The sequence below is a fragment of the Musa acuminata genome, chromosome BXJ2-8 (assembly GCF_036884655.1).
Source record: "Musa acuminata AAA Group cultivar baxijiao chromosome BXJ2-8, Cavendish_Baxijiao_AAA, whole genome shotgun sequence".
Taxonomy (NCBI): Eukaryota; Viridiplantae; Streptophyta; class Magnoliopsida; order Zingiberales; family Musaceae; genus Musa; species Musa acuminata.
Window position 1 is genome coordinate 42,165,505 of NC_088345.1, and position 60,948 is coordinate 42,226,452.

Consider the following 60,948-nt stretch of genomic DNA (forward strand, 5'->3'; position numbering starts at 1 on the left):
TATCTCTGTAATAATTCACTCGACTCATCGACTACGGACGTACTAGGCCACTACGCCGTAGTCCCCAGACGATACAGGGGAATCCAATCCATTGGACCTATCTGTCCTCAGTTACCATGTACCTATAGTCCCTCATCCATCTAATATCCCAGAGACCGTATATCGAGCATGGTGTTGTCAGACCCATACGGTTTCTACTTGAGTCTCGCTCTAATCGGATTCTCCCGGAGAACTCTTTCTCTCTCAACCCGAATGACCCTGGCCAGGGATTTGTCTGAGCAAGAACACATGGGATATTCCTCTCATGACGCCGAGAGTGGATGATCCTCTGTCGACACTCAATAGCCCTCGTAAGGTCGACTACCACTCCCAATGACCAGCTGTACTAGATATGGGACAGCCAAACCTATAAATCTGGTATTAAAGAGTGGAGCACTCATACAGGACATCCTTGGTGTCTCAAGTCTAAGGACCAGATACACCACTAGGACTACGGAATCGTTGTCTGACAATAAGGCATCATCAACCATCCAGCATTCCGTAAGCGGATCAATTAGTGAACTCATTCTCCAATGAGCACCTGTACTGTATCCCTAGTGTCCCTACACGAGCAGTTATGAGACCAGCTGCATCCATCATATGGACGGGTATACAGCACACCAGTCTATCCGGTTATCACGATGTCCCTCTCAAGTAACCTATGACCGGGATTATTTAGGATATGTGTTTAAAGGTGAATCGATCTCATTATCGTGATCTCATCACGATCCGATTCCCATTGCACAAATCCAAGGACATCACAATATATATATGCATTTATGCAATAGTTATAAAGTGATATACGCCAAAATATAATAAGCAAAAAGATTCTGTATCAAGTCACACGTGTCATCACTCACGTGATTGGCTTGCTGGGCACCTATGACTAGCATTGCCTGCGGGAGCAGCGGCCACATGTGTCGCTGCCCTACGACGCATCACCCCATGGGAGTAGCGGTCGCAGGCGCCGTTGCCCTGCGGTGCCTCAGCCCGTGGGCGCCGCGACCATAGGCGTCGCCCTTGCGTGCCACCGTTGTAGGCGGCCTGCCTGCACGAAGATGGCAGCAAGCAGGCATCCATCTTCGAGCGCAGCAAGGGCAGCAACAGTTGCTACCCTTCCTCGTCTATTGCGTCAATAATTTAACGTCAAAATTCTTCTTAAACACAACACACGCAGTTCAAAACTAATCATTCGCATGAACAACCTGGCTCTGATACCACTATTGGAAAATCTTGGGGGGCGACATCACATGCGCAACGGAAGAACAAGAAGACAAAATCCTCAAATTTTCAAAAAGGTGTCCGTCGTTATACGAAGATTGGTGTGCAAAAATCCACGAAACAAACTGCATATAGAATAGATTGTGTTACCTAGGGAGATCGTATATCCCTGTTTCCTTGCAGATCTCTAGGAGAGGATGAAGGAGGTCAAGCCCCCTCCTCTCTAGCGGTGATCCACACGGCAGGGCTATGACGACGCTCCTCAAAACTCTAGGCCTGCTCTGAGGTGGAGAGGGAGAGGAGAATAGGAGAGGCAAGCAAATGCTCTAGCCTATGAACCATTGAATTCCTCCTATTTATAGAGGTCCCTTGTCAAACCCTAATGGATCCTCCCCTAGTTGGTATTGGATCTGTATCCAATTACCCAAGCTTTTTAGATTAGTGGATCTCTATCCAATAATCTCTCATGAGCTCTTATTGGATCTCGTCCATGGGATCCAATAATTCAGGGGCTTACTGGATATCCAATAAGATAGGGGCTCTGGCGGATATCTCATATCTAAACATCTACTCATCGCAATACCTACCATATGTGTGTGACCCTCTAGGCCCAATATCGAGCTGGCTGTGAGTTATACCTATCAGAACTCCTTCTAACTTAGTGAATTATTATCTCTATAATAATTCACTAGACTCATCGACTACGGACGTACTAGGCCACTACGTCGTAGTTCCCAAACAATACATGGGAATCTAATCCATTGGACCTGTATGTCCTTAGTTACCGTATACCTATAGTCCCTCATCTATCTAATATCTCAGAGACCGTATATTGAGCATGGTGCTGTCAGACCCATACGGTTTCTTCTCGAGTCTCGCTCTAATCGTATTCTCCCAGAGAACTCTTTCTCTCTCAATCCAAATGACCCTGGCTAGGGATTTGTCTGAATAAGAACACATGAGATATTCCTCTCATGATGCCGAGAATGGATGATCCACTATTGACACTCAATTATCCTCGTAAGGTCAACTGCCACTCCCAATGACCAGCTGTACTAGATCTGGGACATCCAAACCTATAAGTCTGGTATCAAAGAGTGGAGCACTCATACAGGACATCCTTGATGTCTCAAGTCTAAGGACCAGATACACCACTAGGACTACGGAATCATTGTTTGACAATAAGGCATCATCAACCATCCAGGATTTCATAAATAGATCAATCAGTGAACTTATTTTCCAATGAGCACCTATACTGTATCCCTAGTGTCCCTACAAGAGCAGCTATGGGACCAACTGCATCCATCATATGGACGGGTATACAGCACACCAGTATATCCGGTTATCACGATGTCCCTCTCGAGTAACCTATGACCGAGATTATTTAGGATCTATGTTTAAAGGTGAATCGATCTCATTATCGTGATCTCATCACGATCCGATTCCCATTGCACAAATCCAAGAACATCCCAATGTATATATGCATATATGCAATAGTTAATATAAAGTAATAAATGTCAAAATATAATAAGTAAAAAGATTCCGTGTCAAGTCACACGTGTCATCACTCACGTGATTGGCTCGTTGGGCACCTATGACTAGTAGAGTTAGAGTAAGTGAACTAAGCAATTAACTCAAAAGTAATAGCAACAAAGAGTATAACAAAAATGTAAACCGAGTTTGTAATAGTTCGGTTGTCGTGACCTACGTCTACTCCTGATTCCTCTTTTATCGAGGCCATCGACGTTGATTAATGATCTTCTTTCAATGGGTGAAAACTAACTATCCTCTTACAACTTTTTTCCTTTTGATATGCTCTTTACAACCCTCTTTGACAAGAAAATCCTCACAACCTCCCTTAGAATAACCTCTAAACTCAAGAAGAAATGACTCAATTTTCTAACAGAGTTTTCATGCTTAAAACATAAGTTTTTGTTCTCTTTTCTTGCTTTTCCCAAGCAAGAATTAGTGTGATATTTATAGACTCCAAATGGCTAATCCCTGAGTTTTCGGGGTACTAGCAGTACCACCGTCGAGTTTTTTGGAACCATACACTTCGTTAGTTCCAGCTCATAAGTAGTTCCACCACTTATTTTGGTGGTGCCACCACCTGACCCAACCTTTGGGTCACTTAATAAGCCCAAATTAGCCCCAACTTAGGCCCAATGGGCCCCTAATTTAGTTAGCATAGTTACACTCGAAACTAACTCAATTACACCTAGACTACTACGATCTAGACAAAATTGATTACAAACATAAATCCTATGTTATCTTGCATGTCATTAGTTCATCCGGTGCTTCGTCCGATCCTTCGGTGCATTTTCCTCTCCTTCAACGTATTACTCGATCTATCGGTATGTTGACCTCTCGCAATATCCGATCTTTTTAACATAATGTCCGATCCTTCTGGCCCGATGTCCAAACTCATGGCACAAAGTCCTTCCGACACGTCGACCAGTCCTCCGGACCGACGTCCAATCTTTTGACATGATGCTTTCCGGCCCAACATCTGATTCTTTTACTTCGATCGATTTGTCTTTTCATGATCGAAGTTAGTCCTATGTTATCAAGCGTTGATTAGATCATAACTTCATCAATTAATTTTATCATCAAAATCAGAGATTTAATAAAGATATTATTTAAAAAATAGAAAACTTAATTTTTTAAATAAAAGTTCATCATATATATATATATATATATATATATATATATATATATATATATATATATATATATATATATATATATATATATATATATATATATATATATATAATCTCTAATTTAACTTGCTTTATTTATTTAATTTTTATACTTTTTGTCAAAGGAATGAATCTATTCATTGTAAGATATGGTTTATCAAATATATTAGTCTAATGGATAAAAACTTTGATAGATCATCATAAAATCATAAATTTGTATCTTGCCTTCGTCACTTAAAAGGAAGATATGATACAGTCTAGTGTAGAGTATAAATATGTAGAACAAATGACAGTGTCTTAAAACCATTCTCAAGCTAACACTTGTAACAGTCTTTTTTTTCAAATTGGTGAAAGCACATATTCATGACTTTTTATCACCTAATGCAATGCATAAGTCTTTAACTTTACAAAATTGTCAATGCCTTATTGAACTGAGATTTTGGTAGCGGCATTGTATTCCCCATCACAGCACGAGTGAAATATACATCAGGAACTATATATTTTTATTTTATTTTATTTTTTTTTTATGTATAAGTGGTAAAAAAAAATATACAACAGCAACTGACACAAGAGAAGGATTTTATGAAGTAATATTGGTAGCTTATGTTGCCTTCAATGCGAAACTTAACAAAAGCAGCTTAATCATGCAGTTTTAGATGGTTAAAATGCATTACTAAATTGGGCATAAGAAGGATCATGTGGAGAACTCACTTGACCTCGATCTTTATATAGGTCAACATATGATTGAACATCTAAGATCTTTTGATCTAACTTGAAATTTTTTTGTGCATACCCGGTCCAATCAAGTCGAATCGATTCGAATATTACCGACATCTCTCGTATCACAATTGATAGGGTAATTATATCGAGATTTAACATGTGGAGGATGGCGTATTATAAAGCAACTGATTAAATTTGTCACGTGAGTATTAACTAAAATAATAAAAATAATTCATTCTAAGTAAACATTACACAATTTTAATTTTTGGCCCTTTATTAAGTCTTGACTCTCCAATCAACAATTAATGTAGAACTAAATATGGCCATATCAACAATAATCATATACTTCTTTGATCTGCAATGATATTGAGATCATGCTCATGAAGAAGTACATCAATCTTCATAGCGTTTACTATCCTGAGCTTTTATCATTTGGCAAGCCCATTAAAAAATGTGTTCAAGTTAAATACGGAGGGAGATTGAACTTAAAAGATACTATTTCTTTTTCTCAATCCACAATGGTCAGTAACTGTGGCATCTTTTTATGGATGGCTTCTGTCTTTGCTTCAATCATCAGTAATGAGAAATCTCTTCTCGTTTGCATCAATCTGTTTGAATCAACTCAGATTCTCTTTCCACATCAAATAATAATAAAAGAAACTATAAAAAAAATCAACATCAAATATTAATACAACATATTTTCTCACAAAAATACAAGTAAATATATAATATAGTCTTCATGCACTGCTGCAGCTGTATCTAATACCTACATCCTGCTGCTGCGGATTAAAGAAAAGAATCAACGGAAGAAGAGATGATTAAGATCAAATTCTAAGTAGGAATCATAAAGCATGAAGAAGCAATGATCAATGTTAATGGTATTGTATTCTCTTTCTACGTTAATCTTCTTAGTTCTTGAGCGTTTTTGTGAGCTTAATCTTCTCATCCTTTGTTTGCATGAACACACAAAATTCTCTGTTCTATATACCTTGATGTGTTCTTCCTTCTTCCCCGAATGACAGCGGCAGCAAGCGGCTGACGTGACGCACGACACAGTTTGATGCTCGTGGGCTGCCATGGCCGTGGAGGCGAAGATCCCAGCCCGTGTGCACGAAGACATGGCTGACGCAGTCGGTTCTGAGGGATGGTGGGACTGGTTTTGGAGGAGGAGGAGGAGGAAGGCTCGGATCTTGAGAGGGGAAGGCCGGTCTCGGCTCGCGACGTCGTACTCTTCGACGAGATCGGCTAGGTCGTCGTCGGAGGTGACAGAGACCAGGGTGTCGAGGTCCTCGGTCGGAAGCTGGCACCGGAGGCTCACCGTGCCGCCCCACCCGCACAGCTCCCTCAGCTTCACCTGCAGCTCTGTCGCACGCAAATATCACACGCTATGTCATCCTCCCAATCCATATCAACAGGTAGATTGGCTACCTGAGAAAGAGATGGATCTGCCGACGGCGACGACGCGGGTGTAGCCGCCTACGTACCGGAGCTTGCCGTCGGGGTAACGAGGGAGTATCTTGCCACCGTAGCTGCACAGGAACTTGATGCATGGCCCCGTTGACTTGACGGAGACGTCGCCAAAGGAGCTATATGAAGCAGAGGAGGAGGTCGCAGCCATGCCTGCCTCCCTCCCTCTTCCCTCTTATTCTTGGATAACTCTATCGTAATTCAAAACTTTTTCTTTCCAAAGAAGAAGAAGAGAGAGAGAGAGAGAGAGAGAGTGCAAGCTTGAGGTCTCATATTGGCACCGCTTCATTTATATAAGGGGGAAGGAGAAGATAGAATTGAGGAGGGAAGTTGAGTCCAAATGCCTTCCTTTATTAGTTAATTGTTTTCCTTAATGATAAAACTTTGTTTTTTTTTTTAGTTCAACTTCTTTGATTGTGTTATGTTAATTTTTCTAAACCATATTAGTTAAATCATAATTTAATTTTCAGAATAATAAAAATTATTTTGACTATGGAATAGGGTTTGACCAAATCAAATCGAATTTAGATGTCTTTTTAATAGTGTTTGGTAGGGTTTGGATTCGTTAAGTTTATCTGACTTGATTAAACCATGTTCTAATATTATTTTATAATTTTTTAATTGCAAGTATATATATATATATAATATCTCTAAATAGGATTATAATATTTTTTTAATTTTTATAAAAATATTACATATATATATATAATATTATAATCGAATCGATTCACCATTAAACCAATCTATTTTTATTCGGTTCACTAAACATTGTAGGGATTTCAAAGCGGACACTCAAAGAGAAAAAAACACAGAGGACGACACCAATCAGAGAAAAAACAAAAAATAAAGAACCTTTTAAGAATTCATATGTTTACATTCTTCATTCTATATATGTTAGTGTTCTCGTCTCTTATACAAACATACACTGGTGCTTACAAGGTGTATGATAGATTGACGTTACTACCACAAAGCACACCAACTCGCCACCGCTTCTCGTGCCAAGCAAACCACCACAGACAAATCCCCTAGTATGAACGGCGCTTTGGTGAGTCGATGTCTCCAAATCGTCTTCGTTAAGTTTCTTCTGCTGATTCCTTCTCTTCCGTGCTTCCTTCTTTCTTTTCTCCGATTTGTCTTTGTTGCTTGTTTTCTTATCCTCTGTGGTGACGATTACCAGTGACGGCTTTCATCATATCTTGTCACGTCGTTCCACGAGATTAAAGATGAAGATTTCATTGTTTGAACTGTGATTTGGAAACTATGAAAGATCTGTTTGCGGTAGCGCAGAATGGTCGGCAACATATGCTGTGATGTAAAGACCAAAACCAGGGGAATTGACGTCCCAAACTGTTTCTGTGCAATTGGTCTATGAATCCCACTTGAGAATTCCTTTTCCTTGGTCCTATTTTCCTCTCAAAAACTTGTGCTTTTGTTCCTCTTTTATCTTTCTCTGCTTTGGCATGGTGGATCGAGATGCCAACGTTTTGAGTTTGGGCATGTATCTCAAGGACGCATCCCAAGGTGATGGACGCATACCACGTGTTCGAATGAATGCGTTTTGTCTTTTTACCTTGTGAAGGAACCCCCGTGTCTTAAAATATAGAATTAGCGGCTGGCGCCGTGAAGTATCTGTATGTAGACTTAGGACATATGGGCACGAATAGCTTTAGACAAGGCAATAGGAAGGGCCCAATCTCATGTGCAAATCATATTAGGCTTGACATTGACACGAGGAGTTGAAATAGAGAGTGAGTGGTAAAAGGATTCAGATTTACGATATGCTCTGATGCTATAATGAATATTTTGATTAGATTGCCGACAATCTCAAAAGTTTAAACTGTTAGGAAAGGACCCAATGTAATATGGCTCGATACTGACACAATGAGTTGAAATAGATAGTGATTGGTGAGGGATTTAGACTCACAATATGCTTTGGTACCATAATAAATATTTTGATTAGATTACCAATAATCTCAAAAGTTTAAGTTGTCAGCTGTTAGGACCAATGTAATATGGCCCATGGGATCCCTTTGTCCAACCAACAGATAAGGATGTGGCGATCACCAGGATTAGGACTTTGGATCATGCATTGTGGTCATCTGTAAGTGGCATATATCATCTCTCTTTGTTTTAGTGTTTATACTGTAGTCTATCAAACTTTGTCATTGCTGTGACCATTAAAAAGGTAGCCATAGTGATAACCTAGTCTTTTGTCATGATAACCATAGGTGGAATGTGGCCCTAGCATGATTGACCTAGTGATGAAAGCAAAGAAAGGATCTGAATTCCTTAATATTTGCAATCAAGATGATGAATGCTTCATCATAGGTTAGTACAACTTCCATTGATTATACTAATGATGAAATGGTAGACATGTGCAAATATGAAACAAATTCTTTTACCTGATACAGATTGTGGTGGGCCGGCTTGATACAGATGTGGAAGATGAATATGAGGAATAATAAATGACATCTCTCTGCATGAATTACAGTTCTATATGCACACAAGGTATCAAAGTTTTTTTTTATAGTTATAAACGAATAATTTCTTTATAATAATTAGAAAATTGTCATCTGTATTTGAAACATCTCATTGTTCTGAATGGTTCCAGATATTGTGGAGTTGGTATATATTTAATCCTGATTTATTGAGATATATTTGGAGTAGCTTCAATCAAGGAATTTGATTCCTTTGATATTGTGTAATTTCATTTCTAATAGGAAATTCTTTACAACCTATAGGACAAAATTGTTGATAAATTTTGTTGAAAATGATACAGTCATAACAATGATAGTGATGTCAATGATGGTATTGAAGTATATGTCTTTGCAAAAAATAGGTATTGAAACAATATTTAAATAGATTGTCCTAATAAATTGTATAATTGTGGAGTTTTATTAACATATGGGCTTGGATGACAATTTCTGGTGGTTTGCTCTGAAATCAGAATCCCTTCTCTTTCCTAAGCAATGTTTTGATCAATATCAGTATTAGGCTGCTTTTACTATCTCCTGTAATCCACATTGAACATCTTGCCCAGATCAGTGGCTCAAAGTGGGATGATGGTGTATATATATTATTTATGAGGTTAGATTTGCTTCAGCTGGATGACCAGAACTGACTTGGTTTACCTTTTTTCTTGAAGAAAGCATATCACAGACTCTAATGATGAATATCAAGGCAGTGATCCTTAAGGGTGAGCAAACCCAGTTGGAATGCTCTACAAGAACGGGGACTCTGGGAATATTCCCGATGGAGTCTTCATCCAAAATTAAAGGAAATATTCTCTATTGATACCAAATTTCTTTATGGCGGTGATGTGGCAGATGAGATGATCGAGCTGGTATCTTTCATGATTTGGGAGTCTACACGTTAATTTATCATTTAAGGTCAGTTTATTTTCCCACATCTGTTATACGTTACTATGTGGTTCTGTTTATTTGCCTTTCTCATTTTCTTTTCCCTGTTTGTCTCTATCCAAATAGGTTGAGGATCAGAATCATGATCATAGAAACAAAAACTATCCCGACTCATGATTAAGATCTCTGCATTGGTATAGTCCATTTTAGATCCTTACAATGGTTTGGGTCTTTTCAAGCTTGGTAAAAGGACTTTAGTGCTCAAATTAATTCCCAACCTCAACTAGTTTAGTCTGTCTCAAGCTTAAGTGTGCTTGACTTCAGCCCAAAGATGAGGTACTTGTGAGTGGATTCATTCAGTTGCCAAGTATGATCGCATGGCTTCCACGAACACAGACCATGGGACCAGCTCAATGTCTGCTTAAGCCTGACGAGACCAGACCAGATTTCAAATGCGTCAGCTACATGTCCATGGAAAGCTCATCAGCACTGTCCAAAAAAGAAGAAGAAAAGAAGACAAAGTGTTTCTTTTCTTTTCCAAAAGGTAAGTGGATGGTTGACCAGGTAGTGAGATTCATCTGCATGCTTCCACAAGGATGTTTCTCCTTTTTTCTTCTTCTTTTTAATCTTTCCAGAATCTATGCTTATCAATCTTGATCTCTTGTTATGCTCAGACCATTTGTGGCCTCTAGACAGGGTTTCTTTAAGGAAGAAAGAGGCTTCTATAACAGCAGGTACAACCCTCTTCTGTCCTCAAAGAGAGGAGAAGGTGCATCGATGGGGTTGTGGGGTTTCACGCTTCAAGTTAGGCACGCGTGGGTTATTCTATTCTCTCTCACTTCTTATAGTCAAAGACTAACATGATGCCAGTGCGGCTTGCCCTTTTTTTCCCTTCTGCACTTGTGAGAAATCACCAAATGAGCAGGTCATTTACTAAGCAAGTATTTATGGTTTCAATCATGCATATCTTTGATTATGCCAATAATATGAACATTTCTTTACAATTGAAGTTGGAAGAAACAAAACTTCTAAAGAGCTTTTACCATGAAATTTTCTCTAATCGAGAGTAATATAATTGTCTACTTTATGTTTCTTATGAATGGCTGCACTCAATCAAACATGTAAGAGATGGTGATTTTCTCATCAAGAGCAAAGGATAGAGCTGTGATGACAGATTAGTCCTCCAAAACAGCACTCAGTGACTATTTCTTAGGTGGATATGGTTTCCATGAGTTCAGGGGAAGTCGTAGATTTTCTTAGCAAAATCATAATATATAACTGTTTGATTTCTCAGTAGGTAATGCATTCTTCTACAATTTTATAGTTCTCTTTTATCCATATATGTAGATTCATGCATTAATATTTCCCTTTAAACCATGCATCTCGGCCATTTGCATTAATTTTTCCTTCAATAAAATCCTGCACCCCAGCCACACCTCAGCATCCTGTTCTTTTATAGGCTCTTTGGATTCTTGTCCCCTGTCTGCTCTCCGCTCAACTACTTCTCTTACATGTCCATTAAAAGCTTAGTACTTGCCGATACACCTTATTCTGAAACCATGTTGTCTTCCATCTCTATGCAGGAAATATATAGGGATCTTTCTCTGGCGTTTTAGCTCAAGGAGGAAACTTTTGATCCATAGAGTCTGAGAAGGCAGTCGAAGATGAAGTTTATGAAGCTTGGAACCCGGCCAGATACCTTCTTCACCACAGAATCCATAAGGTAATGGTTCTGCCCATTTACCTCTTTCAGCACGCAGTGAAAGTTCAAGTAGTTCTTCAACACTCAGGTGATACATAGAAGCATCAGCTACCTCTGATACTTCTGTGACTCTTGATTCTTGATTCTTGCTGTTGCAGGTCTGTTTCATCAGAAGTCTCCACCGACCTCCAAATACAAGTGCAGAACAGCTTCTATCGGCTGCACAAGGTAAGCTTCTGCTCATGCTACAATCTAAGAGTTTGCTACAATCTGTCAGAATTCCTGATACTTGGTGATGATCAGTTTCTTTGTCTTCATTTAAGACTTGGTGAATTCTGGTGATGATGAATGTCTCAGTCATCTGGTTTGGTTGCTTGTGGATGCAGTTTCCTCTCCTGTCTAAATGCTTGCGCCTGCAAAGGCACTGCTCTGAGCTTAAAGATGCAGCCGAGCACGCGATCATCCAACTTCCGGACCTTCCCGGTGGCGCTGAGGCCTTCGAGACCTGCGCCAAGTTCTGCTACGGCATCACCATCACTCTCAGCGCCCTCAACATCGTGCCCGTTTGGTGCGCCGCCGAGTACCTTCAGATGAATGAGGACGCCGAGAGAGGCAACCTCGCCCGCAAGCTCGATAGCTTCTTCGAGTCCTGCATCCTCCGCCGGTGGAAGGACACGCTGGTAACGCTGCAAAGCACGAGAAAGTACCCTCCCTTGTGCGAAGAACTCGGAATTACCGCCCGCTGCGTCGACGCCGTTGCCACGGCCATCGTAGCCAATCATCCGAACTCGAAGGCAGCGCCAAGGAACTGGTGGGCTGAGAGCATCAGTGAACTGGGATCAGACCATTACTGGAGAATCATGGTGACCATCAAGTCCGCCGGCGTCGTCTCCGACGAGCTCATCGTGGACGCACTGCAGATCTACGCATGGAGGTGGCTGCCAGATACGTCGAGAGATGGCTACGAGAGTAACCTCGCGACCGAGGACTCTTCCTCGGAGTCTCGCGGACAGAGGCTGCTCATGGACAAGATAGTGAGCTTGCTGCCTACCGAGAAGGGCTCTGCTTCCTGCAGCTTCCTCCTCAAGCTTCTCAAGGTTGCCAACATACTAAACGCTTCGTCGTCGTTGAGGATGGAATTGCGCAGGCGAATCGGAAGGCAGTTGGAGGAAGCATCCGTCGACGATCTCCTGATTCCACCTGCGTCAACTTCGAACGACGCATTGTACGATGTCGACACAGTGATGGCCGTACTGGAGGAGTTCCTGCTTCAGGGACACAGCCCACCAACCAGTCCGCCCCGAGAAAGGCTTCGTTGTTGCTCCAAGTCGAGGGTGGCTAAGCTAATCGACGGCTATCTCCAAAAGATTACCGAAGACAAGAATCTACCGATGGAAAAGTTGATTGCCATTGCTGAAGCTGTTCCAGATTCCGCCAGGCCCGACCATGATGATCTCTACAGAGCTGTCGACATCTACCTCAGGGTAATAACTACCAAGTCTTTCGTTGATTCCATGGCTTGTTCTCATGCTGTTTGCCTTGCATCAATAGGCACACCCAGAGCTCGACAAGAATGCAAGGAAGCAGCTGTGTCGGATCTTGGACTGCAAGAAGCTCTCCATGGAAGCCTGTGCGCACGCGGCGCGGAACGACGTGCTGCCTCTGAGGGTGGTCGTACAGGTGCTGTTCTTCGAGCAGGCACGCGCCGCCTTGGCCGGTGGCCGGGTGATTGAGCTGCCCGGCAACGTCAAGGCGTTGCTGTCTACAAGCCCTGCCGCTCCTCCGGAAGATGGTTGGAGCATCTCGAGATTGAAATGCCCATCGACGAAGCTTGTGACACTTAAGATGAGGCTCGAAGAGGAGGACGAGGACGATGACATGGACGATGATTTGGTTCCGCGTGATGCTCTCATGAGGAGCGCTTCTTCGAGGTTGAGAGCTCTGTGCTCTCTTCCGAGGACTCCAAAGAGGATCATCGGCAAACTGCTGGCCGTGAACAGAAGTGTGAGCTACAGGCATTAATCCAAACTTCTTGCCTTCATCAATTCCATGCAGCTTCTTCACATATCTGTGAGTTTTCTTGCTTAGGCTTTCCTCGTGGAATAGTTAAATAGTCATTCCATGCAACTTCTTTACATGATTGCTTCTTCTCTGCACTTCTGGCTTTTTGTGTGCGGTTTCTTCTTGAGGTTTTGCATTTGGTTCTGAAATAGTGTAGATGAACTTGTTGCCTTCTTTTCCTCTTATGGGTATCATTCATCTAAGATGCATAAAAGCAGAAATGTACTCATCCTTTTGTATCAAATTCCCTTCTAAAAACTAAGTTAAATTGGATATACTTTGTTATCTCCCTGTCATGCTCCATTTCCTGTAGGAAAATTAATTGTCTTATCTTTGATCTCACACGGAATGTAAAAGAAAATTTGAATTGATTTATAAGACATAGTAAAGGGTTCAAATAGAAAAAACACACTATGAAGAAACATATCAAAGTAGAAGTTGCATTAGACTTCACTTGTCTTTGTTAAGATTATCCTAGTGTCTTAGTGATGATAAGTATGTCCATCCTTAAGTGAGATAAATTGTAACATTGGAGGCAAGAAAAATTAAATTGATTTGTAAATTTAACTAATCTATCATGGATTTAAATATTTTGAATTAATAATATTTTAAATTAATAATTATTCCATCAGATTATATCATGTAAAATGTTCCGAGCATTATTTGTTAAAGTTTCATGGGCAACCGAGAGGAGAACATGCAGAGTTGTTCATGATGAGTTGGGACAACTCAACCTCTCTAAGCAAGAGCAAAAATCAAAGTTGCAATCATGAGTTTGTGGTGGAATACCATGTGTTCCTCTTATGTCATGCTGATTTCTGATATGAATTCAAACAATAAATTTAGTAGAGTTTGTGGGCTTTATATTTGATGAGCTACTGGGGGTTGCTTTCAGTGCTAGCCACCCAAGGGGACAGCTATGCATTGTGTTTCCACATCTCTCCCAAAAGCCATCCTCTTTCTTCTGCCTCTTCCTCCTGCACTGACCACCTCAAGCATCACCACTCTTTGGTGGTCTCCCCAACTCTTCCACCTTCAACAAAGTAAACATCAAAGGCACTAGACACTGACCAAAAACAAGACTTCTTCCTCACATCTTTCCCTACCTAACCTAAAAGATGGAACTAGACACCTTGAATGCTAGTCTAAGTTATATTGATTTGAAAGAACTTAAAAAGAGTCACTCTCCTATTCATGCACCTTTATTAGCCTTTATCAATTTGTCATTTGATATGATATTATTATTAATTTAGGCTTAAACATTTTACATCATCTACTTCTAGACTTAATGCGATAATTATCTTATCAGGTTAAAGGTTAGAGGTGTACCTTACATGCATCATAATAGAGTGATAAGGATGAGTTGGTAGGATTCAGAGTCTGAAATAAGCTGAACTACATGCTTTTTGATAGTCCACTAAAAAGCAGACTTTGTTGCTTCCGGCCAGAGGAGAGTGTCAAATGTGCATTCAAGTCATGTTGTGTTGGCTACTAACCAGTCACCATGGTTAGTCCCATTGTTGACCACAAACACATGCATAAACTTCTGAATCTGAGTGAGAAAAAGTACATGCAAGAGGGCAGAACTTTCCTGTTTCTGGATCCAATGAAATCAATAAAAATTTTACTGTTATGATGTACTTCAGAAGACAGAAATAAGCCACCAGGTGAAGTCAATAGACTAGGAGCAAATAGAATCCTCCTCTTCAACAATTAACATTTGCTAGAACATCTAAAACAGGTATGTATCAGAACCCAAACTGTGCATGGCTTGTATAGATACACTACAAGACTAGGGACAACAGACATCTCCAACATCTTAATCTATGATTTGATGTGGAATGGCCCCATTGTACCACCTAGTGTTCTTTGTGACACATCCACTTCATACCTCTCATCCGTCATCTTCTCTGGATTCATAACCAGATCTGGTCTTGGTTTTCAATGCTCTATTCCAGAGCCAACAGTTGCTTGTGGTTTGCATACTACTCTTCCTCTCATCCACTGCATGCAGCACATAAATTTGGGAGGGGGAGAAAAGGGGAGTCGTTGCATTGTCAGCAGACAGCCATGAGACATAAGACAAACCACACTCCTTGACAGACTCTGAGACAAAACACAGCATGAATCATGAGATATAGCACAAGAAAGGCAGAAACCTGAGATCCATCCACATGAGGATTGCTTTAGGTGTTGGGTGCTATGTTTTCTATGACTTTGATCACTAGGTGAGAAGAGCTTTTACACCCATCTTGCTAGTTCATCAAACTCCCTTTTCTTTTTTCTAGTGCTGTAAAATCTTCTTACCCATTTCTTTTTCTTCAAGCCAAGAATTTGAAGCTTGAATCTATCTGTGCCCAAAAGTTATTCGATTTGCCTTCAATATATAATAGAATATAATGTGCTACATTGGAGTTAGACACTTCCTTTCAGGTTGCAGTCTATAATTGTGTTGTCCTCAACTGCAGCAAACAGCTATTGACAGCTAATCTTCAATCTTTTACAGGGCCCAATAATGACAGGATTTATATCAAGGCAATCTGTCCTTTGCTTCCATGCCGAGTCATTCTCATTGTCAATCCCATTGTTCCTCAGGGGATGAGTCATTGGTGCCTCTCTCTCTCTCTCTCTCTCTCTCTCTTGGCTGTAGGACAAAAGGACATGCAATTTGTGTACTGGAGCATTGTAAGTGGTTTGAATACCCTCAACATCTCCTTGATCTCGATGGTTTATCTACATAGACACACTGCCCAAAAAACAAAAAAGAAACTATGATGTTAATGGCAAGTAATGCTTTAAAATGGCAGGTTGATGGCCATTTGTATGTATGTTTGTTTACCATATATTTCTTTTGTTAAAATATTTTATTTTATTTTTTTCACTATCCTTCCATATAAAAGCTTAAGTCAATGTTTAAAACAATAGATAAGACATGATCTGTATTTATATTTTTTACTATTTTCCCATATTGTTGGGATAGATATCTAAACCCAACACATGACATATGAATCATTATAACTAAAAGTTTAAATCAGCATATTAGACAAGATCTATTGATTTATAACTAATATACTTTTCTCAAGTATGAGATAGATGTCTTGAACCAGTTTACTCCGGGAACTTATATGTTATTGTAACTGAAGTGTTTTAGGCAAACAAAACATGTAACATGGATAATAACTTAGATTAATTTATAAGAATCTATGTACTATTTTTTAATTTATATTTAAGTATTTTTTATCAATGGTGCATATTCAATAAATATTATATTATTCAATAAATATTTTACAAATGATTGAGATTCAATAAAAGGATTATTCTGCCAGATGGAAAAGAGACATCATTTGTTGATTTATATGCTTGTAAACATAATGCTTAGTGTTGCCAACACATCACTACAAGATACACTTGCAGGCCTTGGGCTTGTTAGTCCCTCTAAAGATCCATTTAATTAGCCCAAAGCCACAGCCTTGTGTTTTATCTCTGTGAGTCCTACTTAAGACAATGCATCCTTAAGCAACCAACAAGATAAAGCATTAGATTTGCTATCCAAGTTCTTGTAAATGTTTTCTTTATGAGGACATCTATTCCATGAATGTCCAAAGCAAAGGGAGGTGCATAGAATTCATGTTGAATCAGATATAAAGTTCTCAATATTTTGAGGATAATATAATTTTCATATATACATAGTGGAAGTAAATAAGTTGACTAACTGATTAGCAAATCATATTAGAACACAGATTAGCAAATCATAAAATTTCCCTTTGTAATTACCTGATTAAGCAATATATTTTGTTATTTTTAAAAAAATATAATATACTATAAATTGATGTGGATTTTCTCTGCATGGATATTATTGGATATATGGTGGAAATATGACTGCATCAATTCTTTTTCTTTTGAGATGCAATGATCACATAATGTAGAAATATAAAACTTTAGCATTTATTTAATGGTGCTTTGAATATTGAATGATGATAAATATGTTATTTGATTTAGAATTTTTTTTTTTTCTAATAATGTAAATATGGTTGCACTTCATTTTGTTCCCCTATATAGTGTAATATCGGAACGTTATAATCAATATAACGGATCCGGATTATAACGGAATAATTAAAAGTCTCGAATTGATTACCTTCCAAAACCGCCACCAACATGTAACTTATCGACTGGTATGGTACACTGTAACCGCGCGTAACGTTTCGGGGGTGGCGGAAGCCATGTCCGACATCGACGATGAGGAATCCACCCTCGAACTGAGCATCCTTCTCCCCTCCGCCGACGGCTTCCGCCGAAGGAAGCCCGCCTTCTTCCTCCCTTCAAAGCCCAAACACTTCGCCGTGGCCTGGATCGACCCCGACGCCAAGCGATCCACCAAGGCCTTCTCCCCCGGTGACCCCAGCCCCAAGCTCCACATCCCCCTCTCCTCCCGCGCCCTCTGCGACCCTGCATGCACCCTCACTGTCCAGATCCTCTCCTCCCGCTTCCCCTTCCGCCACGCCGCTGCCCCCAGGGTGGAGGGCTCCGCCTCCGTCCCCCTCTCCTCGCTCCCCGCTGGCGCTGGTGACACCCTTACTCTGCTGCTCAATCGCCCTTCCGGCCGCCCTGCCGGCTTCGTTCGCCTTTCCGTCCGCATACTCTGGTGTCTGGGGGCGGCGCCGCCGCCGCCGCCGCTGCCGCTGCCAGAGGCTCCTCCAATAGTGGAGTGCTCTGATTGGGCACCAATGGTGGCTACTGGGTTTCCGGTGGAGAGCGGGCAAATGGAATTTCCCATGGCGGAGCCAAATGCGCCGCCGGTACCAGGTGAGAACGCCGGAGCATGGAGGAGTTTTTGGGTTGGATTGGCTTGTGGAACTCTTGCAATGGTGCTGGTGGGAGCTGCTGGATTGTCCGAAGGCTAAAGGAGTGATCTTGCTGCAATGTGGGTGAGTGGTGTTTGATGAAATGCTCTTGACATGTCCATCTTTTTGGCTTCTCCTTCGAAATTGCTGATTTTTTAATATTTGATCGAGAGTTGGAAATATTCTCTTTTAGGGTTTGTACTGAAGATTTTACTAAAAGGAAATCAAAATGGTGATAGTAACTATATCTGTTCTTGTTCACAATCTAAGATTTTGTGGTATTCACTCCAGTAAGGTTTTCTACATTTTTCAGAGATTCTTCAATGATCAAACGTTAGAACATCTTTCAGGGTTCAACCATAGTAATTGTAGTATTAATTAAGTGTTAATGGTGATGGTAACTATATCTGTTCTAGTTCACAATCTAAGATTTTATGGTACTAACTCCAGTAAGGTTTTTCTGCATTTTTAAGAGATATTATATTTCAAGGATCAAACTTTAGAACATGTGAGTGGTGTTTGATGAAATGCTCTTGACATGTCCATCTTTTTGGCTTCTCCTTCGAAATTGTTGATTTTTTAATATTTGATCGAGAGTTGGAAATATTCTCTTTTAGGGTTTGTACTGAAGATTTTACCAAAAGGAAATCAAAATGGTGATAGTAACTATATCTGTTCTTGTTCACAATCTAAGATTTTGTGGTATTCACTCCAGTAAGGTTTTCTACATTTTTCAGAGAAATTATACTTCAAGGATCAAACGTTAGAACATCTTTCAGGGTTCAACCATAGTAATTGTAGTATTAATTAAGTGTTAATGGTGATGGTAACTATATCTGTTCTAGTTCACAATCTAAGATTTTATGGTACTAACTCCAGTAAGGTTTTTCTGCATTTTTAAGAGATATTATATTTCAAGGATCAAACTTTAGAACATGCGAGTGGTGTTTGATGAAATGCTCTTGACATGTCCATCTTTTTTGCTTCTCCTTCGAAATTGTTGATTTTTTAATATTTGATCGAGAGTTGGAAATATTCTCTTTTAGGGTTTGTACTGAAGATTTTACCAAAAGGAAATCAAAATGGTGATAGTAACTATATCTGTTCTTGTTCACAATCTAAGATTTTGTGGTATTCACTCCAGTAAGGTTTTCTACATTTTTCAGAGAAATTATACTTCAAGGATCAAACGTTAGAACATCTTTCAGGGTTCAACCATAGTAATTGTAGTATTAATTAAGTGTTAATGGTGATGGTAACTATATCTATTCTAGTTCACAATCTAAGATTTTATGGTATTAACTCCAATAAGGTTTTTCTGCATTTTTAAGAGATATTATATTTCAAGGATCAAACTTTAGAACATGTGAGTGGTGTTTGATGAAATGCTCTTGACATGTCCATCTTTTTGGCTTCTCCTTCGAAATTGTTGATTTTTTAATATTTGATCGAGAGTTGGAAATATTCTCTTTTAGGGTTTGTACTGAAGATTTTACCAAAAGGAAATCAAAATGGTGATAGTAACTATATCTGTTCTTGTTCACAATCTAAGATTTTGTGGTATTCACTCCAGTAAGATTTTCTACATTTTTCAGAGAAATTATACTTAGAGGATCAAACGTTAGAACATCTTTCAGGGTTCAACCATAGTAATTGTAGTGTTAATTAAGTGTTAATGGTGATGGTAACTATATATGTTCTAGTTCACAATCTAAGATTTTATGGTACTAACTCCAGTAAGGTTTTTCTGCATTTTTAAGAGATATTATATTTCAAGGATCAAACTTTAGAACATGTGAGTGGTGTTTGATGAAATGCTCTTGACATGTCCATCTTTTTGGCTTCCCCTTCGAAATTGTTGATTTTTTAATATTTGATCGAGAGTTGGAAATATTCTCTTTTAGGGTTTGTACTGAAGATTTTACCAAAAGGAAATCAAAATGGTGATAGTAACTATATCTGTTCTTGTTCACAATCTAAGATTTTGTGGTATTCACTCCAGTAAAGTTTTCTACATTTTTCAGAGAAATTATACTTCAAGGATCAAACGTTAGAACATCTTTCAAGGTTCAAACATAGTAATCGTAGTATTAATTAAGTATAAATGGTGATGGTAATTCTAGTTCACAATCTAAGATTTTATGGTACTAACACCAGTAAGATTTTTCTGCATTTTTCAAAGATATTATATTTCAAGGATCAAACTTTAGAACATGTTTTAGGGTTCAACCACAGTAATTGTAGTGTTAATTAAATGATCGGCAAATTATTACCACATCATAAGTTGTTTTGAGAAGTAAAGAATATTTATTGATCCATGATAGGTCGGAAATAGCTACATGGCACTTCTCGGTCTTCTTCGTCGTGTTTGCCTTTTGTTTTTTTCATGGCAGAGCAGAGAAAAGCCACTTTGCACCATTCATCTCAACAAATCTCCAGACTCTCGTTTGTTGAGTTCTAAAGTTTCTTTGAAATGCAAGGTTCTCAGCGTAAATTTACATATGTAGAATTATAAGTTGTTGTGTTTCACACAAGTTTGTCGCTCTCAGTGAGATAATAAGCTGAGTTGAAGTCCAAACATGATCAAACAATTTTCTAGACTCCCCAAAACATGGTAGAGGCAAAAATATTCAGATACAAAGTGTCTCAGAGATGTTATTGTAGATCTCTGGCCTATGGTATAAATAAGGTTCATCACATAAGATGTTTGCAGTTGATACAAGTAGTATGCAGCAACACTATTATACTCATGGCCTTTTTTCTTTTCTTTTCTCATATTTATATATATATATATATATATATATGTCAATTAGAATCTACATGCATACACCCCATCAATTAGCCTCATGATATGTCTGTCGAGATACCAAGCTCAAGTCCATTTGCCTCATGATGTGTATCAGGATTGCATTCTCATAGAAAGATGGTTCGAACCTTCATCCTCAGTGTCGAGATGCTTTCAGCCGATGGGATCCACAGAGAGAGAGAGAGAGAGAGAGATGCATTATGTTGTGGTCTACTTGGTGTTGCAGAGCAACAATTATAGGATGATCCAAGGAGGAAGTTTGTGGCAACTTTAGCATTATAGTAGAGAAGGCACAACTAGTAATAGAGAGGTGCTACTAATTTTACTTTCTATATCAACATAATTCCTAATTTTAACCTCTACAATCCCTTTTTTTTCTTCTTTATTTCTTTAAATAACGATCAATGGTATCGCATTTCTAGTTTCTCCTACCTTATCATGCATACCGTGAGAGTTTATATATATATATATATATATATATATATATATATATAATAAATGCATTCCAAACCAAAAAGACAACCACACACAGCAAATAGTCTATAGCATACATCAACTCAGCGAAAAGTACTATCATGTTGGGAAGAAAACATCAGAGAAACACATTGAGGATTTAGAAGGCTAAAGAAATGCATATATCCCTTCTTTAAAGTCTCCTCTTTTCTTGCTTAAAAACCTACATCAAAGTTTTCCTAACAAAGATGGCTCCGTACATTTCGAACATTAAAAGTCCATAAAACGTTCAGTATTTATATAATATTTTCAAATATTTGTATATCAAGTTAGCACACATTTGTTCGTTCTGCACACTGAAAACTTACTCCTCTTACATACTTTGCTAATGTGACATGTCCAGATATTAATTAAATTGCACTCTCGATTGACAAAAATGGTGATATTTTGAGATAATGCATTCATGAAAATACACTTTCAACCAAGAGCACACAAGGACATCACTACCAGTTTAAGTGGCTCCCTCAGAGGCCTAAAATTTCAAGAGACATGTATACATATTTGCCAACACAATGAATTGAGATCCTAGGAAGCTTCAGGTACATACCCATGGCAACCAAAGTAGCTCTCTACCCTACCGATATCAATGTTATTTGGTACATTTCACAACAAAAATCAAGTCAGTAATTAAGGAGACAACAGATAAAGTTCCTACAAAATTCATCAACAGGGCTTGAAACCGTCATTAAAAGGCACCGCATTCAGCGGTTCATCTGCACAGATCTAGTTCAACTGGTTGTAGCAGATGTTTTGCTCTTCTTTCTAGCTTTTGACTTGACAGCATCTTTCAAACTCTTTGCAACATCAGTTTGCTGCCTCGGCCCTGAAACTCCAAGTGTCTCAGAATTAGAAGATATTGTTGCATGCTCAGGACTGTTCTCGACTGCCATTTTGTTGCTTTTTGATTCTTGTTGTTCCTTACTAATCGTTAAAGGACCTGCATGTTCGAAAAGTGATTTGTTGCAAACTACAGCAAAAACTTTCACAACTTGCCAAAACACAAGAAAATTATCCACAATTTTGGAAACAATTAAGCAGAAACATAAAACCAAGCAAGACAGGCCATACTGCCTTAATTATCAGGCCATACTTGGAGTTAAATCCTAGGGAGAGACAACTTAAAGATAGACAATTGTGCCGTAAAAGCAGATAGGCGAAGGGCTTTTTTTAAAAAGAACTTAATTGCTTATCGGCATTTATGTTGATATTAACTCTCATCCAAATGGTTGCAAAACAGAAGTCCTGGATATCAATACCCAGTAGGACAAGTAGCCATAGTTGCCAACTGTTTGAAGTCAGATGCATATATATGCTTTCTCACCAGTGAGCTCTGCTAAGAGTAATTTCACTAGTTAACACCGAAAACACCAACTTTTCCTGTGTGGCCATATTGCTGTATTCATTCAACAGCTAATCCAGTGCCAGGAGAAAGACGAGCTGAGTTTGATAGCCAAAAAGAATAAGACTTTTGTCTATATTCTACTTATATAAAGCATTGTATTGTGACAAAAAAATCAAAACCAATTTTGTTCCATTATCATAAGTTCCTGCTATCTTCTCTATATCCTTAATCTGTTGACTGCTATCCTATCATCTGGACAGAAAATAAAAATCAATCTTATTCCATTTATCGTAAGTTCCTGCTGTCTTCTCTATATCCATAATCTGTTGTGTACTGGTATTCACTCATCAATCAGTACAATACTTCTATGCCTACCACCTGTCATTATTAGTTGCTCAAAACTATCATTGCTACCACCTGTACTCTCTGCCAGAAATCGAGTTCTATGAATGAAACATGAAAAATAATGCAATGTTCATCCACTTGTAGCACACAAATTAAATCTCAAATATAAGACAACAACAAATTCCAGAAACATCCTAACTAAGCTAGTTTGCATGCAGAACTAGGAGATAAAATTACCAAATAAATTAATCCAAAGTTTTTCAGACTATGAATCTTGAAAGATAAAAAGATTATATAAGCTAACATTTACAACTTACAAAGATGCACAAAAGGTTAAAACAAAGCAACAAAAAGATGTAGAGGAGCATGTTTATACATATGAAACCATACCAAGTAAATCTTGAGATTTTCCAACTAAATTTGAAGAAAGTTTATTCAGATATGGGTCCCTGCAAACAGAATAGAGCATTTATTCATGTTCTTGTTCAATTACAAAACTTAATTGTTTCATATAACAAACAAAGTGCAACTACAGCACAATATTACCAATTTGAAAGGCCACCAACAAATGGATCAGTGCATCTGTCTCTGCGGTTGCCCTCTGTCTTTATACATGTCCTAGTATTAACTGTCATTTCATCATCACAATTGGAGCTTCTGTCTGGTTCATGTTGTATCATTTCTTCTTGATGACTTATTATATTCTCAGCTTGCTTGTCCTTCATGATAACATCTGGAACACTAACTTGTTGTGTCACTGTCGATGAATGACGCTTAACCTTCCGTAACGTTCTCTCAGTATTGTATGTCTCTACCTGGAAAATTCTTTAGTAAATTTTCTTACCAATGAACGAGAGTGTACCAACCATATTAAGCAGATGACTTTGTTCACATGAAGGTAAATAAGTTCAATGTTCTGGTAAAGATGGGTGTTTTGCTTCATCTGAAGCATTCTTGATCATTGAGAAATTATTATCAGAAACAACAATGTCTAATAACAAAATCAAGCCTTTAATCACTTGGGTTCAGCTACATATTTGGGACTAGGACTAGGCCTGGTTGTCATCACTGTTCTCTTGGATTGCACTTGCTGGTCAACAAGTACAGTTGAACTATAAGTCAGAAAACAAGATAATTGGCAAACAAAATCCTTAAAAAAAAGGTTCTGTTATCTGTCAATCTTCAAAGATCTTTGATCTAATTTGTATTCATAAGCATGCTGAGCAGAAAAGGCATATCTAGTTAAGACTGTACATACAACTGTAACATCTAATATGATGGAGACTAAAATCATTTAAATTCCAAACAAAAAAACTGACAGTCAACACTTAATGTACCGCATCCATGCATTTTAATTTTTATGTGATTTTCCTAAAAATAAAATTTGTAAGGACCCTTTCATAATTTGATTTAGCTAGAGATTAAAATGCAAATCCATAAAGAAGGATAAGCTAATAGACAAATTAGTCCTTGAATTTTGTTTCTACCTTCCTATGACTTTCGTCGGTTTGTCACACACTGCTACACAGGATACCATCATCTTGGATTCTAGTGAATGACACTCTAAAAAACTGTACATTAGTGTTTCCAGAATTTGGCAATTTCAAGTTGTAGTTGTATGGCTTCAATAAATATTATCTACAAACAGAAAGGTTTCATGTTCATGTTTTAAAGAAGAAACATCCAAACAAAGCTGATTATTTTGACAATCCACAAGAACAAAGCACTGTATTAAATATCTCATGATTCTCATCTATAAAAACTATTCATAAGTGACTCAAATAACAATCTTTTCCAGGTTCTTCAATGCCCAGAATGCTTATCATAAGAAAAACAAGAGACAAAAAGGTTAGAACAAAGCTACATATGTATATCATAGCCAGAACAGAAAAAGAAACCCATAAGGAGCAACATTATAAACCATACAACCATAAAAGTCGAAAGCAACCTAAATTTTCATGCAACTCACTGCATTCTTTATTTTACTTGTGATATCAGCAGCTTTCACAGAAGCAATTCGTAAGCACTGCATAATCATGTTTGGTGTCACACCCTCTCCTCCAGCTTTTTGAACCGCACAAACATCACCATTTGAGTTCACTGTAGCAGTCATTCTTCCTCCCATAACAACCTCTTCTTTATGTGTTGGATCAATCACCTGGAAAAGATAAAATTCTAGGTCAAACTCGAAGCCAGAACATGATTGAACAACTCACTGAACAAAATTTTATAACAAAAATTGCAAGTTCTTTATGAAGTTACTTTCACAATACCATGATGTTACCCTCACTAAAAAAAGCAAAGGTCACTGCTATAGGAAGATGATGAATTATCAATGTGAGTGGCTCCATAACCTGTAGAGATATGAGAAGAAAATAGATTTAAGTCTTACTTCTTCCTAACATAAGCGGTCATTTTCAAAGTAAACTATTAAAAAAGCATGAATATACATAAGCTATGCAGACTGTGTATGTGTGTATGTATACACTGCTTTCAGGAAACAGAAAGAAAAGGCCAACTGACAACACCAAATTATGGTCAGATTCTGCATTTATTTTAAGCCAACAGGTGGTGATCCAAGTTAGAGCAAACAACGTAGCCAAGGAAAAATGTCATATGACTTGACCTCGGGGTCATGAACAATAATGTCCTGACCATTTTCTCCTCCTGATGTACATTCAGGTCTGCGAAATGTCGATAGAGCAGCCAAAGCAGCAATATTGGCTGCATCGATGAGATTCCTAAATTATCAGAAAGAGAAGATTCAGATTATCAACAACAAACAGATGTTAAAAAGGATGTTCAAACAAGAACATTTATTACCCTCCATTATCAAGAATATGGAGATCCACACGAATGGACCACACTGATTTCCCTGCAACAACACATAATGACTCCATATCCACAGCCCTACTTTCCCTGCGATAATTTTACAGGTCATCAGAAAATGCTAGATAAGTTGAATGATGCATGACCGAAGGATCAATAATTTCTCTGCCTCAGTAACAAGCATATAAGTTCATAAAATATATGAAGGTAAGATCTTGACTATGTGTTGGCACGTGAAACATGGAACAACTATATTATAAAAAGAACTAACCGAAGACCACGATCCACAACGCGACCAAGTTCAATAGCAGATTCACCAGGGCGCCCTGCCTCAAAAGAAGGATCAGCCATGGGTGAAAATTCAGTAAATATAGAAAGAGTCCCTTCGTTTGGTCTATCTCGATAAGGTTGCACCAGCTGAGAAGTCACAAAGCCTATAACAAGAGTCTGACCCAGTTGCACCTCTGAAGAACCATCTTCTCTGTTGATGAAAAAAAAACACACTTAATAATACAATTATCCGAAGTCAATATTTTTTAGTGTTGCTAAATGCATATTGGAACATGAGCTTTCATCTTGCAAATGAAACAACAATCAAACAATTACTTAAAACTTACATTAGGGAGTGATGCGATATACTGCAACACAATATCTATTAAGCACAATATAGACAAATAATCTGGATACGAGGTTGTTCTCTACGCATTGGTATATGTATGTTGATCAATACAAGCAAAGTCAATGCTGAAAGCAGCAATATCCTTAAATTTAGAATAGCTTGGAACATGAGCTTTCATCTTGCTGTTGTTTAAACATACCATGGTTTGCTGTTTGATTCAGGGATGTCGAAAGCATAACACACTTGGTTTACCAATATACCAATATCCCACTCATAAAGATGACGCACATTAGAACATGAGCTTTAATCTTGCTTTTGTTTGATTCTATGCGTCTGCTGTCTTACATTCGCTATGATACTTATGTCGAGGCTACATATAATACCAAATATCGAACCTTAAAACATCATTAATAGAACAAAATCATCAGGCACAGACTGATCAATTAACATCCAAAATCCAACATTTCTCAAAATTCGTGGAGCCAACTCCTTGATAACACGTCGGCTGCAACTCAAGGTCCATTCTTTGCATTGCCAAGAGTAAGATACAGCATCATGTATCATGACAACGCAATATAATAAACTAAAGTAATCCACAATCAAAGAACATCGTAACAAGCGACAGTGCAGCTAGTCCAAAGACGTAACGGAAGCAGTGAAGACGTAGACGGGAACGGACCTGCCGAACTTAATGGTCAAGCGGCGGTAGTCGAACGGGCGGCGGCCGTCGACACGGAGGTCGGAAGCGAGCGCGGTCTCCACAAACTTCCTCTCGTTGACTGTCATCCGCCAGGTGCTCGCCAATCTCTGCTCCATTTGCTCTCTCCTCACCCTCGAATCTGTGACGACAGCGGCGCAACAAGAAGGATAGCGATTGAGATCAATCAAGAATCTGTGGAGCGCGGTGGGATTTCGAAGGAGAAAAGGAGGGATTTGGGAACGCAAGAAGGAAGCATGCCGTGTCTGCAGCTAGGGTTTTGAGAGGGTATTTTAGTAGTTTAGCACAGATCATGATTGGTTCATATATATATGGATGGCCGAACCCGAACCCGAACCCGACCCAAACCACATGTGGGAACAATATCTCAATTCGGATCCGACCCGTTTATTAACTAACGGGTTTACGTTCGGCGGGTTACAAGTCAGGTTGAGATTCTTTGACATATATACCCCTAATGAGTTCGAAAATAGCTTTTCTATCCTTATAAAACTATATATACATACATATGCATATATCATAATATCCGAATATTAAACATTAATTTGAATTAAAAAATGTAATTATATAAAATAACTAAAATACTTCTAATATTTTTAGCGTGATGAGTTTGCAAAGGAAATTAATGTCAATTTGAGAGAGCAATCACAGTATATTTACATGCAAAGCAAGCAGTGTCACTTGCATCAATCCTCTTTTTCATTTATTTTTAGATAATTTTGACATACAAACTAAAAGAAATTGTAATTATACACTGATGGCATAAGAAATTGCTTTCACAAAATATAATAAATTATATATATATATATATATATATATATGTGTGTGTGTGTGTCGGATGAGTTTGATATGCTATCATCATATCAATATTTTAGATGTAAAAATATATTAATGAGATTTTAAACAGATGTGTCACATTTAGATAAATGTTATAGGTGTTAAAAAATTATAATTTTATTTTAGAGTTTTCTATGTGAAAAATTTCCAATATATTATTATAATATTAATATTTAAGGTATATGCGCGTGGGTGTATCTTTTTATTTGGGCCTACATATTATATTATTGAGCTGGTCTGACCACGAATCTTAAAGCATGTAACTGTGACATGGATGTGCCCAATCTAAGGCCCGAATCTTAAAGCCCAAATTCTAGACGGCCAAGGGAACAAAGGCTGCAGCTGGAGAGGGTAAGAACACGCTTGGGCAGCAAGAAAGCAGAGAGGAAGAGGAAGGAAGGGGGGAGATGGAAGTGCAAGAAGGCGCTCAGCAACCGCACCTCGTCCTCGCCCACAAGCTTTTCCTTCTCTCGCACCCCGACGTCGACGACATCGAGAAGGTCCGCCTCCGCGATGAGGTCGTCGATGCCGTCAAGATCCACGGTAATGACCACCACAACCACCACCACTGGATCGAGGGTGACGATCTTGTTGTAACCATATCATTTCTCCTTGTGTTGACGGCTGTGGAATCTGAACAGACATGGCCTCGCTTTTCGAGTCGCTCTCTTCTTCGTCGGTGCTCGGGATCGACGCCGCCGTTCTTGATTCCATGCGGACGAGGATCGAGGACGAGATCAAGAAGCTCGATGACAAGTGAGATCTCTTCTTCTGCTTACCTGTTAATGCGATTTCTCCCCTTATTGTGCTTGATCCTTGACATATATAAGTGGACGAAGCTAATCCCTAATTTCGTTGTTGTTCGTCGACTTCACATATGACAAGTAGTCCGTGGATTACTCTTCGGATCTGCACCATGGATCATGAAATTGTTGGTATCTAAACCATGTCAAAAAAGGCAAATATTAACCAAGCCCAACAACCTAACAACATATTCGTGTAAAAGCAATAAATGTTTTAGAGTTCACTCACTTAAGACGACAACTTGCATGTTCAAGGGGGAAGATATAATATGTGGTTTTTTGGATCATTTAAACACTTTCTATCATCACTAGCTCTTATTTATGATACTCCAATTCTAATAATTCATTACGGGATGCACATAGCTGGTTTTCAACTATAGTACAGCCTATGTCTGATGCTGTAATACGGCTGAAACAAATTTATGCAAAAAAAGTGTGTGCCCAGATTTCTTTTTTGTTTTCCTTCTTCAGAAAGCAACATTGTTCCTTCATCTGCTGTGCATGTACTGTTGGCCATAGAAATGGTGATTTCTTATTTGGTTAAAGAAAGCCATGACTGGAAATCTGCTGAAAAGAGCATAAGTAAGAAATGATTGTGTAAGATTGTCTGGTGATTCAGTAGCGTTTACACCTCAGCTGATGCTGGTGATAGATTGTAACGTTGAATTGAACAACTTCTTGCTGGTGTTTGTTTCTTTGGTTATCAAGGAGTGATAATGGTGGAGTTTGGGAAGTTAGACAATGTACATGAGAAGATGAAAAGGAAAGAAGATTTTGACTTAGGGCTTAATTTTAGAAATGTCAAAGCAAATTATGTAGTGATTGCCATTTCCACATTTGTTGATGCCTATGTGATAGATTATCGTTGGTAGAAGTGCACTAGGCAGGGCCTATCTTGAGCCTCATATCTGCTGAAGTCGAGTGGCTACAACATGACATGGACCACATAAGAAAAGTAAGGTTTATAAAGGGTTGGATTTTAAAACTAAAATGTACGGATCTAATATTTTAAACCCTTATTGTAAACATATATAGGGTTAGAATTTTAAATTCTACTTATATTTATGGATTTGTGTTCAGTTTTTCATTCAGTTTCAAAGAAGGAACAATACTTGGATACCTGGGGTAGTGTATTTTCCTCCATGATGAACGTGTGAACATCAAGTTGTTTGATTTATAAGTAAACTATATCCAATTGAGCCCTCAAGTAAAACAGAAACTTAATTTGTTTGGCTCAAGATTTTAGTTAGGACACTGTTCGAGACTGGAAGAGACATCTAATAGGAGGCGAGATCATCACCATGGCACCCTTGAACTATTAATGCATCAAAAAATGGCTGCCAAAGTGGAGGAAAGAAACATCAGATCGGCTGCGAGTGGTATTATACTGTATCTTGAGTGCTAGGAATTGTTTAGTATCATCAATTCCCCATTTGTTGGCCAGTAATTGAGGTGATAGTTGTTCCATTTATCAGTTGGTTGGGAGTGTGGTCTGAATTGAAACCTGTCTCTAAGAAGGGTAACTATGTCATTCTCTTTTTTCCTTTACCTTTACAGTACTAGGTTGAGTTCCTAATCGCCACTTTAATCCTTGGTCACAAATTTAGCATACCCTAACTTTTAGAAGTACATTTAGAATTTATTGAATGCTAAGAAAAATTACAATAATAACTTAATCGGATCTTAGCCTAATGGTTGGTTCTCCTCTTCATCTTGGACAGGTTTTCGGTTTAGATTGTCATGGTGTTAGTTCTAATATTTTTATAGTTTGTACAAATATTTAAATATCTTCGAAGATAGGTGCATTGTTTTGATGGTTCTAAGATAGTTTGGGACCACCTGAAATACAATGGAAAATTCTATATCAAATAGTTCAAGACCGCGTGAGATACAGCGAAAAGTATTATGTCATCACTATCTGAAGGACTTTTTGAACCAATCTTGATAGGCCAAGACTTATAGTATGAAACAAGTTAATACCAAATAGGAACATGTTTGGCTGGGTTAATTCTTTCCTTGGGCTGAACAATTTATCTTTTGTTGTTCTAATGATTAGCAAATTGACCTCCAATCCGGTTTGCTTCTTTCATCTCTCCCTCTCTCTCTCTTCTCTTCCCTGAAAAATTGTTTTGAAAAATACAATCTGAATCTGCAAGCACTGGATATGGATGCATTGAAAAACCCATATCCTTTCTCCTTTTCTTCATTAAAAAAATTTCTTTCATGAGTGAACTAAATTAGCTGTTGGATTTATTCATACGAAGAAGACAGATCCAAAATGTTTCTTTATTGTGCCTCTGGAGTCTGTACGGAAAAGTTCATCTGAAGAGAGACTGCTGCATAGCTAAGGTTACATCTAAACTTAATGTTTCCACCCACATGTTGGCCAGGTGAAACAGGTTGATAACTTCACGCGATGGTTTCTGCTATTTACATGCAACATCGTTGTTTTTGTCAGTATCATTGCAATCAAACTGTGTTTGGCATATGTATGTGAGAAATTATTGATGTCTCTGGACTAACAACTCAGCACAATCAAAATTATGACCAGCTGATGTTCATTGCTAAGACATGCATTTTTTGCTGGGTTCCTGGCACATTTGTACACTAGAATGTCAAATATATGTTGTTTGAAAAAAGAAAAGAATGAATAGGAGAGCAAATTAGCAAATATATGATTCACCATGAGTGTCAAACACCAGATGCATGTTTAATGCATCTCTGGTTTTTTGTGTGCATACTGTAATGGCATGATCTGTTGTAGTCTTGTGTATCATAGCTAGTATTTTAGTTGGAATGCATGTATAGTTCTGTTAGATAGAATATGTAACAACTATATTTATATTTCAATAACTTCTTTCTAGAGAGCTGTTTTTTGGTTTTTCAATGAACTTCACCATGTGCTGGGCAGAATCTTGGGTACTTGCACTTGTCGCCTTGTTCCATGATTATGTAGTATTTTAAAGTATAATTCGGTACTTGCAATTCCATTGGTCATGAAACTACATGAAAAATAACGGATTGCTTCTAATATGAAAAAGGATTGCTGATGCTGAAGAAAACCTAGGAGAAAGTGAAGTACGTGAAGCTCATTTGGCCAAGTCTTTGTTCTTCATTCGGATTGGTGACAAGGTACTTATAGTTATAGCTTCACCTCAGCTTCACTGCAGTATTGAATGTTACATTTATATTAATAATACTCTGTTCAATGTTTTTAATACAGGAAAAAGCATTGGAGCAACTCAACATAACCGAAGGGAAAACTGTTGCTGTTGGTCAAAAGATGGACCTTGTTTTCCATACACTACAACTTGGTTTCTTCTACATGGACTTTAATCTCATTTCCAAGTCCATTGACAAGGCTAAGAAGTAAGTTCCTGAACTTCTAGTGCTAGAGCAAATCTGAAGAGGCTTATGCTGATCCTATTTCATTCTTATGTAACTTTGACAGATTATTCGAGGAAGGTGGTGATTGGGAGAGAAAGAACCGGTTAAAAGTATATGAAGGTTTATATTGCATGTCCACCAGGAACTTTAAGAAAGCGGCTAATCTATTTTTGGACTCAATATCAACCTTCACTACTTACGAGCTATTCTCTTATGATACCTTCGTTTTCTACACTGTTCTCACAAGCATTATATCGTTGGACAGAGTTTCACTTAAACAAAAGGTGTGATATGGTGCCAGTTGTTTATTTGTTTCTTGTCATTGGCTTGAATTTTTATGAATAATATGACAGGTCGTGGATGCACCCGAAATCCTTACAGTGATTGGGAAGATACCACATCTATCTGAATTTCTGAACTCTCTCTATGACTGCCAGTACAAGTCATTTTTTTCTGCATTCTGTAAGTGGACAAAATTGTGAAATTATGGTATTTGTAAGTTACATTATCATCCACATTTCTGTCAATATTGCTTCAGTTTCTTCCTAGAATTTCACCACCATTTTTTTTAATCTTACGGTAGTGTTATCAACAAAATAATTCACAAAGCTTTTCATGAAAATGACCTATTGGGAAAATGTATGGGATCTTCTAACAGGTGGATTCCATCAGCCACCTTATATTTCCAAGGATTCTATATGATCTTTTTAACAAATATCTAAGCGAGTCATCTTTTTCTTGAAGCCTTACTTGTTTGATTGTGGTCTTTGCTGGATTGTGCTTCTCAGCTGGAATAACGGAGCAGATTAAACTTGATCGATATCTACAGCCTCATTTCCGGTATTACATGAGGGAAGTTCGCACAGTAGTTTATTCTCAGTTCCTTGAATCCTACAAGAGTGTGACCATGGAAGCAATGGCTACAGCTTTTGGAGTATCTGTTGATTTCATCGATCTGTGAGTACTTAAATCTTTCATCATCAAAGAATTTTGAAGTTCCAAAATTTTACATCTTACAGCTAGAAAAAACCTATTTACCTTATTGATTTTGCAAGTGAAGGAATTGGCCATGCACATTTATGAAGATATTTATGATGCTTTCTTTTGGTTCTTTACACAGTCACTTTCAAGTTTGGCTTAGACATGAATGTCATGTTTGTTTACATGTCTGTAGGGAATTATCTCGCTTCATAGCAGCTGGGAAGCTTCATTGCAAGATCGACAAGGTTGCTGGTGTCTTGGAGACCAACCGACCTGATGCGAAAAATGCACTTTACCAGGCAACTATCAAGCAAGGGGACTTCCTATTGAACCGAATCCAGAAGCTTTCTCGTGTGATAGACTTGTAACCAATAACCCTTGTTCTGTCTACCAACTTGAAACTTCACAACTCTATTCATTTCATTAGCAGCTTTCTGTGGCTGCAGCACTTTAATTTCTCAGGTTGTAACTCCCTATGAACCTGTTCTCGAAGAATCATTGTTTTCAGTTGCTAGAAACTGTATTAACTAGTGTCATTGAACTTTGTTTCGAAAAGATGATTTTCTTTTCCCCTTTTTTGTCTCCCTATGTTGGAAAATGTTCAAGAAGGAAACTTCTTGGTAGCAAGTAATTATAGTATTATGATACGTAGCAAGCAAGAGTGTTGAAGAGTAGAATTAAGTAAACTGCATGTACATGAACCTGCAACAAGTTTCTGGGGAAGAGCTTTTCTTGTTGCATTTGAGCATGTCAGCCAGGGTTGATTTGTTTCAAGGTTTAAATACAGTAACGCAGGGATTTTAAATTTCATGCAATATTTTTAATTTAGTTTGGTTGTCTCATTTAGATAAATTGAATGCAAGCTTGAGCTAAGTTTGATGTTTTTAGATGCATATGTAATGATTTCAATGTGTTAGTTTTTGTAACATTTTTGGTCTCAGTTGAGACGTTCCAATTGATTGGTGCATTGTTAATAGATTTCAAGTTTGGATCCATTTATGAGTTTTATGATGTGATGAAATTTTTTTTTTATTTTTTAAAATACATTATGACATTTTCTGATGAGAAATCTTTTCCTTATTTTTAAACATGCGCAGTAGGTAAAAGGTTAGGCGCATCCCACATCGGCCCCACTTCTTCTTCCAAGCATAACTTAGGTAGATGAACGGGTAGAGCGTTAACGGCAAGAAAACTAGTGCTTTTACTTGGGAGTCTTAAATCTAGTCACCGCATTTAACGATTCGACGCCCGAGGCCGAACCATTATCCCGGGATTGAATTGTTTTCGGAGCTCTTTAGCCACCACTCGCCATGGGGTAATCTCACCGGAACGCATACTCAGCTTTCTTTTCTGTTTAGGATCCGGTCAGTGCCGATCAGAGCAACCGACCTGAGGCTGGACGAATTTTCCCGGATATGATTATTTTCGAAGCCCCTTCCTTTAACGTCGGAGTTGCGGGCGGTAAGCTTTGTTCGTGTGATGATGCATGCTTAGATCCAATCCTTTGTTGGGCTTATCACTCCGGGTTCACCCAGATCAAACAAACAAAGTCGACGTGAGCGGGTCGGTCCATCATCGAGCTACGGTCTACAGCGGCCCACCACAAGCCACGGCGGCGGCGGAGTATCTGCGAGACGACCACGCCGCCGCCCCCTCCACCGCGACCCGCGGAAGCAGCAGGACGGGGGAAGGCGGAGCCGGAAGGGAGCAGGCGTCGATCGACGGCGGCCGCGACAGCCCTCGATCCGCTTTCTTTAGTCTTTACACCTCTAGGATGCATCAATTAAGCATCTGCTTCCCCCGCCGATGGAGGCCGGTGGGGTGGCGGTGCGTCCTAAACCGATCGTGAAGGGGAGTCCGGAGAGTGGTGGCGACGGCGGAGTTCCGCCAAGGGCCCGGCCACTATAAGGGGCTGACACGGTAAATACGTTTTAGGCTCACCGACTTTGGGCGAAGCTAGACGCCTAGAGTAGCCCAGCATTAAATTGGGGTCCAATAATCTTATGGTGTGCTTACCTCCCACAACATGAGTGAATTCGTCTAAACTCGGTTTGGCTATTCGGAGCTACGGTGATCCCGTAAGCGTACCTCCGCCGGGCACTCACCGTTTAAAAGCAACTGCGGCGAGTAGATATAAGACTCCGTGGTTGTTGCGTTTACCGTTTATGCGTACCCATCTGATCGAACCCACGTCCAACCCGGCCCAGTTGGTGCCTCTCTTGCCCCTCCTAAAATTTAGTTGGGCGTGGGATCATGCGTTTGGTGATCGATTCTTTACCCTCGTTATCACGCACCTAAACAAAGTATGTATGGTAGTGGTGCAGCATGCAACTTCTCCTTACCCTATAGTGTGTATTATTATGTTATTCATCTTCATCGATTTGTGGAGGAGATGACCGGGAAAAGAAGGGATAACGAAACATATAATTTTATAATAAAGCTCACAATTTTGTATACTCATATTTTATTGATCAGGACAATGCTCAGATTGGTACCACAATAAAATACATTTGATTAGAAATTTATTTTATAAATTTTAATATATATATATATATATATATATATATATAAAACTTTCACTTAGTGATATAATTTGTAATCTCTATGCTTCATAAATATGATACATGATATACTTATGTTTTTAACTTTTAAAGTTAAATTACATGCTTTCTGAAAATACTTTTAATTTTTTAAGTTAAAGTACATATTTAAATATCAATACTACTTTAAACATATTTTATAATAAAAAAATTATGATCTTTGGATGCAATAAGTTTAAGTGTGTTGTTGGATTTGAGTATAACATTAAGTATTGATAATAAACATGATATAGTGACTAAAAGTCACAATTGAAATGTAATAAACCCAAGGTGAACCTTAAGGTTTAAGTGAGTTTAATCATAATTAAGGTAAGGAAGTTTGAATTTTAAACATCATGTATATTAAGGATAATAAGTTCAAATTGGATTATTATAACACTAGAATTATGTTAAGAAAAAAGAAAAGAAGCTTTGAGATAAGGTTTAATTAGATTGAACACACAACTTATTGGCTACCTTTTAAGCAGCTGACCAAAGCCAACTCCTATTTATTTCAACCTTATCTTCCTCACAAAATTCTTAAAGTTTTTACCTCTTTTCTCTCATATTTCAACTATTTGTTTTAATTGAAGCAAAGGCTCTTAGTTCTAAGGAAGATTGAGGCAAGAAAAACTCAATTCTTCCCTTATTATATATAGGATTTCAATTTTACAGATTATGTACTGATATTTTAAACTACTTTTAAGTAATCTAAGCTTCAAATTAATATTTAATTTTTAGATATATTTTGTATGAATCTCTTACCGTTCTACCTCTAATATGACTTTAATCTAATATTGATAAATAGAGTAATAAATGTTTCGATATGAGATACTTTATTTAAGATAAATTTTCAAGTTGAATATAATCTATTTAAGAAGGGATCTTATCAAAAAAAATTTATGAATTATTATAAATTAGGAATTCAAGAGATATGACTCTTAAGTAATATATCTAATGACCCTATGCTGTTAATTTGATATGTTTACTCTCTAATATATTCGATCATTAAGAAATATGATTTTTCACTAACATTTTTATCTTTGAGTTAAATCAGATTTGTATAAGTGTAATTCACTATAAAATAGTGATAATATAAATTATTATATTCATAATGTATTTCAGAAAGTATGTTTCAAATAATATGACAACCATAATCTAGGCATAAGCTCAATGTTAATATACATATTACATAAGCATAGTATATATGCATAAGCTCAATTGTATAAAAATATTGTATGCATATTGTATATATAAATGCATGTGTGTGTGCTCTTTATTGTTGTAGGATTATGCTTGCTAAATAAGTCATATGATGAAATGTTCACCGATAAATGTCTTATGTCTATGATTTTAAAATATTATATATATTAAATGATACACGCTCACCTAAATAAAGTTATAAAGGTTTGAGTAATTTCAATGTAAGGTTATACTTACTAAATAAGTCGTAGGATGAGGTATTTACCACTAAATATCTTATGTCTATGATTTTAAAATATTATATATATGACATGATATATGCTTACCTAAATAAAGTTATAAAGGCTTATACTTACTAACTGATTATTCACTATTGACTATATTTTGTAAGATAAAATACTAGTACTCTACTTAAGTAATTCGATAGAGATGATTCGATAAAGAAGTGACCACGTGTGAGATTATGCGCTAATGCAGATAAAGACGATGATGACTTATGGACATTATATATATATGTATATATATATACATGTACATGTATATATATACATGTATATATACATGTATATACATATACATGTATATATACATATACATATATATATACATATACATATACATATACATATACATATATGCATACATACATACATATATATATACATACATACATACATATATATATATACATACATACATACATATATATATATACATACATACATACATATATATATATATATATATTGAACATGTTATATGTGTATATTTTTCTTTTAATTAGAGATTATAATTATGTTCATATGTCAAAATCAATATATATAGAAGAAACCTTATTATTTTATTTAATAAATTAACATGTTTTACTTTTAAAATTATCTACTTTTGTACTACACCCCTATTAATAACAATAAAAGAACTAAAAAATAAAATTTTATTTTAGTCATGCGTATCTCTTATCGGTGGGCTTAGGAGTAGGATGATATTAGAGCCTAGGTCATGACTCTCGTAGACTATTTGTATTTACAAAAGTGTAAGACACACTACTCAACTATCCTGTAAATTTTAATAATTAAGTTATATTAATTTTCTTATTATTATATAATATCCTTATATTTGACAACTAGGTTGTGAACATCTTCTGATTAATCAAGAAAATAACATGAGAACAAAAGAAAAAGTTAATTGTTCTAGTAATGTCAGAAAGAGACTTGTGATGGAAGAGAGACATCCATGTAAGAAGATCAAAGAGACGCGATAATTAATAAACTAACAGAATTGGTAAAGAGACAATCTCGATAATTTAAGCAATTATTGGCCCAAGAACAAGAGGTGGTGCCGACTCAAGCACATGATATTTTAGAATAAGCAAGTGAGAGGTTTAGAAAGATTGGTCAATAGTCTTTGAATGTGATATAGATCTATTAATGACCAAAGAGTGAATAAAAAATATTAAAAGAATCTTTAGGTACGTAAGGATTTTAGATGAAAATAAAGTTATTTGTACAATATTTATGCTATAGAAAATACTCATCTAATGAGATGCAAGAACAAAAATTATAGATGCTCAATAAATGATCTAGAAAAAAATAAATAAGAACTTTAAAAAATATATTTCAATGCAGCCCACTAATCAAACCAAGATGACAAAATTTGTTTACCTCAAATAAGAAGGCTTAGATTACATTAAAAAGTTCAAGAAGTTTTCCTAATTTGCACTCACATGGCTAACACTACTAATACCTTGAGGATGAATCAATTTCTATAAGGACTTAGAGTAGAAATTTATTAGAATGTGAAGATGATAATAAATACCTCAAATATTCCATATTCCATAGTAATAAAAAAAGCCTCGGAGGTAAAGGACGTCCAGTAAAAGATTTTTCAAACCTAATAGATATGTCACAATTATGATATACTAAAAAATTATATTATTTTTTACAACAAGCCCTCATAATAAATTCTAGATAACAAAGGAAAATGATACCAATAAAGACAACTCAAATGTCCTAAAAAAAAAAAGACATCTTAGTTTTCTCAATCATCTTAAATGCAAAGACCAATTTACATTGAATATGGAAAGTATCATGGGGAATGTCTTCAAAGAAAAAAATATTTAGTAACAAATCACACAATAATCTAATTAAAATGGAAAAGAATATCATTAACCAATAAAGTATTGCTATCTCGAGTCTAAGGACCAGACGTATAATTGGAACTACGGAATTGCTATTTGATGATAATGTATCATTAACCAATAAACATTCCATAAGTGGATCATTTAGTGAAGTCATTCTCCAATGAAAATCTGCACTATATCCCTAATGTCATCACACAAGTAGTTATGAGACTAGTTGCCTCCATCATATGGACGAGTGTATAGCACACTGGTCTATCCATTTATTCCGATGTCCCTCTCGAGTAACCTATGATCGAAAATATTTAGGGTCTGCGTTTATAGGCGAATTGATCTTATTATCATGATCCAATTCCTACTACGTAGATTCAGAGACGTCACAATATATATCATTAATATAAAGTGATAAAAATATTATTATTATAATAGCCAAAAATATTATGTAGTGTCATACGTATCATCACTCACATGATTGGCTCGTAGAGCAATTGAACTAGTATTTAGAAGGCAAACGAATAGTCACAAGTCCACAAACAACTACTTATCGAGTGTTGGGTGTGTTGGCAAGTTCCCGTAGGCTTAACGTACGAACTTATGAATCCAATCAACGTCCAACACTACCCCAAACTCCCATCCCCCGATGCCACCCTCAAGGTTCCAAGGTGTTGAGATGGTTAACATTTTTTTCACACTGCAATCTACAGAAAATAAACCATTATATACAAAAAAAAACTAGGTCATTTTGGGAAAATTTTACTTATTCTAGTGAGTGATCACTCTACTCTACGACCTTGCAACTATTCGAGGCAAAACACATTATCCAAACATATGTATAAACAAACAAAAGTAATGAATGACCCAAAATTATTGTAGGTGTGTAACAATCGTTCGTGACAGTACAATGTAGGAGCGTATGTAGATATTACAATGACGTACAATGTGAGAATGCACATATAGGTTATAATAAGAGATAAAAATCTGTGATATGAATCCTAAATGTGCATATAAATATTATGAGATGTTTACTGTTAAATGTCTTATACTTATAATTTTAAAATATTATATACATAACACGACATATGCTCACCTAAATAGAATTATAAAGACTTATACTTACTAAATGATTACTCATTATATATCACATTTTGTATATAAGAATACTAGTATCCCACCCAATGATTCGATAAAAGAGCCAAAATCTAGACAAATATAAACAATGACTTATAGTATTTTTTATGTGCATAAATTTTGGATATATTGTTACTTATGTGTTTTTCTTTTGATTAGATATTATAATTATATGTGTGTATTTTTTTTGTTAAATATTATAATTATATACATATGTTAAAATCATTATGTGTAGAGGAAACCCTATCATTTTATTTAGTAAATTAATATGTTATACTCTTAAGATTATCTACTTTTTCACTAAACAATTATTGATAGTAGTAAAAAATGATATCCTACTTTTAATCATAAATTTCATATCGAATATGAATGAAATTAAAAATAGGATGTTACACTAATGCGAGGTTATTCCTTTCTTACATCGGGTAACACAAGCATTGAGTCAACATACTAAAATGATACAAACCCTGTATCAAAGAATATAATCTTGAATGGTCCATGTACTAATATATCGTCAAACCAATAAATACCACATGTATAATGTTATACCAAATTATATTGAATAATATTGTAAACCTTGTGATAAATGTAAGAGACAAAATGTCACAATGTCATACCGAATACAAAGGAGACAAAATGTAAGAGGAGGAACCCAAGAAAGAAACGGATGAAACAAAACGGTAGATCGATGCAGAAGGCCAATGGTTGACTAATCCTAAATGGGAGATCTTATCTTAGCTTTCCCATTCAGGATTTTTGGAGTACAAGAATAGAACAAAATTAACTTTAAGTACAAAAATAGAACAAAATTAATATACTTGGAAATTTTCAAGTAACCTATCTGATAAAGACCTTTACCATTGACATGATCCTGTTCTATTGCTAAAACATTTTGTTGCATAATCTTCTTTTTATCCAAAAAAAATATGGTAAGAATCAAAATAATAAAGGTCTTCTACACCTTTGGTAAAGATTCAAGTCTTATGGATGCAATTTATTTCCATCTATTTTTAGAATGACTATGCTAAGAAATCCTTTTTGAATCATTGGAATCAGAGCTCTTATCCTATCTTGCAACTATAAATTTACCCTCACACCATAAATTCACTCAATTCATGAAATATCTTTGGTACACTTCAACCAATATAAACCCAGCGGAGAACTATACAACTTTTAAGTTGAACAAAACAGATCCTACCTATTAAGACAAGACTCCTTATAGTGTAACAGAATTTATAGAACTCAGATTAAGAAACCATTTCTGTACACCCTGCACTCATCATTGTCATTGCAAATCTAAAGACAACAAATAATGTTCGCAACTCCAAAATGGAGAGTATAGATGACTCCAGCGTGCAGCTAAGATGAAATCAAATTCACAGTCCATCACTAGAGAAGCATTCTTGGAGTCACAAAGACATTTTTTTAGTGCAGCATTGCAGAAAACCATTATCAACATGAAATTGCATAGAACAACTACCACACTACTTACCAAATGGATCAGCAATCCTTGAGATATCACTCCTAGCAATCTACTGAATTGGGAGGATGAACTCTCGGCTCTCCATGGCTAGGGCAGAGAGCACGAACCGATGTGCTGACGAAAGAGTGTCCTCTGACAGCCACCTGAGATGATCTTCTAATTTTCAGCATGGACACAGTTCACTGGCGTATTAGCACACATATTTTGACACACAGGTAATATTGATGTTGAGCTGCAATTGATTCACTGCAAAAGAGGCAATAGAAGAGAAGTCTGTAGTTAGTCTCGTATCCAATTCAACCTGGAAAGAATAAAATAGACAAGCAAGTTAAAAATACCTGGCAATCAGCTTCCACATCTTATCTTCATGGTTGTATTGTTTTTTGGCTGATTGTACTAAAGAAACACTGTATAATGTCAACAACTTCCTTTTCCTTTTTTCAAGTTCATCTCTTTATTAATGGTTCATTTTTTCTTCCATATATTGCTCCAATTCCAGACTGACTAAGATCAAATACTGATCCACCAAAAGGTATAAACGTACAAAGCCTCCAAACCCAATACAGATAAAGAATAAAATCACACCTGGTTTTGAAATTCTTATTAAGGAACAAATTGAATGAACAACTAACACTATATTAAAGCAAATTCACTTCTCTTCATTGCTTCTATGTTCTGCGAGTGCTTCCTTCCAACAACCTGAACATAGATATTCGAGACAAAATGTCTCAACATACATGCAATCCTTGATGCATTTCCCACACTGGATACACCTGGCAATGCAAAAGTCACAAGCCCTGCAGTGCTTAGGACCCTTTTCTTGACAACCCTCTGAAGGACAGTCATAAACGAGTTTGTATTTCTGGCACACTGGGCACATTTCAACATCAATGACACAGTCGTCATCGCAAACAAGAGATGAGTCACTTGTGTGGTAGAACCTTGGCTTCTGAGCTTGGGCCTGTTGATGTTGGTCTATGCCTAGCAACAACTTCAACGCTCCAAATTGTTCTCCTGATATGCTGAAAAGCCTCCCAAGCTTGAGGTGCTCTATTCCTGGTGTACCTTGTGATCGGAAAGCCTTTAGGTTATTTATGATCCCATCAAGACTTAGTCTCACACATCCAGCAACACTTAGCTGCATAACCAAAAAAATAATCATTAATATAAACATGTCACAATTAAATAAACTATGCATGGTCAGAAAAAAGTTGGCATGGTGAAAAAGCTCCTGTTAATATGGAGTCTAAGAAGGATCAACATATGCAGCCTTAATCCTTGCAAGCAAGAAGATATTTACACAACTTGAACAGTTGTCACTATCATGTCACCAAAGCTCGTGCTCTCATGTAAGGTCATACATTATACCAAATTAGCATACATACATAAATGGAATATGATAAATATAACCAGAACATGCAGTAGATAGATGGGGGCAAAAAACTTCTTTTTCCTTTTCATTAGATTATAACATGCAGATTGCAATCCTTAATTAACTTTAGAAAATCAAAATCAAGTATTTGCAGAGGGGGAATATAACCACCAACAAAAACATCCCTGGCCTTAACATACTGAAGTACAAAAAACTCAGACATGACAGACCATAGAAATATACAGGTTTAACCATAAGATAGTTGCTAAAGGGGAATAAGTTGTATATGTACAAGTTATGGTTCTATGGGTTCTTGAATAGCTTTAATCCAAAGCCTGTGCATAAAAATATATTAACAGTGAGTACTCGGAGGATTCCATTCTAGCCAGTTCGAAACCCTCATTAATACATTGGCTTATGTACTTCTATATATGTGTTAGAAGCATGCCTTAGGATTTCATAGGCTTTAGAATTAAGTGAATAATATTTCTATACACCAAGATATGAGCCTTAAAAGTTCAGACATCATTAATCTAGTTCCAACAGAACGAGATGATGATAGTCGAACTAAGAGGATAGTTGGACCTTTAAATAGTTATATTTTGAGCTGAAATTTTGTATATATTTACTTTTATATATCTTATGGGTTTTTAGAAAATTTTATGATGATATAAGATAGTTTGGAGATGAACTGGAATAAGATTACTTCATACAGATGCAGAACTGTATAGTTGTATGGTTGATAACAACTATGTCGATTGATTATATATTAAGTTGTTAACCAATTTCTGTTAGAATTTAAATGAATTTGCAAGTCGGGTATACTCTATTTTGGGGAGATTTTGCCAAAAAATTTCAACAAATTGCAGTTTATATTTAGAGCTAAGCTTCTTCATTCAGGCATCATATGCATAGCATGACCACATGTTCCAAATTTAACGTGTACTCGCTGATCTTTTTCTCTCACTTCACTTTTGAATCAAATCAAGTAAAATAAGCTTAATTTACTGCAATACAATGCTATTGCAATGCTGTACTTTTATAACATATTTTCAAAAGTTTGTTTTGATAGATATAATTGCCATGATTTAGGTATAACGATAGCATTAACATACACATTACATAAGCATAGAAATTTGACGTACTGTCATGAACGATCATCGTGCACCCACAACAACTTCGTTTAACGAACCGTTCGTTGCTTTTGCATCTATGTACAAATGCTTGGCAGCATGTTTTGCCTTGGTTTGATGTGTTTTTACTTGTAAGAATGCATGTTCGAACGAATTGCAGCGCTACAGTGCGACCGCTCACCACGCCGAGCAAAACTGTCCCAAAATGGCTCCGTTTTCGCGTGCCACGACCTGTTTTATGCAGACCGCAGCTGCACGCAAAATGTCAACCATCTCAACACCCTAGAACCCCTCGGGTGGCACGGGGCTGGATGGGGCTTCGGTAAAGTGTCGGGCGTTGAACAATCTTCACAAGTTCGCACGTTAACTTAACGGGAACTTGCCTTCGCGCTCGGCACCCGGTGAGCAATTGTTTGTGGACTTGCACCTATTCGTTATACCTTCTAAAATTCTTGTTTTCTCCTTCCTCTCTTTTCTCTCTTGCACTCAAGGTGCTCGCTGAATTGCTTGTAAAGCTTTCCTCTTCGCGGGACGTCGGGACTTGTCTGTCGCTCATTTTCAATCTAATCAACTTTCTGTTTTACAGATCCTTCGGGACATGTACGAGGTTGCAACTAGGCTGACCCTTTGCGGACGCATATATCGCAAGGACGCCTCATGACTTTAACTTCAAATAACCTATATCATAAGTATATTATGTAATATATTTATGAAACATAAATATTATTTAGCTAGTACTACGACCCAACTTGAAGAGATGATTGATCAATACTTACAAAGCCTAAATCAATGCTTGCCATATTATTAAATATACTATACTCATCTAAATTCAGGTTTTCACCTACTTATATTGGAGTAAACTTCAAGTATTATAATCTCCCCTACATAAGGAGAGATTATGTCATGCCGTCAAGGATGTCCTTTCCTAGCCAAGCCCTTATGATATCATTTATTGTGACCCAACCCAATGAGATTACTATCCAGATAACTTGATGTCCTTACCTAGCCAAGCACTTATGATATCATTTATTGTGACCCAACCCAATGAGATTGCTATCCAAATAACTTATTAAGTTTGGACCATTGGCCCATAATATTTAGGCCTAAATTAATAATAATGCACTCATCAGTCCTTATAACTATGTTAAAGTTTTCACCCACTTCCAATGTGGGACTAAACTTCAGGTGTTACATATTATCATCCATAAACAAGAATTAAAAGAAGAAATAGCCCAAGCATGGTTGATCAAAAATTGCTAAATTTGAACAAACAATAGAAAGCATACATCTAGTAAAAAAATCATGACACTGTGCAGATTAGAAAACATTATGCATGTTCACATTCATTGGGATATCCTATATGCATAGCAAAGAACATCTAAACTACAATACAAGATCCCTTGAGAGCCTCTCCATTTTTTAAGTGATTCTCACATATCATGGACTTTGTTAAGCCCACCTTGCTGATTCTGACTAATGCAATACAGTATAATTCCAAAAATTTCGCGCAGGTGGCCTCTGCTCCTCCAACCAAACCAAGTGAGAGATCAGTTAAAAACACCACCACAATCCTTTTGCTAATATATGGTCAACCATCCACATCATCTTATATACTTTATAGCTTAGATGATAATGTTTAACTTATATTAACAACTAATTGTTCAATTCTTACAACAAACAGATTTGAAGGTGTCAATTAGCTAAAATGGTAAAGACCTTGACAGATTATCGTAAGGTCCTGGATTCGAATCCCATCTTCATCACTTATCCTATGCACACAAAAAAGAAAACTCCACATCTAAATACCTATCCTCTAAATCTCCCTTCCAACATGTAACTTACCCACTATGACTACAAGCAGTGGCTCTATAATCATAATAAGAAAGGACTACTAGTTATTTGATACCAATTTGAAAAGAAGGGAAATAATTTCTATCTGCTTGGACTCTTCAAGTTCTTCAATTTCACCCCTTGTTAAATTTTAAATTCAATTAATAGGCAATACAAGGAATTCAGAAGCAACTCATATATATTGGACAAAGTATTAGATCATATTTATTGATTGATTTCGGTAGCTCAATCATTCTGGACTTTCATTCAAATTATTTCATTGATAAGAAGAAAATAACCAATTTATAAGAGTTATACTATTAGGTTTTTAACTAAGCTTCCTAAGAATTGGGTTTGGGAAGTATTACACTTCATAACATGTACATTTTTCTTTAAGAAAATATTAAACCATATAGAAATTTTGGAAGATAGTTCATCTTCTCAGGAAGATAATTGTTTGAAAATCTTGCACTAAAATGGATATGCCATTTATCTTCCACTTAGAAAATAGAAGTTGATGCATAATTCAAGAAGATCTATTCTTCAAAGAAAACAAGTCATATACAAAATTTCAAAAGGTCAAAATGTCAAGCCGGAAAATTTAAGAAATTAGAAACATATACATATTTGTGCATGCAACTGTTGGTCTCATAACAAAATCTAGACAACGAAGAGGCTCATGAAGTTAAAAAATCTCATCAAGAAATCTTCAAATACAGCTAATCTGGCAGTTAAGAGGTCAACAAAGTCTGCTATTTCATGGTTAAACATTTATTTCCCAGTCTTTTTTATTAAGCTCATTACTTTGCACGAATAAAATATGAACAGTGATCTAAACTAACTGGTTAGCATGCATTAAATAAATTGCACCAAGTAGCAAGAATCACCATCCACAATGAGAAATTTATACAAGTAAAGACAATACATCTATCGATAACTTCATATTACTTTTTTCCCTTACAATCAAGTGATTCGATGAGTTCCATCGAGTTGATGTAAGTTGTGACCGGCCAAAAAACACCCTAGACCAGGAAAGCAAGTTTATCTGTTATTGTTATATTTATGCTACATTAAGAGCTACATACAACTCATACATGGAATTAGTTTTCATCTTTGATGCTTTCACCAAACCATAACATTAGAGGTAATCTATGACATGATGGCTTTATGTTCACTTGTGCTGAATATCTAAATAGTAAATGATTAGCAGAAGCACTACTAAATACAGTCATGCTAAAAAAATCTTCTGCAAGTTAAATTATAGCATAAAGAAATAATCAAATAATGAGTTCAGAATGATAGAAATGGTAAACACACGATCATTCTTATTAATACTAACCTTCTTCAGCTTTGGATTATTGTCAAGTACACACTTCACGCCATCATCTGTAATCCTTGAACAACCTGACAGGCTCAAGCACTGCAGATTCCCTTGAGCTCTCTGTGTTAACCGCAACAGAACATCATCTGTTATCTTCTCACCCAAAAGAGAATCAATATGTATACATCTCCACAAGAGAGCATCATTCTGAACAGCCAAACGCAAGGACCTGCAGACCCCTTCCACTGAGAGAAGATCATGAATGCCCAAATACCCAAGCGAGTAGAGCAGTCCCTCGTGCGGAAGACCCTCATCCACACTAGAGTGGGCTTCCGCTGCACGATCAGAGTTTAAAGATTTTTGCATATCCAAGGCAGATTCCAAGTTTCCATCTTGGGCTTCATGAACAGAAGCCACCATGAAGCTCTCCTCCGCCCAACCATCAAGTTCGTCCATCCAACCATCATGGTAAATCTCAGTTTCCGGCGAGCACAACAAAGCCCACCCATACAAGTCTCCACCACCGACCTCGAGAAAACTGGCTAATGCACCATCGATCCCCATCCCAAATGGGTCATCAGGTAGCAGATCGACTGGATCACAAGCACCATCCACGTCTGTTGACCCGCTATCCCAGCCATAACCATTTCCATTTTCCCAGCCAGACGAAAAAGGGTAACTAAAGGGTTGGCTCCTCTCACATCTCGGTCGGCAGAACTCATCATCGGTAACGAATGCGGTAGAAAAGATAGAACAAGATGAGAAATTCAGTGCCATCCCCACTCTAACGAGGACCCTAAAGCACCTCAATTTCCTATCGTTCAATCCACCTTCTGAATCAAAAGAATTTTGATCTAACCTAACCTAATGTTCAGGACCCCCAAGAAAACCCTCGATTTTGGATAGCAAACAAAAAACCAGCCCCAAAAATTTCATTGAGCCTCTTGAACCAGATTCCAAATAGAAAGAGTTCTGAATACAGGATCAAACCTATCGAGCAAACGACAAGAAACAAGACTAATCTGATCTAACTCCCAACAACCCCAACAAATCCTCAAGACTTGACCTTTTCATCAAATAAATTCTTCAACACATCAAATTTTAACACAAAGATATTCAAAGATGATTTTTTTTTGGCTTTTTCTCGCCGATCAATAGAATAAGAAGAATAAGTCGGCCACAAATTCAAGCAACGAAATCACAGGGAAGACGAATTGGTAAAGGGAGAGGAGGAAGGAGGTAGAGAGGTAGAAACCTAGGGTTCCGGATAGAGCGGAGAAGAAGAGCCCAAATCCTCAATTTCTCCCCCTTCTGCGGCCGAGGTGAGCGAACAAAACCTCTTTTTCTCCCCCTTCTACGGCGAAGAGGTGAGCGGACAAAGCGTAGGAAGAAGAGAAAGAATAAGGGAAACTTGCCCCGATTAAAACTTAATGATTTTACCTATATATCCCTTCCTAAAACCTAAATTTTATTTTTAGCCCCGAGAGATCATCGAATTCTACATGACTCCCGAAAGACTTGAATATTTTCATAATACCCCCTGTACAAACCAAAACGAACGCTTTAAAGTTCGCGTTGATATGATACAGGTGTGATTAGAAAATATAATTTTGTAAGGAGCTCATGTGCAATTTTAATCGCAGATAGGAGACCGACACGTGCCAAGCCTGGGAATCCGTGGATGACTCCGCCCATTATCTTCTCCCGACACGAGCCGGTGGCGACGGGGAGATCTCAGCCGTCGGATTGGCCTGGCAGCTTAATCTGGGGTGGATGGTGAAGCGTGGTAGCCACGGAATGATGTCAGCCGTCGGATCGATTTACTGGGATCAACCGTGGATGCTCTGAAGCCCAACGTTGATTGTTAAGCCGACTCCTATTTTTCCTTTAGCGCACGCATGTTCTTCTGAGTCCGCGGGGTATGATCAGGAAAGAGGTGACGTATAAGTAGAGTAAATTTATCAAAGAATCCGGCAGAAAAGCGTGATACCCACGGAATGATGTCAACCGTGGATGTTAATGCGCCACGTCGATTGTTAAATTGACTCCATGTTTTTCTTTATTGCACGCATGTTCTACTCAAGCCCGCGCGTCTCATCAGGGAGGAGTTGATGAAAGTGGAGTGAATTTATCAAAGAACGGGGAAGAAAACCGTGGTAGCCACGGAATGATGTCAGCCGTCGGATCGATTTATCTGGGACCGGATGTGAGCCACCTAGAATGTTAAGTCGACTCCTGGTTTTCTTTTCAGTGCACGCATGCTCTTCTCAAGTTCGAGGGTGTATTTAGGGAGAATGGGAAAAAAAGCGGAGTATATTTATCGAAAGTGGCTTCTCATTCTTGCCGTGCAAGAAAGGCGAAGGTGGAAGTAAGGCATGCTGTGGGCTTCCATTCAATTGTTGTGTACAAGTTTTCAGCACTTGGTCTACTACCATTCCATGGTTTTCTCCTAAGCTACTCCGTACGTATATCACTATAACATCTAGAGAAAACGGGGAGCGAGAAATATAAAAATCGAGAAGAATTTGGACTTAGGATTGTGAGTTTTCCAATTTAATTTATCTATTCAAAGATTACATAATACTTTTTTTCATCTAATATATATATTGAGTCATAACAACTAATACTGATGAAATTTAAATGGTATAAGATATTATATATATATATATATATATATATATATATATATATATATTCAGAATCTCTATATTTTTTTCTTTGTTAGAGATGAAAATAAAAAATGATAATGACACCAAGTATATATCCTGCATTAGTACCTATTATTTCTTTTATGGACTAATATGAAGGAAAATTATTAGGATTGATATGGTAAATATTTTGGGACTAATATGAAGGAAAATTATTTTATGGACTCAAGAGGTGAGGATCACTTAAGCTAAACTTACCAAATTAGCATGAGTTGAATGCGAGGATAGATACTCTTAGAAATATTTCTTATTTTATGATCTTACCACTCTATAAATAAAAGTCTTCAATGTATTATATAGGACCGAAAAATCTTATTTCGCACTCTCACATAAGCACTCTCACATAAGATATACTAATTGTCTTGTTAAAATGAGTAAGGGACTTCAGAAGAGACACAACGTTCTTTTGGAAATGGACCTAATTGACTCAACCATGTAAGGTGGATCGATGACAAATTTTGATGATAACAAAGACCCACTAATTTTTCCGCTACTAATTATTTAAATGCTGTGATGCAGACTCATAATGTAATAGGAGTATTGTGTAAATGTTATGAGTTTATCTATTCAGTTTTATGCCTTGCATTCCACGTAGTATAATTTATGAGAATTATGAAGTTGAACACAATCAAATTCCAGACATCAGAAACATATCTAACGTTTGATCTAAGCAAACTTCACATAGGCCTTTCAAGGAGAGGGCCAAAAAGAGAGAAGAGAAGCCCTGACTTCAAGATGAAGTCTTGGCTTTCACTATGGACACACCGTTCCTATTTCGTCCCTGCCAAAACACCCTTCCCGGTTGACTCAGTACTCGCAACGAGTTACAAGGCCGCAGTGCTGTAAGACGATCCGTTGCCCGATGCTGCCCTCGTCACAAGCCTGATCCCTCGCACCCAAAGCTGCGCCGCCTCCTCCCCTCCTCCACACACGAAATGCACCTCCCTCTTCCCGGCGGTCACCACCCGGAACAGCCCCGCCTCGCGTCTATCGCCCTTCCCTTTCCTGTTCCTCTGGAACGCTGAGCTCCCGCCCACCTCTGCCTCCCTGCACACCACGTTCCGGCGGCTCGCCTTGCCCCACTGCAGCACCCCCGCCTCCGCCGCCATCCTCAACACCTTCCCGTGCGGCGACCCTCTCCCGCACTTGGTGTGCTTCTTGACATGGCCGCCTCGCAGAACCAGCGCCATGGCTAGCTCGTCCAATATCACGTTCTCCGCATCCTTTCCGAGCTTCGCGTTCGATCTCGCCAGCGAAAGCGCCGTCTCGCCTCTATGCGTCTTGGCATCACACTTGGCGCCGCCGTGGATCAAGAGCTGGCATACTTCCGCGTGGCCTTCTCTCGCTGCCAGCATCAGTGGAGTGTACCCATCTCCATCGACGGCGTTCACGTCGCACCCTCTCTTGGTCAAGAGGCGCGCGGCGGCCATGTCTCCTCGCCGAGCCGAAAAGTGCAGAGCGTAGAACCCCCCGGCACTCCCTCTCTCGAGAGTGAATTCAAGCATCACCTGCTCGAAGAGATCCCGGTTCTCCTTCGACCGGGAAAGGTCGATTGCGGTCTCTCCCGCTTTGTTGCAGAGCTTCGCGTTGGCGCCGGCGAAGACCAGGACGCGGAACACGTTGACGTGGCCCTCTTTGGCTGCCGCCATGAGCGGGGAGTACCCCTCCTCGTCTTGTCCGTCGATGTCAATATCTGGTCGCGTCAATAGCACCTCCAAGGATCCGACGTCGCCACATAGGGCCGCGAACATGATCGGGAAGAAGACGGACGGATTGCTCGATCGAGGAACCGTTCCTGCCAGAATCAGGTCGACGACTACACGCTGAAAACTGATGCTCCAATGGCTGCAAGCGGCGGCCTTGGTGGCAGACACCCCAGCCACACTCACCAGGCCAAGATCAGCGCCGGCCGTCACAAGAATCCTCAGGCAGTCATCGCGGTTGTAGCGCGCACATAGCATCAACGCCGTCTCTCCGGTGTCGGTTCTCGAGTTCAGGTCGCACCCCTTATCGATCAAGATTTGCAGGATGGAAGCCAGGCCGAGTCGGACAGTCATGTGGATCGGCCGGAACTCGGTCTTCCGGCTGGTCTTGACCGGGAGCTCGCAATCGGCACCGCAGGCCAAGAGGGTGTCGACGGCTCGAGGATTGGCACAGAGGATGGCGTGGTGGAGGAGCGTGCGGCCACAATGCGGAGCGTTGGGAGAGTGATGCTGCAGGAGCATCCGGAGGATGGTGCCCGCGGACTCGAAGTACTCGACCGCGCACCAAGCGGCGGTGTAGGGCTCGGCGAGACCGGCGCCGACACGGAACTCCTCGCCGGTGGTGGTGTCCCATGACCATGCACCCAGTCTCACCTTGGCGTCCTTCCGCACTCCAGCCTTGAGCGGGCACCCGTACATCATCAGAGATCTATTGATCAACGAATACGTCGCATGAGTGGTGGAGTGTCAGAAGTACCTGCAACAAGCGCCGGACGACGGCGGTCTGACGGCTGACGATGGCGGCGATTAGTGCGGTGCCGTCGACATTGGTGTGGAGGGATGGTTTCAGCGAGCGCAGCAGCACACGAGATGTCGCGTTCGGATCCGCTCCGCACTGCATATGAATTGAGCATTGAGATCAAACCACGCATCACTGGTGGATTGGAACAATTCCTTTGCTGAACACAACAGAATTGACAAAGATCTGACCTCTTTTGCTAATCCAACGAAAAGAATATTTTAATCAAGCAAAAAATACTAAAGCCGAGACAGTCAAAAATCCAATTTTTCTTGCTTAATCCACCTAATTAATGGTTTCTTCACATCTAAAGTCTAAACCTTCTCAAGGGTACAATCGAAAGCTGGCTGTGAGACCACACACAATTGGTTATCATGGAAAGACCGAAATGAACTCGACGTGCTACTAAATCATCACCGAGAATTACCTTGATGAGGGTGTCGACAACGTCGAGGAATCCCCTGGAGGCGGCCAAGATGAGCGCATGGACGGCGACGCGGGGACGCACGAGATCGGTGCCGATGAGAAACTCCGCGAGGCTCGCCCTCCCGTGCAAGCTGGCCTCCACCACAGCCTCCTCGCAGGCGGGCTGCGATGCTCCGGCCTTCAGCAACGCCTCCACCACCTCTGTCTGCCCCTCCCTCACCGCCGCCGTTATCGCGTGTCCCCGGAACAGCTTCTGGTTCACGTCGGCGCCTTTCTCCTTCACCCACAATCCACCATAATCATCAAAATTAGCTAACTATAACGAATTCTTAAGCTCTAATCATATTAATGCAACTAAATTAATCAGTAAATCACCCAGAAGGAAACAAAAAGCACGTCTTTTTTGTTCATTAATTGCACTTATCACTCTTGATGACGAGAGATCAAGGATGGAGGATCAATCGGACGGTAGAGATGCGAAGTCGCGCGCGATACGGCGCCGTACGCGCTGCGCTGGGCTGTGCTGAGAACAGATCGAAAATTCGGACTGCCATAAATGGTGCTCGTGTACTAAAACTCCTACCTTGCGCGTGTGACGAGATGGGGCGCATTGAATTGCTTGTCGATAACACACGTGACCTTGCGCTCCTCGCGGGAATTAAAGAGGCCCCTAATCACAATTCCATTAATTCTCAGCAATTTGGGATCAACTGTCTCACCAAATCAGAAATCGAAGGGGAAATTGATAAGAGGAAGGGGTACGGAGTTGGTCGCATCATATCCGTGCAAGCACTGAAGAGAGAGAGAGAGAGAGAGAGAGAGAGTGTGTGGTGAACAGTTATGCCAGCTAAGTGGTGTGATTCCATTCCTGGCCGGGGCCGGCAGATGACGCGAATCACGGGACGATACCCGTTCTCCGATCGGACGGTTGGGATTTTGCGATCGTCCAAGGGGCATGTGATGGACAAAGAACTTTCTTTAATTTTCGAAACTATGAGGCAAGTCAATGGCCCTCAATGGGAGAAATTTCGACCCGAATCCGATAACACATTCTGGAAGCTATAGCTACTAATCAAGAAAAGCAAACGGATAGTGAAATAATCCAAAGAGAAATGGAATTGTGCGAGAACGTATATAATAATGGATCGGGTACAGCTTTGCGGGTCACGAACCCGAACCAAAGTGCACCCATTTCTTTTGACAACTCGAGTTTATTGTAGGAAAATAATTGAGATAATAAATGCAGAAATCAGTATAATAATTTTCGAAAACAAGAAAAATTAAGTAAATAAAAAAATAAGACATAAAGAAAATAATGAATAATAAATAGTAAAGAATGGTTATATTAATCTGGACGTCAATCAAAGGGCCAAAAGGTGGAAGCAGAAGAATTCAAAGTAGAGAAGAGAGGGATGAGCGAGGAGATCGAACCAGGAGCTTGCGAACGACGAGGAGATCGCCGGCGTGGGCCGCGAGGAAGAGGGGGGACGCGTCAGTGCGGATCTCCTCGTACTCCACCAGGACCTCGTCGGCGGCCTCCTCCCGAAGGGACACCGTGGCCCGGCGCGCCCGCAGGCACACCGCTCCGGCGAAGTTCACATCCACCGCCGGGTCCGCGAGGGACTCCGCCACCTCCCTCGCGTCCCCGCGCTGGGCCACCTCCACCAGCCGCTGCGACGCCTCCGCGCCGTAGTCCGGCAGCGGGTGCACCTGCAGCCGCCCCGCCGCGCCCTTCATCGTCACCGCGACTCCTCCTGCCGCTCCTTCGCTGCCACGGCCCATCGAGTGGGCGAACACCGTCATCTCCTCCGCCGATCGGAGCCACGGACAAGGTATGTGCTCAAACGCCTCCCCTCGCTGCTGTTTCCGGCATCGATTTCCCCTATTTCTTCTCTCGTTGATGGGCTTCCGTGTGGGTATCGGGAAACTTGAAAGCAGCGAGCGCCAGAGGAAAGAGGAGGCGTTGTGGCCTAATATAAAGAACAGGAAGGGAGGGGTGGTGACCGGAGTTACTTAGACCGCGGTTAAGGTTAAAGGCGGAAACAAAAAGGAGCCCAGGTTTTAATTTCTTTACCGGCAAGTGGAGGTGACCGGTGGGTCCCACCAGGGTAGGTAGAATTCGGAGTTAGGGTGTGTCATTGGAGCTGACTCGGGTCGGGACGGCTCCAGTTTTGGCTCGGCTGACGCTGTTATAAGCTCAGCCGAGAGTTAAAAGTAAGCAAAAAAGAAAAGCAAAGCAACACAACCCAAAATTTGAATATATTAAATAAAATAACCACAAAGTTTTCATGCATAGATAGAAACCCACACCATATAAGCATGCGAAACATACAATGATTTAACCTTAGATTAAATAGTAGGATCGTTGAAAGGTGATGAAATTATCCAACTTTACTTTATTATCAAGTTATTTTATTGAGTCATTCTTGTATGATCCTGAGTTTATGTTTCAAATATTTACATGTAGAGAATGTGAGTGCATCATAGGACTTAGTTAAAATTAGACGTCTATGATTGATGTTATTATTAAGTTGACTTAATAATAGCAGAAATGTGAAGACCCTGAAAAAGAAAAAGTGCACCCATCTTTTTGGCAATCAACATGGAATTTATTTAGGGTTCTCCGTCACAAATCTCATCCCGCTAATCCACTAAACAATTGTCTTGTTTAAGCAAAGTACAAACAATATTAGCAGTAATCTCATCAATGTCTGTGCAAAAGTTATAATTTTGAAATGAACCTTCTGTCTCTTTAAAACTCAAATTCAAAAGCTGTTCTCTGAAAGCCTAAACTTTTCAGAATTATCTTTGCCAAGGAATATAATCATCAGGACATGAGTCTCATTTCAAAATTTTGGGGAGTAGACTACACATGTACATAAAAACTTTCATATGCCACAAAAAATGAAACTACAAGTGAATTGAATTTTTGTCTATTAAACTGTCAATAGGAGATGACCATTTAGAACTTACAAAGCATTCTAAGGGCCATTAAAATTATTGTAATCCCAAGTTTATGTGCCTCACTAGAGCTTACAGTTTGCACATACGTTCATTTGTAGCTTTTTCAGGCACTTGGGCATCATATGAGGTTAAATTAAGTGTTGCCTTAGAGTGTCAAACATTTTAGGCAAATCAATCAAGTTAAAAGACCAGTGCTATTAACATGATTGCCTATTTCATAAGTAAACAGAAACCAGATATAAATATACAATGACCAAATCAATGGGGTGTCTCATGCTGCACCATCTTGTACAGTTGGAACTATGAATGCAGATAGATTAGAAATATAAATGAGAGCAGATCATCTTTAAACGTGCTTCCCTTTTCCTTTTTTTATCTTTTTTTTTTCTCAAAGCCCGAGACATTAAAAGTCCAAAGGCAGAAAGGTTCTGCTCTCATATCAAACATTGTGAGAAGGAGCTTTAATAGATGGATAAAAGCTCATAGTCACAGGAGTGGAAGTACTCCTGGGGAAAATGACTTGTCGCTTCCCTGTACCACATCAGAACCACCACCTTCTTCTCCCTCTTGTTCCAATAGCTTTCAACTCAGTCAGGCCACTAGTTCGATAGAAGATGGTATGTCATATTTATCTGACTCAACCCATTGTGAAAGATTAGCTCTCAATTCACTCCATCCATTGCTTCCAAGCAACAGTCATCAAGAAAAGTAAATTCAGTGATGGTCCATAATATTGACAGAAAAATGTTTTTTTAAAGATATGAGATATCATATAGCTTAGTTGATAAAGATTTAACTTATCGATAGTTAATGATTTTTCTTATTGATAGAACGAGAAATCATTTTCTTGGAAAGAATTAAACATGTGCTGCAAATGAATTACTTGTGTCTTTTTAGGTAATTAGTCCATACCAAATGTTTCTTCACTGACTTAGTGATCTGATGATCTGTATTCACTGGAAGCTGTAGAATCTAAATGTCCAAATATGATTGTTGACTCGTAGGTGACTAGGGTTGGGTCAAATCTACAACTGGACCTGCAACCTTAATCACAGGCTTGATTGATGCACATATATGTTGATGCTAGCTGAAGTGCCTCCTAGGATCATTGACTATTGCCATATTAGTTGGGATAACATGTGTGACCATGTTCCTAAATATAATATTTCGAAAGAATTTTTCATATTAGCTATATTATATATTTTTTAAGAAAGAACTTTCTATCTCTATCTCATAAAATATTATCACATAATTAAAACCAAAACAAAGAAGGGAAAAAACTCACTGTCAATCCATGAGTGTGCCTCATCATCGATGGATCAAAAACTAAAGCAACAAAACACAAAAAAAAAAAAAGGTAAATGGTCTGCTCCAATCCCACATATCATGCAAATAATAATGTGTCCAAAATGGGGGTGGGAGAAGTATGTGTAAAGCCTGTCATGGTAGATCAAAAACACATCAAGCAGCTTGATCATCCGTGTGTTTGTGCTCGCCTTTACATCCATGGACATCTCAAGTACTGAACTTATAGAGTAATTTTTATTTATTTATTTTTAGAAAAAATAATTTTATTGCCGAAGACAAAAGGAAGTGTAGGGATGGTTCAAACTCTCGACCATATAAACAGAAGAAAACTAGCTGATTGGGTGTAGTTAATAATAGATTGTTTCAGCTCACTGTCTCAAGATTTGTGATCAAGAATTAAAAGCCATCACTCATAGATTACATGAGTTATATTAGCTGCATTACACCATAGTTTAACTCTATTGCAAGTGTTGAATTGTCCTCTGTTGAAAGATGCTTGCAGCGTCCAAACTTACTGGATCCAAATCTCCAGTTACCCTATGACATAGGTTAGAACCTGTAGAGTTCTGGTTGGGCAGAGACTACTTGAATAGTCTCATCACTTCAAAACAAATGTATATTCTTAATTAGGTCAATTTTGGTCGTTAGCCTAACTTGTGAAGTCAGATCCAACCTGATCCATTTTCTCAACAACATATATCGTTATGGTCAACCTAACTTACCAAGATGGACTGTAAGATATATCATTATGGTTAGCCTAACTTTGCCCAAGATGGATTATCCAAAATGACTTTCCCAAAACATCAAAATCATGAAAAAACTAGTAATCGGTCGTTCTATGTTGAAGTAATATGATTGATTAAATATAGATGATACAACTATTTTGTATAGCAAATCAGAAAGGGTTCATTTAGTTGGGAAAAATTGTATCATATTAAGTTTCTTAGAAAAGTATTTTTCCCAATGGATTTGAGATTGATGGGGGAATCAAACTGACCAATAATTAAAGTGGGTCAATTTAATTAGTGTATAATTAGTGTCTCATTGTGCTTACAACATCATTGGATCAAAGTGGGTCAATTTCTTTGTTGGTATTTATATGACTCCTGATTTTTATTTCTTTCAATTTTCTAATTTTATTATAATTTAATCTATCTTATCGATTGATAAGATAGGCTAAATTATATGAATCACTGGGGTTCTCATATCTGCAAGTACCATGTGCCTGGCTTGTATGGTATCTTCCAAGAAGCTGACATCCATTAAGTATGGACTACAAGCTGATGAGAAAAGTCAATGAATCCTTAGCTAAGTTGCATCGTTGTAATCCTAGATCTTAACATTAAGCTTTTAGTCCATGCAAGGACGCCATTATTAGGGGAGGCACAGCTCATGACCTAACCTAGACATAGCACGAGTCCATTGCCGTATCTCTGTCCTCCATCATTATTAGGGCATGCATCGACCAATCCTTTCTTAGGTTTAGTGTTGCAGCTCCAACAAGGAAGTGGTGAAGCCACTACAAGTGGACTTCAAGTGATCCCCGAATCAAAATTTGGTGGTGATACTTGCAATGCCTACACTAGTGGGGACTCGACTTGTCCTATTCCAGATGGATATGGAGACTGTCACCATGATCCATCGACCTCCCTAGTGGGTACAAACTCATCATCAAGTGTTAGAATCTAATATATATTGGAGATTTGTTTTAAATGTAACTCCAATTGACGTATCATTTTCTGATAGTTTAAACTCTTCAAATCTTTGATTATTCAAATCAAAACAGGTTGTGAATCAGAACCATGCATTTGTCCCTCCATATATCATTTAATATTTAGTTAATATCTGCATTTTGTTTCCTAATTGACTTAAACTATATACTTTTTTGACAACTGAGAGGTGATATAATTTAATGTAATACTATATTCTTTGCTAACCACTTATGCTTTAAGAATTTCTGGATACCCGATTGAAATCTTTTATTGTGAAATATTTTAATATCATGATCATTTTCTGACAATTTAAACTCTTGAAGATTTTGGCAATTTAATTCAAAATAATTATCATGATATTAGAAGAGGTTATGAATTAGAACAATGTCTCTATCCATCTCTCTATATATTATCCAACATTTGATTAAATATTATATAATATTTTTTAACTAGCTTAAATGATATATTTAGGTGATCAAGATTTGTATCACAGAAATAACCTTTTTATATATTTAGCTTAAATTAAGCATTTGACCCTCTCTAAAATTGCATTGACAAAAATCTCATGCACATACTTAAATGACATATAAAATGTAATATATATATATATATATATATATATATATATATGATAATTTAGGAACAACTAAAGCTTTTAGAATAACTGGATATCCAATGAAAAAAAAAATTATCATGAAAAATTCAAAGGTCCTTCATCAAGGTGTCCCTTCTCTAAGGTGGTCATGGTGCAATCAATCTTGGAGGCTAAAGTGCAAATGAGGTACAAGAAGCTCCCAAGGAGCTGCACTCATGTTTGCTTGTGCCCCAAAGCTCCCCAAACCTAAGCAAAGATCAAGTAGAAACACCCATCTTTGTCTCACCACAGGATCTCATCCCCACTCCATCTTTTGTCCTTCCCCATGAGTGGTGGTGCAGGAAATTATGCTGTAGAGTGAATGACTAAAGTGGAGGACATCATTTCCTCAAGAAAAGAGATGGTTTGGTTGCGTAAGGAGACCATTCTAAAATGTGGCAGACATAATATTTTGATATGCTGTGGAAGTACACACCACCCTTGAAGCAAAAGCATCATTTGAGAGTCCTCCTTCAATGAGATTAAATGAGCTAGACAATGCTAGATGTCAAAAGGATATAGAAGTTCTTCTGTTGTAGGTCATCATGTCCTGGATAGTGCACACGGTATGCTTCACTTGTCAACACTGATCTTAAACAACAATGGGTTCTTTTCAAAGGGAACCCACTACCATTGCTAAAATAAAAGTCAGTGACTTTTATATTGATTCCATTAATTTAATATTTATGAGTTGACCATTAGTATAATGATGTTGAAACTTAATTTAACATTAATATCCTTTCAGAAATGTTGAGAAACATGATAAATCAAATAATTGTTGAAGTAATAAAGAATAGTTGCTATTATTTAAATTCAGTGATAACCATGATCAATAGTTGCTAAGTTGAGTTTGCAAGGCAGATGCTGACATGATTGATATATATAAAATATTAGTGTACTTGGAGATATAATATATACACACATATATATAATTACAATTTGAAGTGGAAAATATGTTATGTCCACTCTTCCAGAGGATTGATATGGAGAACCAGGGTTAGGAGACCTTCTATTGCATTTCTTTTGCTAGTTTATTCTAAGGTACTGTTCAATTTTACAAAGTCAAAGGCTGAGCACCAGAAGTCACAACCTGGCCTTTAATGCATCCTTCCTGTTTCAATCTCCAGTGTCATAAAATTGAAGGAGAACCAGAAATATGTGCCCCCAAGAAGTCAGATGCCATTGATTTATAATAATATTAGCAGATGCTAGTTCT

At 38.1% G+C, this 60,948-nt stretch overlaps 7 protein-coding genes across 16 annotated transcripts; 3 read left to right on the forward strand and 4 right to left on the reverse strand.

The window, feature by feature from the left end:
* Positions 1 to 4,891: 4,891 nt before the first annotated feature.
* On the reverse strand, positions 4,892 to 6,410 carry LOC135619488 (protein PAL OF QUIRKY-like). Of its 6 annotated transcripts, none has more exons than XM_065121551.1 (3): positions 6,111 to 6,410; positions 5,671 to 6,036; positions 4,892 to 5,290 (listed from the first exon to the last, which is right to left on the reverse strand). In XM_065121551.1, the coding sequence occupies exons 1-3, from the start codon at positions 6,298 to 6,300 to the stop codon at positions 5,286 to 5,288; spliced, it is 561 nt and encodes a 186-aa protein (XP_064977623.1). In that variant the 5' UTR covers positions 6,301 to 6,410; the 3' UTR covers positions 4,892 to 5,285. The 6 variants fall into 6 exon arrangements, with proteins under 6 accessions (XP_064977623.1, XP_064977620.1, XP_064977622.1 ...); XM_065121548.1 differs by having other exon boundaries at positions 5,671 to 6,044; XM_065121550.1 differs by lacking the exon at positions 4,892 to 5,290 and adding an exon at positions 5,346 to 5,461.
* A 1,948-nt stretch (positions 6,411 to 8,358) lies between these two features.
* LOC135583954 (BTB/POZ domain-containing protein At1g67900-like) lies at positions 8,359 to 15,981 on the forward strand. 3 transcript variants are annotated; one of them, XM_065121553.1, is made up of 9 exons: positions 8,359 to 8,477; positions 8,561 to 8,657; positions 9,295 to 9,538; positions 9,635 to 10,323; positions 11,092 to 11,231; positions 11,369 to 11,438; positions 11,597 to 12,694; positions 12,762 to 13,280; positions 15,778 to 15,981. In XM_065121553.1, the coding sequence occupies exons 5-8, from the start codon at positions 11,173 to 11,175 to the stop codon at positions 13,230 to 13,232; spliced, it is 1,698 nt and encodes a 565-aa protein (XP_064977625.1). In that variant the 5' UTR covers positions 8,359 to 8,477; positions 8,561 to 8,657; positions 9,295 to 9,538; positions 9,635 to 10,323; positions 11,092 to 11,172; the 3' UTR covers positions 13,233 to 13,280; positions 15,778 to 15,981. The 3 variants fall into 3 exon arrangements, with proteins under 3 accessions (XP_064977625.1, XP_064977624.1, XP_064977627.1); XM_065121552.1 differs by lacking the exons at positions 8,359 to 8,477; positions 8,561 to 8,657; positions 9,295 to 9,538 and having other exon boundaries at positions 10,283 to 10,433; XM_065121555.1 differs by lacking the exons at positions 8,359 to 8,477; positions 8,561 to 8,657; positions 9,295 to 9,538; positions 9,635 to 10,323 and adding an exon at positions 10,973 to 10,989.
* Positions 15,982 to 17,437: 1,456 nt separating this feature from the next.
* On the forward strand, positions 17,438 to 21,225 carry LOC135618217 (uncharacterized). The gene is made up of 2 exons (XM_065119083.1): positions 17,438 to 18,196; positions 21,016 to 21,225. Exon 1 carries the CDS (start codon positions 17,492 to 17,494, stop codon positions 18,170 to 18,172), a length of 681 nt encoding a protein of 226 aa, XP_064975155.1. The 5' UTR covers positions 17,438 to 17,491; the 3' UTR covers positions 18,173 to 18,196; positions 21,016 to 21,225.
* Positions 21,226 to 21,900: 675 nt separating this feature from the next.
* LOC135583951 (exosome complex component RRP45B-like) lies at positions 21,901 to 27,545 on the reverse strand. Of its 3 annotated transcripts, XM_065121556.1 has the most exons (9): positions 27,246 to 27,545; positions 26,219 to 26,428; positions 25,942 to 26,037; positions 25,745 to 25,859; positions 25,392 to 25,472; positions 25,088 to 25,276; positions 23,665 to 23,933; positions 23,509 to 23,567; positions 21,901 to 22,368 (listed from the first exon to the last, which is right to left on the reverse strand). In XM_065121556.1, exons 1-9 carry the CDS (start codon positions 27,380 to 27,382, stop codon positions 22,160 to 22,162), a joined length of 1,365 nt encoding a protein of 454 aa, XP_064977628.1. In that variant the 5' UTR covers positions 27,383 to 27,545; the 3' UTR covers positions 21,901 to 22,159. The 3 variants fall into 3 exon arrangements, with proteins under 3 accessions (XP_064977628.1, XP_064977630.1, XP_064977629.1); XM_065121558.1 differs by lacking the exons at positions 21,901 to 22,368; positions 23,509 to 23,567 and having other exon boundaries at positions 23,775 to 23,933; positions 25,105 to 25,276; XM_065121557.1 differs by lacking the exons at positions 21,901 to 22,368; positions 23,509 to 23,567 and having other exon boundaries at positions 23,801 to 23,933; positions 25,067 to 25,276.
* A 915-nt stretch (positions 27,546 to 28,460) lies between these two features.
* LOC103994737 (26S proteasome non-ATPase regulatory subunit 6) lies at positions 28,461 to 33,864 on the forward strand. The gene is made up of 8 exons (XM_009415164.3): positions 28,461 to 28,664; positions 28,763 to 28,877; positions 31,966 to 32,056; positions 32,148 to 32,293; positions 32,376 to 32,595; positions 32,665 to 32,773; positions 33,100 to 33,268; positions 33,486 to 33,864. The coding sequence occupies exons 1-8, from the start codon at positions 28,529 to 28,531 to the stop codon at positions 33,658 to 33,660; spliced, it is 1,161 nt and encodes a 386-aa protein (XP_009413439.2). The 5' UTR covers positions 28,461 to 28,528; the 3' UTR covers positions 33,661 to 33,864.
* An 8,370-nt stretch (positions 33,865 to 42,234) lies between these two features.
* On the reverse strand, positions 42,235 to 48,889 carry LOC135619489 (F-box protein SKIP14-like). Its single transcript, XM_065121559.1, has 2 exons — positions 47,497 to 48,889; positions 42,235 to 42,960 (listed from the first exon to the last, which is right to left on the reverse strand). Exons 1-2 carry the CDS (start codon positions 48,253 to 48,255, stop codon positions 42,472 to 42,474), a joined length of 1,248 nt encoding a protein of 415 aa, XP_064977631.1. The 5' UTR covers positions 48,256 to 48,889; the 3' UTR covers positions 42,235 to 42,471.
* A 1,855-nt stretch (positions 48,890 to 50,744) lies between these two features.
* LOC103994735 (uncharacterized) lies at positions 50,745 to 55,086 on the reverse strand. Its single transcript, XM_009415161.3, has 4 exons — positions 54,546 to 55,086; positions 53,116 to 53,391; positions 52,647 to 52,784; positions 50,745 to 52,567 (listed from the first exon to the last, which is right to left on the reverse strand). Exons 1-4 carry the CDS (start codon positions 54,915 to 54,917, stop codon positions 51,011 to 51,013), a joined length of 2,343 nt encoding a protein of 780 aa, XP_009413436.2. The 5' UTR covers positions 54,918 to 55,086; the 3' UTR covers positions 50,745 to 51,010.
* Positions 55,087 to 60,948: the final 5,862 nt, after the last annotated feature.

Bases quoted from the DNA above. Each gene is read 5' to 3' on its own strand.
- LOC103994737 (XM_009415164.3), top strand. From the start codon at position 28,529: ATGGAAGTGCAAGAAGGCGCTCAGCAACCGCACCTCGTCCTCGCCCAC. The intron at 32,774-33,099 runs GTAAGTGGACAA...TGTGCTTCTCAG, and splicing joins GTCATTTTTTTCTGCATTCT to CTGGAATAACGGAGCAGATT. The intron at 33,269-33,485 runs GTGAGTACTTAA...ACATGTCTGTAG, and splicing joins TCTGTTGATTTCATCGATCT to GGAATTATCTCGCTTCATAG.
- LOC135619488 (XM_065121546.1), bottom strand. From the start codon at position 6,300: ATGGCTGCGACCTCCTCCTCTGCTTCATATAGCTCCTTTGGCGACGTC. The intron at 6,045-6,110 runs GTAGCCAATCTA...TGCGTGCGACAG, and splicing joins CAGATCCATCTCTTTCTCAG to AGCTGCAGGTGAAGCTGAGG.
- LOC135583954 (XM_065121553.1), top strand. From the start codon at position 11,173: ATGAAGTTTATGAAGCTTGGAACCCGGCCAGATACCTTCTTCACCACA. The intron at 11,439-11,596 runs GTAAGCTTCTGC...TTGTGGATGCAG, and splicing joins GCTTCTATCGGCTGCACAAG to TTTCCTCTCCTGTCTAAATG. The intron at 12,695-12,761 runs GTAATAACTACC...TTGCATCAATAG, and splicing joins CTGTCGACATCTACCTCAGG to GCACACCCAGAGCTCGACAA.
- LOC135583951 (XM_065121556.1), bottom strand. From the start codon at position 27,382: ATGGAGCAGAGATTGGCGAGCACCTGGCGGATGACAGTCAACGAGAGG. The intron at 25,277-25,391 runs GTATTGTGAAAG...TATCTTTTCCAG, and splicing joins TTAGTGAGGGTAACATCATG to GTGATTGATCCAACACATAA. The intron at 23,934-25,087 runs GTGAGTTGCATG...AGAATTTTCCAG, and splicing joins CAAGTAAAATAAAGAATGCA to GTAGAGACATACAATACTGA.
- LOC103994735 (XM_009415161.3), bottom strand. From the start codon at position 54,917: ATGACGGTGTTCGCCCACTCGATGGGCCGTGGCAGCGAAGGAGCGGCA. The intron at 53,392-54,545 runs GTTCGATCTCCT...TTGTGGGTGAAG, and splicing joins TCGTCGTTCGCAAGCTCCTG to GAGAAAGGCGCCGACGTGAA. The intron at 52,785-53,115 runs GTAATTCTCGGT...ATTCATATGCAG, and splicing joins TTGTCGACACCCTCATCAAG to TGCGGAGCGGATCCGAACGC.
- LOC135618217 (XM_065119083.1), top strand. From the start codon at position 17,492: ATGTCCGACATCGACGATGAGGAATCCACCCTCGAACTGAGCATCCTT.
- LOC135619489 (XM_065121559.1), bottom strand. From the start codon at position 48,255: ATGGCACTGAATTTCTCATCTTGTTCTATCTTTTCTACCGCATTCGTT. The intron at 42,961-47,496 runs GTTAGTATTAAT...TTGGTTATGCAG, and splicing joins ATAATCCAAAGCTGAAGAAG to CTAAGTGTTGCTGGATGTGT.